The sequence below is a fragment of the Siphateles boraxobius genome, unplaced genomic scaffold (genome assembly GCF_051911475.1).
Source record: "Siphateles boraxobius isolate OS27281-9 unplaced genomic scaffold, OSU_SipBor_1 77, whole genome shotgun sequence".
Taxonomy (NCBI): domain Eukaryota; kingdom Metazoa; phylum Chordata; class Actinopteri; order Cypriniformes; family Leuciscidae; genus Siphateles; species Siphateles boraxobius.
This window is the reverse complement of record NW_027509205.1, coordinates 20,604,715-20,676,803: the sequence shown is the minus strand read 5'-3', so window position 1 is coordinate 20,676,803 and position 72,089 is coordinate 20,604,715. Positions and strand designations below refer to the sequence as shown.

The window sequence follows — 72,089 nt, the reverse complement described above, 5'->3', positions numbered from 1 at the left end:
TGATGAACACAAAGGACAAGAGGGATCCTCTCCTACCCAGAGGTTTAGGTTCTGCGGTGATGGGAGAACATCATATGTTGACCTAATAAGGAAACTGATCCTACTCTCTTCCATTGACCAAAGGTCCTGCCAGCCCATTTTTCGTTGTTCCACACTCTCCCATCTCATCCACTCTCCCTGCTTGGCCTGGGAAATGGCCTTTATACATCTCATCCTCTCCTCCTGCTTTCGCACCTCGTTGACTACCAGCTTCCTCCTTTGAGCTGGGCCTGCCTTGTGCCATTTAGGAGGAGCTAAACTGAGCCCAAAACCCCCTCTTCCATGCTGTACCTGTCCCACGATATCCCCAATTTGAAGGTCAGCCTTTGCCTCTACTACAGATTTCTTTGCTGACCACTTTCTACCAGTTTTTACCACAGGGGCTGCCTCCCTTACACATTTGTCGCGTGACTCTGCTAAAGTCATTTCCAGTCTGACCTTGGCACACTTAAACTCCTCGGTTAAAGCAGAGACTGGCAGCTGCAATACTCCTTTACTATAAAGTCCCACTCTGCTGAGGCAGCGTGGAACTCCCAACCATTTCCTGATGTATGAACTTATTAACGCTTCCAGCTTATCCACTGTTGTCAAAGAAACCTCGTACACAGTCAGTGGCCACAGCAACCTTGGCAGTAGACCAAACTGAAAGCACCAGAGTTTTAGTTTGCCTGGAAGAGCACAGCTGTTTATGCTCTTCAACCCTTCCACTGCTTGTCGTCTAACTTCTCCCACTCGAACTGTGTCCTTTAGATCCCCATTGTACCATCTCCCTAGACTCTTCACTGGCTTCTGAGAAACTGTTGGTATTGCCTCACCATTAATGAAGAATAATTTATCTACTACCTTGCCTTTAACTATTGAGATGCTCCTTGATTTAGAGGGCTTAAATTGCATTCGTGCCCATTCAATATTATCTGTTAACTTCCCCAATAACCGATTAGTGCAGGCTACCGTTGTAGTCATGGTTGTCATGTCATCCATGTATGCTCTGATTGGTGGTAGTCGCATCCCAGAAGCCAAGCGCTCTCCTCCTACTGCCCATTTTGATGCCCTAATGATTACTTCCATTGCCATGGTAAAAGCCAGTGGAGAAATGGTGCATCCTGCCATTATTCCAACCTCTAAGCATTGCCATGTAGTGCTGAATTCTGGAGTTGACAAACTAAATTGCAAATCTCCAAAATAGGCTTTCACTAAATTTGTTATCGACATCGGTACCCTGAAAAAAATCAAATGATGCCCAAAGAAGCTCATGTGGCACTGAACCATATGCATTAGCCAAATCCAGGAATGTCACGTGGAGCTCCTTCCTTTCCTTTTTAGCGGATTGTATTCGTTGCCAGATAACACTGATATGTTCTAAGCATCCTGAGAATCCTGGAATGCCCGCTTTTTGAACTGAAGTGTCAATGAAGCCATTCTTTAATAGGTAGGTTGACAATCTCTGAGCAATAATGCTGAAGAAAATTTTGCCTTCGACATTTAATAGTGAAATAGGGCGAAACTGACTGATGCTTGTAGCATCTTTTTCTTTGGGTATAAAGACTCCCCCTGCTCGGCGCCATGATCTAGGTACAACCTGCTTTTCCCAAGCCACTTTTATCAATTTCCACAGAATCCTTAGAACTCCTGAAGCACTCTTGTACACTCTGTAGGGAACTCCATTAGGCCCTGGAGATGATGAAGCCCTTGCCTTTCTCACAACCTGCTCTATCTCTTTCCACTTAGGTGCACAGACCTCCATTTGGTATTCTGGTGGATTGACAGGTGGGATGTCTGACGGAATTGACATAGGCTCATGCCTTTTTGCATCTGTATGCGTTTCCTCCAAATATCTCTCTAGCTCAACCCTAGATGCTTTTAAAGTGCCATTCTTCTCACTGGTGAATAACTTCTTTATGAATTTGAATGGATCTTTATAGAAATTAGCCCTCGCACGTTCCTTCTTTTTGTAGCGTTTCCGTAGGCGCTCAGCTCTGCGTAATGTTGCAAGCTTATCTTTTATGGCCCTTTGTAAGAGATTGAGTCCCTCCTTCTGACTTTGTTCCGCTCTTTTCCATTGCTTCCTCAGCTGTCTCCTTTCTCTAACTAACCCTTCAATTTTCTGCTGCCTTCTAGACAATCCAGGAGTAGTTTGTACTTTTTCCTTCCTTTTTTCCACACCAAACCTCTCACTTCCATATGCGTAAATGATGTCCCCAAATTTATCCAGCTTCTTTTCAACTGTTCCAGTTAATCTTTCCAATGCAAAGCATAGATCTGTGTTTACCGTGTCCCATGCAGTTTTCTCACTAGCTCTTGGCCATCTAACTCCAGGCCTATGCCCGTTGAGGTTCTTTTCTCTCTTATGCTGGTTAGTCTGACCGGGTTCACAAGAATCAATGTGTTCATCACTAACTGTGCAAACCCTCATCTCCTCTATGACAGGGGTGCTGATATCCTGCGAACTGTGGTTTGCTTCCTGTCGCTGGATTTCATTCGACTGACTTGACTGACTCCGTAAGAAGTACTGATCAATGCGAGGCCCTTGTCCCTTCTCCCTCAAGCATTTCATTTTCCCTTGATGAATCTTCAAACCCCTGACCGTTGTCGCCTTGCTCCAGCCACAGACACAAGCTTGGAGTTCAATGGCTTTGCTAACTGCTGAACCTGAACTAGTCTTTTGTGAAGTACTCTCCATACTCATATCCGTTTCCATTCCAAAGTCGTTAACCATGTTGTCCACCATTGAGTCATCTTCCGCCCCTGCTCTCGCAGACTCTAGGGGTATTTTCCTCTTTAATTTTTCAGAAGCCTTGGGCGGGTGTCTCCAGCATCCTGTAAACACAGAGCTGGATACTGCCGACAACGGTAGCTAACCCTTACCAGCCCCATTGGGGTCTCTTTCCTCCTGTCAGCTGTCTCTCCAGGCTGTCACAAGGTCTTTCCCTTGTAGCCAGCAGCACTATTCACCGCAGTCACTGGACGTATCCAGATCTTAATGATTTCCATTACACGAGAGTAGATGTTAAAACTTCATGCTGATTTGTACTCGGCTTTCGCCAAGATAAGCACCAGCTAAGACGTAGCTTTACAGTAACCTATGCTTCTCCATCCATTTACGCTTCTTTCCATCTGGTGACGTGAATCTCCTTCTGTCTGGTGTTAATAGTGTATTTGCGCGTCAGCACACACAACGGCTGCAACCACAGCGCGGTCCCCCCATAACAACCCTCTGGATTGAGCGGAGTAGGGAACATCTCTAGGGTCTTCAAGTGGGCACCTTCCGTCCTCAGTGTTTCGTCGACTAGCCCACGACACCTCAAGAGGGCTCGACAGTGACTCTGGCGTCCCAGAGTCACCCCCCTCCGTCCCCCACTCAACTCAGCCCAGCTTACTGACTTCTACTTCCCTCTTGCTGCTGAGACCTAACCACAATCTAACAATCTCTCCGCAACCCAACCATACGCGCCAACCCGTTTGACTAAGGCTGTCGAGCCCCACTGGTGCGTTAATATGCAGTTTCAGTGGCAACGGTTCCGTATGGCATACCACCTACCGCAAAACACAATATCTGCCCAACCACCCGTCATTCACGCAATATACACAGGAACGTAATGACTCTAAATACTATACAACCTATACAAATAAACCAACAGTGCTGCTGAGACCTAACCACAATCTCACAATCTCTCCGCAACCCAACCATACGCGCCAACCCGTTTGACTAAGGCTGTCGAGCCCCACTGGTGCGTTAATATGCAGTTTCAGTATATCATATATTCATATATTATTTGCTATTTTATTAAAAAGGTTACAAATACAGCAACAATTAAAATAACAATATTTCAAGTGTAATATTTCTTTGTAAAAACTGAAGTAGGCATATACATTTTATCATACGTATTTCAAAGTTAAGGACTCATTAGTTTGAATACAGCCTATTGGAACAAACACTATAATAACATCCTAGTTGATGACTTTATTTTTGACAAAACAAACATAGCCTAATATATTTAATATTTGAGCAGAAATTGGTGAACAAAAGCTTTTTTGATGTGGCAGTAGTCTATTTTACAGTAACAAGTTAATAATCTATCCAAAACTAGTCAACGAAATGTTGTCTTTCATATTTCGTCTGTAACATAGGCATATCGTTTGTTGTTTTTATGATATATAGGGCATACAAATATTAATTTGCAGGTTAATATGTTGCTTAAATACAAAGACATTTTATTTCAACATATTTCATTCGATTTTCACTCATCTCAGTATAGCAATATAGTTTGGTAAAAGCTGTTCAGTTCATTCATTCACACACAGACGCGGTTCCTATTTAAACAGTCTTTTGCGGTTTACATACACTAGGATATCGCGATTAGAACAATAATAATAATAAAAACGTACTTCTCAGATGGATCCGTTGCTCCTCGAAATGAATTTAAACCAGCACTTCTGAGGTAAATTTCCCAGGATTATTCCTCACAGCCTTGCAAGACAACGTACAGTACTATAATCTGAATAAATTTGGTGTGCTGATCTCATGTGATGGGCGTTTACACGTTTGCATGTGTTGCCTGAGATCATTTGTGTTTGAATAGCGCGCGCTCTCCGTGTGCTTGTCAAATTAAAAGATAATGAGATTAAATGAGAGTGACTGACATCTCTCTCTTTTATCATTTAAAAGTACAAATTTAAGGCGAGACACGGCAGGCAAAAACATCGTTTTTTTTTCACTGGTAAATTTAGAGATTTTGGGATATTTGTCTTCAATACCATGTCTTCTTTCAGACTTGTGGTGAAAAAAAGTCCGAAATACACATTTAGGTCTTTATTTTACTGCACTTTGTCTGTTTGCGTCTGTAGATTTCTCATAAATTCATCAAAAGTTGTCGTTATAAATCATCCCTCTGCTCCGCGATCGCGATCTGCACCCTGTCATCACACACACCGTTACCCCTTATTTACACTGCACACGTCTGCGGTGCATTACGGCTGCGACAAGGTTTTATTCCGTCCTCCACGCGGTGCCAACTCACACCAGGAGCATTTCAGAAGCAAAGCGACTGGATGCGCGACTCAGCGCGAGACCACGTGATTTACCTGTCCGACGTGGTTTTTCTTGATTTTTGGGTTTCTACCTTACAGTCTATGGCTTCTATCAAGGATTGGTGTGCAATACAATTGGGAGTCTGCACAGGGTGTTTATTTGGAAATTGACAGTGTTTTTTTTACTTTTATTTTGTATTTACGGTGCGGCTTGGACGCGCGTCCGTCGAAAATAGACTGCGCCTATCTTTAGCAAAGCAGCGCGGAGAGCCGCTTCTGGGACGCTTCTGAAACGCGCCGCATCGCGGCTGGTGTAAACACAAGCATTGACTAGAGTGGCCACGATCAGCTCCGGTAGCCGTTTCGCAGACGTAATGCGCCGCAGACGTGTGCAGTGTAAATAAGGGGTTAGAAAGCTCGCTCTCTCCTGTACATTACTGCTGGATCCAAATATGGTCATTTCCTTTTTATCAGCAACCAATCGCGAAAGTAAAAGGGGGGATTTTACTCTAAATGCGCAATCTCATTGGCTGATGCTAAATCTTTAAAGCCCATTTTCTCAAAATGACTTTTCTCTCATACTCCAAGTCCGAAATCTCCACTTCAGTAGCACCTATATACACCAAATTTTCCAGTCTTGTACCGAGTTATATTATGAAGACATTTACAGAGGGATTTGTAATTATATTATTCATAGCCTGATTTATATAACATTTTATTCCAAAAAACATGTCAAAAATATTTTTTTTAAGGCTATTGGCAGTATATTCTGATTTACAGGATAACAAAAGTAGATATCCATAAATCCCTCTTTAATTTTTTTCATATCTAATATGTTAACACAATGAAAAAAATATTTTGAAACTGGCTTTATCCAATACTCAGATTTCGTTTTTTAAAATATATGCAGATTAGCGCATATTTAATTAGATAATGTCTCATTTGCATATTTAAACATTAAATTACAGAAAACTTGTAATAAATTTTTTTCTCATCTTAATGTAGGTAATCAACTGGGAAAGTTTCATGGTAATATCTGCTAGTTAAAAAAATTACCCTATTCACCTGTAGTGTCTCGCCTTAAATGATTATAAAGATATATTGCTCATGCCTGGGTGAATAGTCGCTGAGTTTTGTTTAAGTTTAGAGACGTGCTCAAAAAAAAAAGCTCACTGTGACGGAGAGCCAGAAAGCACACTGTTTATTTTCTTTATTTTACAAAAGCACAATGTTTTATTTCGATTGTAATTGGACACATAAAAAAGTAGCCATTTAACAGTTAATTTTTTCATATTTCTTAAGTCTGTATGACCAAAAATGACGGAGTATTTTAGGTCTATTTTGCTGCTATGTGAAAAAAATCGAGCAAAACGTGCCGGCGCGTTTTCAGACCCCAGAGGGTTAACAGACAGGGCATATAAAAAGTTCTCCTGATTGTCTTCTGGGGGCAGGAAAAAGCATGGCCTGCTTTCTCTGGTGTCTTTTAGATAGGCGATGTTTAGTTCTACTGTCTTCGATACTTTGTACTCTATTCTGACAAAGTTGCTGCCAGAGTGTGTGATTCATGGCACTACTTTCCAGGGATGTGGGCTTTATCCCACACTTTTTAAGAAATCCTTTTAGGTGGCCTTTAAGCCTCTTTTTAAGCTCCTGCAGAACGACAGCCAAGATGTAAGAATAAGATTCATTCCTTCCTTGCGCATGTATATTATGGAGATGCAGTGACTAGTACTAGCATCTATGTTGTTGAGAAAGCCACCCCTATACTGGGCATGGACTTAGTGTCTGGCCTCAGTATTCCCATTGCTGGAAATTAAGTGGTCTTGCCCTCCTCCATTGTGAGACAAGTGACGACTACAACAACAGAGACCATCGGATGCACTAAAGGCTTTGTAAATTGGGTGAAAGTAACAAGGTCAGTAAAGCCTGTACAGCAAAAACTGCACAGACCTCCTTTAACAGTTAGAAATGCAGTTATCAAAGAAGCCATCATTGTGCAGGTAGATGCCTTGGGACACATTATTTTTATTTTGAGTAAGGCCTGCTACCCAATGACTGCCACATTCAGGCTATTTTGCTAGCATCAGCGTTCTGAATTCGCGGTTGTGCCAAACTACTTAAGTATAAGTGCATACTTAAAGAATGTGGGTGTTTTCAGTTGGACTGAGGACACACAGAAATGCTTTAAGAAATAGAAGGAGCTCATTCAGAACTTTGGACATCTTTGATCCAGCATTGCAATACACTAGTCTCAGTCTGCAATCTCTTCATGCCAGCTTTCCCAAACCCATGACAAAAGTGCCAAAACGCACACGCTTCCTCTTCAGCCCGTACCACTTCCTTCTGCATCGTGGGAAAAGGTTGGACTGGACATTGTTGGACTATTCGAGTTAGGGACCTGGTATTGCAGGTATGCACTCACTTTAGTTGACTATTATAGTCAGTGGCCAGAAATAGCGTTTGTCAGTAATGTCACTACTGATACTGTCACAGACTTTCTTGCCACAATATTCAGCCGATTTGGCAACCCTGTGGAAATTGTGACTGATAATGGTGTGCATTTTACATCTCTCACCTTTTCTGATTATATCAAACGTGTTCTTACCTCCCTGTACTTTCCTCATGCTAATGGGGCTGTGGAGCGCATGAACCGTGTCCTGAAGCATTGTGTTCAAATGGCAAGCTTGAAAGGAAAGCCCTGGGAAACTTTTGTGTGGGACTTTCGTGCTGCATTACCGTGCCATACCTCGTCCCACCACAGGTGTTGCACTCAGTGAACTCTTGCTTGGATGCAAAACTGAGAATGACTTTACACATTCTACCCAGCAGGCCCTCTGCTTCTACTGATGTTACAGTGCACGCTCGCCAGTCTCAAGTCAAAACCTACATTGACATCAAACCTGCAGTGAAACCATTTGCTTTACGACCAAGTGAGAGAGAGCATGTGAGAATACCCATTCATGTGATAAAGAGCATGTCGAAATTCAGTCCCCCTTGTACAGTGCTGGGACAAAAAGGTCAGGACACGTATATCCTTGATGACAGGAAAGTGTGTAATACAATACACCTGTAACCATGTCCAGGTCAAAGCCACAATGAACCTACAGAGGTTCCAAAACCGGTTGTCACACCGGTAGCTCAAAAACAGCCCAGAATCAGACGCCCGCCAGTCTGGCACAAAGATTTTGTCACATGAACTGTACACACAAGGACACTCATCATGATAGTACACCACTACCGTAAAGTTGTTAATTTTAAGATGTTAGGCTACATGTTGATGTTGAATAGTGTATCTGCACTGTTTTGCTGCTTCTGTGATTGTATTTGTTTGCGTTGAGATATGCTGAAGTCCATAATTGTTGTGCTCGGTTAATATGCTCTGCTCACTGGGGGTTGGTATTAATAACCTGGGGTGTTGAGGAAAAAAGAGGAAGAATATCTGCGTTTTCTTTTATTAGTACTAATGTAAGAAACAACACTGCTGGTCAGGTTGGCACCATGTATGGTGAACACAGTTCTCAAGAAGCTCCGGCAGTGGTTTCTGCAGCGCCAAATCTGCCGCCAGGATCTGGCCCACTTTCGGCATGCCCAGTATCTGCGGAGGACACCTCATTAAAGCTGTGAGTCATGCATACATTCATTTATGACTGGTGATTGTATTTTCTACGCCAGATTCAGTTTGAGGGGTAGGAACTATAGTTTGTACCACTAGCTTTACTAGGTGTATCTCCAAGGCTGAATCCGAAGTCGGTCCCCTATACCCTCAAATAGGGCGTTATTTGAGGGCACAGCCATTTGTAGTGGTGTCCGAAACCCTAGTGGACGTTATTGAGTGCACTTATTCAATCCCACATTGCACTGCAATAATGAGTGTACAGACGATGTACGTACAACGGCTGTCCGAATTCGCTCACTCCTTTTCCTTCAAGTAAACTGTATTCGACTAACATAGGGGATAGTGCTGGCACTGATAGATGTCAGGCACTGTAATTTGCTCTGGCCCCCTTCCTGTTCACCAGAGTGATGAGATGCGTACACTGTCCTCACTCAATGGCTGGCTGTCTAAGTGGTGGCCGCAAAATAATATAGAATTCATAGACAATTGGAAAAGTTTCTGGAGCAGACCTGACCTGTTGAAAAGAGATGGTATTCATCCTTCCTGGGATGGTGCTGCTCTTCTCTCTAGTAATATGGCACATAGTCTTAGACCTAGGGTTGGGTACCGAAACGCGGTACCAATAGGGAACCGGTTCCGATGTAAACCGTAGTGACGAGACCGAATAAGAACGAAAATTTTGGTGCCTGATTTCGGTGCCTGACTCTCTGTCTTACACACCCTTCATGAGGCACACACGCTTCATAAGGCACACACGCACGCACACACACGCAAGGTCTCTCGCTCTCTCCCTCAGTCCCTCTCCGCCGTGCGCACGCTATACGGCTTGGAGCACAGTCTCTTCTGTCTCGCATGCGCTAACTCGCTCTTGATTCCGGGAGATTTTAACTAATTTGCGGGCATCAGTGTAAAATTACGCGTCAGAACGCCCTCTCTGTGGCGATTGTCTGAAGCCCATATAGAATCACGCCAATTCGTTGGCTGACACAAAAAGTATTCTCGTCGCTTGATAAATTTAAGATTTAACCACTGTAGTCACTTGGACTATTTTAACGATATCTTTAATAACTTTTCGGGGCTGGCAAGTTTCAATCCCGTAGAAGCCTATGGAGGAGTGATCCAGCTCTCAGATTTCATTAAAAATATCTTAATTCGTGTTCCGAAGATGAACGAAGGTCTTACGAGGTTGGAACAACATGAGGGTGAGTAAATACTGACAGAATTTTCATTTTTGGGTGAACTATCCCTTTAAGGCTGTTGGCGGTTTTAGTTTTATATTTCAGTATCAATTAATTTCTCACTGTAGCAATACCTATAGTTGGTAGCCTATCGAGTTTCCTCCTCCTGTGTGTGGCTTCAGAACATGGGCCGAGAAAGATCTTGGTATAATAATGTATTTAAGAGGACAGAACCGAACAATCATTTTCACAACTCCAAGAACAATTTAAGATTCCTTGTAAAGATAGATATCTTAACCTCAAATAAGAGATTTTATCATTAACCCATAAAGAAAAATTGCAAGAACCAAGTAAATTGAATACTTTATTAATGTCTCTAATAGACAAGATAAGTTGATGCTTTTTGGGAGAAGTCCACAAAGACATGTATAATGAAGCTTAGATAATGTCATGGATTGCTTAGAAAATGAACTGTGCATTGAATAAGGAAAAATCAACCATAGTGCGCTCTAAATAATTATATTTAAAGGTTCATGTAGTAGCGGTTTTATTTAAAACCTGAAATGGTTCTTTGTGTTTGGGTTTCGGGTTCTTTATTCCCACCTTTTTGTTTTTAAATCTGTAACTGCCAAAGCCTCATTATTCATTTTCTGGAGCTCAACCATTAACTGCAGAGACTGTCAACACATTCTCAACAGGTAAATGATTTCTTTCTTAAATGTCTATAAATTTCATTTTCAAATTGCAACTGGTTTCCTAATGATGTCATTTTCTCTTTTTAGTTTATCAGAACCAGCTCTGTTCAGTTGAGGATACTTCTCTACGCTTCTCCAACTAAGTAACAAAGATACATTTGATACATTGATACATTCAATTTAATCAATATTCTTAGATATTTTTTAACATTAAAAAAAATGTATTATAAGTATTATATTTTAACATAGGCTAATTACTTTTACATGAAGAAATGGAAGAGACACATTGTAGCTCTAAACTCAAATGTCTATTTCAGATGCTGTTATCTGGCAGAATCTCATCATTTGCAGAGAGAAACTGACACTTAATTACACCAAACTATATACATACAATGATGGACTTAAATGCATCATAAAGGATTGTGAAGATATTTTACTGTTTTTTTTTTTACAGTTATCCAAATTGAATTGCAAGATGATAGACATATTTACAAATAATGTCAAGAGGGATTGATAGACACATAATTATAAAGCTATATCAGCTTGAGCCAAAAGGCATCATTTGTCAGCAGATTGTTTTAATAGAATTAAGCCTATTAATACATAGGCTTGATTAACATAAATGAGTTAAAATACCACAAAATAACTATATTGTGATATATATCGTTATCGTGAAATAAGAATTTAGTCACTTCACCCACCCCTACACTATATGAGAATTTCCTCTAGCAAAATGGCAGTTTTCCAACTCTTTTGAGATAGAGGAAAGGCTGCACAAACCCTGACATGATCCCAAGGCACAAGGCCCCAGACCAGGACAAAAGAAACGTCTTTAAATCTATAATGTAATAAAGCACAAGAGAGATAACAACAGGACCGTACATAAGCACTGCAGACGCCAGCACGATCCGAATAATGCAAAAAGCCTTGAGTTTGTCTTGATTCACTCCATCTTTCCTCTTGAAGTCGTCACTAGGTCCAGGATGCTTCAGAGCCTTCAGGACCATCAAGCAGCTGAACGCTTTGATACTGAAAAAAACAAGAAGCTCTGGCAAGACTAAGCGATGAAGTTCAATGATGTTCACTGAAACTATTAAGCTTTTGCTAATGATCAGAATCCATCCAATGACAGATATGGCAGTCCTGTATTTCATGGGTTTGAGCTTCAGGAAGGTCACAGGAAGGAGAACGCCTATGTAACGCTCCACACAGATGCAGCTCTGAAACAGAGGACGACCGACCAACAGCACCAGTGCAGGAAAGTATATGCCAAACTTACAATCAGCACAATTAAAGAAATACTGCTCTATGACAAAAACATAGGAAGAGCAGTAGAAAACCTCAACAAGTGCTGCATTGAAGATGAAGATTTCAGTGGATTTTCCTTGAATCATCTCCTTCACACTCAGCCATAGTATGTAACAGTTTGCTGGAAGACCAAGAGCCAGGTTGATGCTGAGAGAGACGGCAATAAAATAAGAGGGTATAACATAGCAAGAGCTGGAGTTTGCTGAGAACAACGATTGGATGCATGTTGAAGTGTTGGTTGCATCCCAGGTCACCATTTTCTTTTTAATCTAAAGAAAGCAAAGTAAAAAGTGGAGAGATAAATTGAAAACAATATGTAAGCATTTAAAAAAAGTATAAAGAATGTTTCCTCACAAGAAGCTCTTGATACGATAGATGTTAGTTTGACTCCAGACGATTGAAGGTGGGACTGAATGTGGTTTGTTTTAAATGCTGAAGAACTGCATTACAGTGACTTATTAGAGAGTTTGAGACTTTTTTGAGCAGTTTTGCATTGATGCAATATTCAAATGATTTTTTTCTAACATCAGACATGCAAACGAAACGCAATTTATTCCAACCACACTTCTATTTGTAAAATGGAATCATTTTTTCTGTGTTCACAGTAAATATAATAAATCAACAGTATAGTTGCGACAGTTCAAAATATTCAGAAGCAATTTGTGCAATATAAGTGGCATTTGGGAAGTTCAAGTCATGTTTAAAAAAATTAAAAAGTGTCAGCGTCAAAATTATGTCTGGCCCTAAACATGGCCTCTGCACACATGCCCAAGTTAAAAAAGCTAGATACCATTAACAGAATAAGATATCACAAGCGCAAGTAAAAACATCTCCTTTATTCATAGATGACTAGATTCTCGTAGGTCTCAATGTTGTGAAGTTTATCACTGGTAAAATCTATCATTATTTTTCTCTGTCCTGGCAGCTTTGGTGTGAACTCCACTTTGACGGTTGCAAACTCTTTAGCACCAACTGTTCCAACCCTGTGGGAAAAAACAACAACTGTTACAATAATGATTATTTAATTTTATATATTGTATTATTATATTATTAAAAACGTCTGAAGTCAGAAAACAGTGTGCCGTGTTTAACAGTGTTTAACAGTGTTAAAATGTTAAGGGTTTTAATGGGCAACTCAAATTCAGTCATTCATTTATATCTTTAATATCTTAAAAATCAAAAATAAGTAAACTGAAAATTAAAAACCTACAATAGGACTAAATGTAGCAATGATGCAGTTTATTTCTAATGACATTTTAATACATGCACATTTTTACAGTAAGACAATAATCAAAAAAATCAATCTCCTCTTTCAAATGTAGCATACAGTACATGATACAAAATTAGGATGGGTCTATGAGATTGCTATGATGTTCTGAATGGTTGCTAGATGGACGGATAGATAGATAGATATATAGATAGATATAGATGTAGGACAATTTAATTGCAAGATTCCTGGTTGGTCATGCATAGTTTTAGTTTTAACTGTAACTATTTAGTAGCTTGTAGGCTACAATTTCAAAGTAACTTTCCCAACAGTGTGTTCCTTATATTTATATATTGTACTAATGCATTACCACGGAAGAAATGCTTCATTTGTCTCCCAAACTGGTCAAGTGATGATTTAAAATGATACCAGGTATGTCTGCTGGCAGAGCGAGGGAATGTAGTTTCACACCCCAGTCCTAAGTGATCAGATGACTTACTCATGAGTGATGGGTTTGCCGTCGGTCATGTTGGCACCATGTATAGTGAACACACAGTTCTCCAGAGGCTCCGGCAGTGGATTCTGCAGCGCTAAATCTGCAACCAGGATCTGGCCGACTTTCGGGACGCCCAGAATCTGCGGGGGAACGAATCGCCTTTTTAAATCTGTGAGTCATGCATGCGTTATTCAGATTTAATATGTAGTGGCTGTATCAATTCAGCGAGTAACTTGAGACACTCCTGATTCAGTCCAGCCCTAATTAGGCCATTTAATTTAAATGAGCATAATATAACTAGCCCCTGAGAGTTTGTGAAGTCCAAAATGTGAACCAAAAGTTATTTCACACTGTGGTTTTTCATAAAAGATTAAGGGTTTTTGCTTTAACCACTGAGCCATTAACATTGTTTTGTAGTTGTTTAAATAACTTTATAGAAAAGTCGTTTGTTAGACATTTCTATTTAGATTTGGGGATGTTTGATCCACTATGCAAGTACATAAATTTAATAAAAAAAAATTTTTTAGAAAGTGGGATTAAAACAGCCTGAAGATCTGTGCCATGTTTGGTGAATCTTGCTTGTAAACATCATTTTGGTGTTTATTTGGAATTTAATTTGGGACAAAAAATGATTCTGCCCAATAATATGCTAATTTTGTAAAGCCAACATACTGTAAATGTAAATTGTTAAGATCAGTATAATGAAACCAGAAGATTAGATTTACGTTGATGATTATTTCAGGGATGTCCAGCAGGATGGTCTTCTTTGCTCTGTAGAAATCCCGTGTCTCTGCATCGATGAGTAAAGCCATCAGTTTGATCATCCTGTCTTGAGTAATGGCTTTACTGTAATCCGCGTACTCCAGTCGAAGAGTTACCTTTCCCCCTGAAACATAAAACGTTTTTTTTTTAATACATATGATTACACAAAGTACAAGTTACAACTTAATGAACCAGTCTTACCCTCAGTAGAAGCTAAATTCATCTCTGTAAACTCGCCCAGTCCACAGGTTTCTCCAAGTTTGCCGTTGTAGGAAACCGCCTGAGCGTAAAACATAACCCGACAGCACTTTGTGATCATGGTGTTGTTTTTGAGCTCTGCGTAAACGTCAAAGTCAGAGCCGATCTGCATATCCGGGGTCACTCTGATCTTAATATGTAAACCTGGTTCCTCTCCGGCCTGTGCCAGTCTGTTGTGATGATTCGCTTTCTCATAAACCTTTCTCTCCTCTTCAGAACCTGAATAGAACACAGTATTTATCATGACGAGGGCAAGGGAAATTTGTTAACGTCACAATTTATCGGTACCAGACAATGCTCAGTCTTACTGCCCTACTGAGACCAAGAAAAAAAGGGAATTGTTCTTTCCCATGTTTTGTATGCTGGTGTCTCTACCAGGCTTTTAACCTAGCCTCACCAAAGCTGCGTTTCCACTGAAATTACACGGAAATTTTTTTCCCCGGAACCTTTTCCCCCCCAGACCTGTTTCTGTCTGCGTTTCGATCGCGGACTAAAGTACTTGGAAAATGAGGCAAATTAGTCCGGTGACCTAGGACTGTGTGCGACTTCCCAGTTCCAGCTCTGTATAGAAGCTTAATAAAGCCTAAATCTCGTCGTCGGTCCATCTGTCCTATTTTTTTAAACTCAATTGTTGATTTGAATAGCAAACAACTCTTACTGCAAGCACCGCAGACTTTTAAAAATGGTTGTTGAAATAAAATGTTGCGTGAGCTCAACCAATCAGAATGTTAAGTGCCCAGGTCCCACCCTTGAATGTTCCTGAACATTGAAAAAGTACTATATAGTGAGCAGGAACTTCGAACCCGGAACTTCATTTAGACCCTAGTCCCTGCGGTCGAAACTCACAGAGTATCACCCCAAAGTCCCTAGTTCCTGGGGAAAGTTCCTGCGGTGGAATCGCGGCTCAAGTCTACCATTGCTAATACACCAACTAGACCAGTGCCAAACTACAACCAACTACAATACAGTAGCTTGAACCAGCATTGAAACTCAATTGAAGCTGTTATTTACTTTATTAGCATTCAATTCACTAGCTTTTTGATTTGATTCTATTCAGTTCTGTTTCAACTAGACTCTGATTAATAGTTACAATGCCTGTTTTGTTTGCATACTTCTGAGCTACTGCTGTAAAGTTTTAATAACATTTTTTAAATAAGAAAATGATTCGTCAGACTGATTCAAATGCAATCAAAAGATGTTAAGAGTCCATTTTTTTCCCCATTCAGCCCTGTCTCCCCCCCCTATACCCCCAACCCCACCCCCACCCCACCCCAACCCCCCCCACACCCAGCCCCCCCAGCAGAAAAGATGCACCCATTCTAACCAAGTGGCTTTTTCAATGGTACAATGATGATAGTTTATGGATTCCCTTTTGGGGATTGAACCTGTTGTGAATCCTGTTGCATACCAATCTACATCCTTAACAATGAATGAATGAAAAACCCAGAATGTCTCCCTACCCTCTGGATACTTGTAGTTGTGTGTAATGTCCTCTCTCTCATCTCTGCCCACTGCTTTAGTGCTGATGGATTTCCCAACCTCCACAGTAGATCCTCCCATCTTAAAGACTCTTCCATCTCTCAGTTTGATGTACTCCACCACGTCTGCGTTTACCTCAGCATACAAGAATGGGGTGTCGTATTGGAAAGTGAGCTCGCCCTCTTTGATTGCTCTGACGGAGGACGGACCACAACAGAGGACGCCTGACAGAAAGAGGACAACAGAATTGAAGTCCTTCTTCATTGACTCTGCTTTTTCTCTTCTATCAGTCATTGATTATTGGCTCACCATCACTCATATGCTGGGGTGTTGGGTCACTCGCTTGCCAACCTTCATACCCGAGTGCCAGGTCTGAACGTGTCATCCAGTTCTCCACCCAAACGTGGAAGTTCCTGAGCCAAGGACAAGGTACCTTTTTCATATTTGCTTTACACTTTTTAAAATAAAGGTCCCAAAATGGGGTTTTCACAGCGATACCATAAAATAAAATGTTTTGTTTCACCAAAGAGGCAGTTCTTGAACAGTTCTTAAAAGAACATTTTAATATTCTGAAGAACCATTTTCAACTACCTTTTGTGCAATGGAAAGTTTCCATGAATGTTAAAGGTTCTACATGGAACCATACTAATAAAGAACCTTTATTTTTTTTAAAGTGATACTCAAGTTTAATATATAAAGAACCTTTTGGGGAATGGAAAGGTTCTATTGATGTTAAATGGAACAATAGATGGCAAGAACCTTTTTTTTTATCTGGATTAATTTTAACTTTACTGTACATACCATATGGAGTCATCAGCAATGTTCTCATCAAACTCGTTGTAGAAACGCTCCATTATTAGGTCGCCATTGCTGTCATGTGCTGATCCAAAGTTAGTGACGACTCTGCATGGGATTCCCAGAGCTCTGGACACTGGGACACAAATAAAGCATAAAACGGGGATCAGAATCATAACTGAGATTGTTAATAATTGTTGGTACCTAACAGGTAGGAACAGTTTTAATAATTGGGACAGGCATAGGCCTTTAAAAAGTACACATGATTACTGAAAAGTGGAGGTTATGAACCAGGGTTATTAAAAACATTTGAATGGTGCAAAAAAACATGACACTTATTAATCTAAATGCCCCCAACCATAATTATAATTATTCCTTGTGTTACATATTCAGAACCATGCATACAAATATAATGATAAACAAACCTCTACCATCAACTGAGTTTTCCATACAGTTGAAAAATACAGTACAGTGATGCAACAGCTTGCTAAATTGTTAAATGATTGTTAATAGACTTGTGATAATTTTTGCAGAAGTTAATGAATCACCTGTGCAGGCAACAGCTGCAAACACCCAGCACTGTCCGTAACGCACCGCTTTGCAGCCGTTGTTACTCCACTGCCGGAGGATGGAGCAGCTGTCCTTCCAGACGGTGGGCTTTACCCCGTCCTCATAGTCACCTGACCACCTAGCCTCCAGAACTCCTTTATCTCCTCGACTGTTGATCTGAACAATACAAGACAACACATGGCAGGGAGTGTTGTGCTTGAAAGCACATTAAACATTTTCTTCAATGCTTGCAAGAATAAAATTATTATATACTAATTTAGAAATTTAAGCTAAACGTCAAGTTTTAGATTGTAACTGAATAGCAGTTGAGCTGGTGATAATCAAGCAGAACATTTTTAAACTATAGTATAGTTAGTATAGTAACTTCAGTAATGTTTGAGGGCCGTTACTAACCATGGCACTGAGGACTCGAGTAACGTACACAGGGTTCTTCCTCTCAGAACAATCCAGAACTGCATCACTTATGTAATTTGGACTTTCATTCAAAATCTGCAGACAGATATCCAGTATGCCAGACTCGAACTGTGGAAAACAGAAGCCAAACATGTCAGTGAATTGTAAATGCTTTATGCACTAATACCATCTCAATGCTTTATTGCCTGCTTCTGCCACTAAAAATGATTGCATTAAAGGAAGTTGAAATAAGGGTAGCTTCTGATGAACAGGTTGCCACAGTGAAGCAGTCATAGAGATATTGTGAAAAGCAGAACCTGTCCAAAAGACCACGGTAGGGCCATGATACGCTTGGGTATCCCACGGTAGATCAGCCCGTCCTGAGAGAGGACGTATTCCTCCCTCTCTGCTTCACTCCCCAGATATACTGAGTCCTCTGAAACAGCCAACACAGATTGAGAATAATAATTTGAACTTGTTTATTGTCAGATTTTTTCCAAAGTGACTTACAAATAATGTAAAATGTGAACGCAAGATTGACAGTATGATTTGACTCAAATAATAATTTGGATTTGCCTAATGTTACCAAAAAATATCAATTAATACTTTCCATCTCGTAAGTTTTTTTGTTTTTTTACAAAATAAGATTATATATATGTATTTGCTTTAATGCACGTATCAAAATAAAAGCAGTCAGATGTCAAAAGTCATTTACCTTATAATCTGTAAAACAGTAGAAAAAAGTGGAAATCAGGATTAGCCATAAAATAATGTCTTCAGAATCATTCAAAAATGTGAAAATGGGCTGAGAATTGAACAAATAGCTGTAATCTGGCTCACAGGAAGAAAGGAATCATGTCTTTTATAGCAGTTTTCTGCTGATTAATGGAAAATACAAGACCTCTTCACCCCACCAAAAATCCTGTTTTAACCCTTGCTTTGTGCTAATACCATTGAAGATACAGGTGAAACTCGAAAAATTTGAATATTGAGCAAAACTTCATGCATTTCAGTAATTCAGATTAAAAGGTGAAACTAATATATTTAGTATATATATATATAACTATATACATATGCATGATTATACTTTTCAGAGGGCCAACATTTCTGTATTTAAAATCCTTTTTTTATTGGTTTCATGTAATATTATAATTTTTTGAGATTTTGAATTTGGGGTTTTCATAAGCTGTAAGCATAGGCTGTAAGCCATACTCATCAAAATTATAACTTTTGCATGATATTCTAATTTTTATATATGAGCTGTTTAGACAAAAAAAAAACGACTTATGCACAAAGCCAAAGATTAGTCATTTTCATTGTGTGTCCCTGCTTAATTACTGTATGTGCTCATCAGTATTCATTACTCATTATAAAACAGCTTACTTTTGCACCAGGGGTTAAAGAGCAGGACAAAATCTCCCAGGCCAACCCCTTCTCCCTGATCCAGGATCAGCTTATAGACTCCAATAGGGGCGTTTGGGTGTGAGCACACGGTCAGAGATACTGTGCTGTCGGACGCTGTCTCTGCAGTGGCACTCCAGCATGATCTGGAGAAGAATTTACTGAGGCTGAATTTGGCTTTGGTTTGTGATTCCACTGAGGGTATCGGACCTGAAATCAAACAGAAAGACATGAATGAATGGATAAACACAAGTACTCTTTAATTTAGTGGTCGACCGATATGGGTTTTTTGATGGCCGATGCCGATATCTTAGAGAGCAGGGTGGCCGATGGCCGATATAAAGCCGATATTTATATATGTAACCCCCCTTCACCCGGGTCCCACTCAACGCGCTCCGAGCGCTCCGAGGTGCTGGTGTTCTCAGCGCCGCCCGTCAAAATAAAAGTCTGCAGTGCCGTCAAAATAAAAGTCCCGCATCCAACACATCGGCCAATCAGAAAAACTTATCGGCCGATGCCGATATTTTAAAAAAGCCAAATATCGGCCGATATATCGGCCATGGCGATATATCGGTCGACCACTACTTTAATTGTGACATGCATGTTTTGAAGCCTTTACATCATGTTTCTAATTATATACTAGTGTATGATCTGATGACTGTGTACAGCATAACTGTCATGCCTTTCAGCACTATCATGGGTTTCACTGTCATGGGATGCCCTGTAATAAAACCAGCCCTGATTTATTTAGTGTTTTACCAAAGTCATTAGCATTGAAAGTGAACATGCACGTTCCAGTTTTAATTGTAAATGATTTATAAGTGCATGTTAGTGTATAGGGGGATTTGTTTTTTGTGGCATCATAACTATTTCATTAAAATAACTACTTACCTTTAATTCAGCTGATGTCTCCTAGCTAGACCTCACAGGTGGATGCTTATTGTGATGATCTACCTGGGAGTGATTTTTTACGTATTACTGTGCATTCACACTGACTGCATTTTAACTCCATTTGACTACCAAGGGATCAAAGTTTGCTCTGTAATTTTTTTCATTGATAGCCATTCAAAAATATGTGAATTTTGAATTATGTGAACGTCATTTAAAGTAATAAAAAAAATATATATTTTAATTTTGTTAATTATTTTAGTAGATGTAAATGTCACGTGTTTTTTATATATATATATATATATATATATATATATATATTCACTTTCGCTTGAGCTTCACTTTCTACACGGTCATTGGTTGCTGCTGCACTCATTTGCCTAAAATTTAAAGGGGCATCGGCAACTCTAGCTATTTCTTCGCTGATTTTCACTTTTGTTGTCACATGTTTTCTCAACGAGCTCCGCCTACAGCTGTGAAGCGTATATTTCACAACAATGTTGTTAAAAATCTCACTTGCAGCCCCTCCTCCCCCTTTCTACCGCTGCTCATGTGCATTTGTTATTATCGGAGCCGGACAGCTTTATCGTGTGGAGCTATGTCTACCGAGGTTGGTAATACATCATACACATTGAGGGCGGCGTGTGTGTTTATGTCGAATTGCCGTAAAGCAGTTTGTGTTTCTCGCTCGTTCTCGCTTCTCACAAGACTTCCTATTTCCAACTTACCGGGACGTTAGTCCCAATGTTGCAAGGTTGGTTTTCTGCCTAGGAACGTTAGGGGGAGCGGGGAAAGTCACCATTCACCATTAAGTTGAAATAGTTGCCGAATGCCCCTTTAAAGTCTGCTCAACTTTGTTGCATTGGCAGTGGTTGCTTTGGTGCATAATGGTTCAAATATGTAGTTGTGTGTTTGTTGTAAAGTCTGAATTGGATGGAAGTGATCGAGGAACCTGTTTTGGCGATGAAATTGATATCGGCCCCATTTTGAAAGTGAGTTCCCGGTCTCAGGTGTAGAGTGATGGTGAACGGCTGTCCTCTCCTCACGATCAGTCTGTCCACACCGTTCAGAAGTGTGTGGTGATCCGTGTTGTTCTCCTCACAGGCCAGATCAATGCGTTCAATCTCCACGACTGTGAAGGAAAGAAATAGAAAACATGCAGTCATTCAATCTTTAAAAAATGCCATTTATTATATTCATTTGTGTTAGTCATTTTCAGTGACGAAGCACATGCACAACATGCTGCCATTTAAGCATTTCTATTTTTAGCACATGACCCATAGATTCTTGACTAACATTTGAGGAATCAGAATAAATGGGTTTGCATGCTTTGCAATGGACAGGAACGTCATGCACCGCTAGAAACTGATGCAAAAGCATCGTGATGCTTTAGCACTCTGACCCGTGAAGATATGTAGTTATTTTAAACAGATAAACACCTCAGTCACGAGTGAAATCACAAGGTCACCAATACTGATTGTTGTAGAAGAAAAGTATAGAGGATTAAGTGTTTCAAACTGAGACACACATTTTTTAAGGTATTGCAATGCAATTATCTGTTCGATTGAAGTGAAGTGAATAAATCTTCAGGAAACAGCTGTGGATGGTCTTTACATCACTGCACATGTACATTGACCATGCTTTCGCAGTTACCGTAAAGACACCTTGGCAAATTATTTCTCATGCGTTTTCCCAATTATTATCCAAATTTACCACAAAAAAGCGTGCTGTATTTGCTCCAAATGCTACCATGAAGTTGATCCTACCTTTGTCCATGGTCCCAGGCGGTAATGCTTGGCCTGCGCAGTGTGTGACTCCGTGTTGGGTGACTTCAGCTGGTGTTGGGGTCACTGGAGAGATATTTCGGGCGTTGTGTCCTAATGTTACAGTGGTGTCAGAGGACGTAGACATTGAACCCCGGCTATTATTTATGACAGTTCCTGTCTTCTAAGACTAATGGCATTAAATCAAATTACAGCATGTCATGTTACACAAGTCTATTTCTGACGGACAGTCTCTGTGGGGTCATAGAAGCACATGAATTATTATCTATATATGTGCACCCCTGTACATGTCTGCTTACAACTGTAAAGCTGTAAATCAGAGAGTCACTTTCATCCATTTGAGGATGTGGTCTGTTTTAGCTCTGACAGAAGTTTCCCTCAAGGTGTTTCTTGCTGTGTTGTGTCTGTGTTACAGTAGGTGAACTAAAGAGGACGTATTATGCCCTTTTACAAAGTCTTGATGATGTTTTTGGGCTCTACTAGAACAGGGTTTCCTGCTTGAATGTTGATTATTTTCCTCATATTCTCCATTGTTGCAGCTCCTCTCTTCCCAGTCTGTCAGTGATGCTCTGTTTAGTTCCTGTCTTTATGAAGCCCCTCCTTCTGGAAAGCACACTGTGCTCTGATTGGTCAGCTGGATCAGTGTGTTGTGATTGGTCAAGCACTTTGAGTGTTTGTTTTCAACACGCCAGTTTCAACACTAACTAAGTCAACCAGGCCCCGCCCCTTTAATCTGCGTATGAATTATTTAAATGAGGAATATTGTGACGTGTTCGTTCCCGGAAGAAACTCAAGACTACAATCGAGGCGTTTCAGGGAGTTCAGAAACACTGACACTGATATAGAGAATAACTTTATAACTTTGCAGAGCTTTTTCATGCTCAAACTTTTTGAATATTTTTTAATAGACTACTTGCACATGCAATAGTGATTATTATTGTCAATGTAAAATATTTAGAAGTTACTACTACTCTTGCTAGTGCTGTAGAAGGAAGTAAACGTTTGCAACAGATCTGCATTTGGTTGATTATAGTTAAGATTCTTTGTAATTTAGAATGTAGAATGTCTTACAATTATTTTCATTATGTAAGAGGCCCCTTGGATAAGTGGATGTTTACTAGAACTTTATTTATATATATATATTAATTTATTCATTCACTAGATTGTGTTTAAAGCAAACCATTTAGTGTTTAGTGCTGGAAGTCACTGGAAAACACACTGGATTGTATGACTAATGTCTCACTGTCTATCGAAAGCAAGACTCAATATAGCAAATTATAATTACCTTTTATTTATTATAAATCTTTTAAATAATAAAATACAGTTTTCTTTCTGCAATACTGACATACTGCATATTACAGTACACAAAATGAACATAAAACCCTCAGACAGTCCAAATTAATTTTCAAAACAAATTTTCAAATATTTGTTTACATTATGTATTTATTTTCAGAATTCCCTGAACCCCATGGGGTTTTTGAGCTGGTTAAATGTACAAAGCACAGCATTTCAGTGGTTTAGCAGGAAAATAAAATAAAATATTTGGCTATTAATTCATATTCTGGTTAATGTAATGTTAAACATTGCATTTTCTTGTGTACTATGCTTTTTTAAATACATTTTTTACAGTTAATCAAGAAATTCTCTCATGCAAAATAATGGCCACGTTTAAACAGAAAGTTTCTGTTCTTTTTCCAGAACTGTAACAGGAAAATGTCCACGTGGTTCCTAAAATGTGCCTTTTCTGATGATGATGATGATGATGATGATGATGATGATGATGAAGTAAACAACTGGTCCACCAAAAAGGTCTGGTCACTCTCATCTTGCTTTTTCTCCTTTCTTACTGCAATTCTTTCAAAATATGAACTGATATCTTCCCTGGTCTGTTCTGCATCAGGTGTTTCCAAACTGTAACATCTGACTCGTTGACTTCACTGGTTAGAGCGTCACATGACCTGAACTACAAGATACAAGCAGATATTTTACATCGTTAGTATAATTCAGAATAATAGTATCTTAATCTCTCTCTCGCTTTATATTATTTGTATCTGTATTAAAACTTACCTCTATCACAGCTAAACTTCTGTTGATGCTTTGGATCGAATCGGCTCTTGAAACTGACACTGAGGTAAGCACAGAATAACATCATTAACAGAAAATATGAAATTATTTTCCTCTTGAAATATCAGTGTTAAACTCTCCAAATCCTAGTTTTTGCTTTATACAATCTAATCACCACCCTAATTAAAGTAAAAACATGTGACTCTACAAAGACAGCAAATGAGCGCTCACAATTGATTTTAACTTTTACATTTCTGCATTTTGCAGACACTTTTATCCAAAGGTACTTGCATTGCATTAAAGGTACGCATTTTACTGCTTTTTGCATTCTCTGGGAATCGAACCCTAGACTTTGGTGTTGCAAGCACTAGCTGTACTGTTTCAGCCATAAGAAAGTCATAACTACTTCATTCATAGAGATTTTTTTAACCTACTTTTTATTTCTATTTAATGCACAATCTAAGTAGCTGACCAGGTTTACATTTCACTGCAAGCTATATGTAACTGTAAATGTGCCAAAAGAAAATCTTGAATACTTGAAAATTGATTGATTAATTAAATAAATCTATAATTTGGGTGAATGATTTCACAGAAAATCTTTCACATTCATATTTCCTTAATATTAAGGCATGGGTAAAAAAAAATACTAATATATATCACAAATCACATTAGGAACTGCATTACAAGTTTTCTGAAATGTTATGTTTAAATATGCAAATGAGACATTATATAATTAAATATACACTCATTTGCATAAACCTTCCAGAACAGAAATCTGAACACATTTTTTAATTAGTCGTATAAGCGTAATTTATATTAGAGTCAGAGGGGAGTCATTTACTGAGGGATATCCCTTTTTTCACTCCATAAATCAGAAAAAACTGTCAACAGCAATATGTTTTTAGAAATAACGTTGTATAAAATCAGGCAAATGATTTATGAACAAACCCCCTCAGTAATAACCTTCAAAATATAGATGAGAATAAAACTGTAAAGTTTGGTGTATATAAGTGCTGCTGAAGTGGAGTTAAAAAAACGTTTAACTTTAACACTCATACGTACACTGTAATTGAAATCTATATTTAAATATTTATTTCTTGCACTACATCTATTTGCGTCTGTAGATTTCAATTACAGTGCAAGAAATAAACATCTCAATTTTTCTTTTGGATGTTTTCTTTCCATTTGTCTGAAATAAATGGCCCACAATTGACCAGTGCATGAAAAAAAGTGTCTTTTGTTTTTTCAAATGTAGGATCTTCTATAGGACAGGTCAGCATCATTTTGCGTAATAATGTCGTCTAGGTTGGCAGCTCGCTGAGTTTTGGGAAAGAGATGATTTGCATTTATGTCTCAACCTTGAGAGGGGCGTGAGCTTCTGTTTGTGGACTGATCTTCTTCCTGGACAGGGTTGGTGAGCTGTAGTGAAGACCATGAGCAAGAGACGACTGAGGAGCTGAAGGTCTGGAGTGAACCAGTGACGGAACAGACGCTCTTCTTCCTGTGGGGCAATTATGATCCGCACAGCTAAATAAACCTGCGTTCTCCACAGATGAGTCTATGAAGAATGTATGGAGAGAGAGATTTTCATATTATTAAGCCTTTTCCCTTAATATACAGACACTTGTATTTATTTTCCTGTGATAGTAAGTAGATGTTTTTGATCTGATACCGTATTTTCCTTGGAAAACGCTTGGGGACATGGAGCCCCGCCCAGACGAGGATGATGAGTGGCTGCCGGCGGTTGACGTGCTGCTGCCAGAGCCAATCGAATCAGGCCGTGGCAGAGACACGCCCCTTTGAAGGCTGGACACCAAGGGATTGGGAGTTTTCAGAATTCCTACAACTTCTGTCAAAACAAAAGTCACATAAAGTTCAGGTGAATAGGGGTTTTAGTTTATTAAGTCAAATACATACAATATGGTTTTCAGCGGCGTAGCAACTATTATAGAGAGCTGCAGTGATGTATGTTTGTATTCAGCATCACCTCAATATCTTACCTCAAACTCAATATCTTTATTCATTTTGCTTCTCAAGCCAATGGAAAAATCCTCTTAAGTCTTATTTTCTGAAAATAATTATCAAAATTAAGTGAGTTCTTGCTTAAAATAATTTTTACAAATCTGCCAGTGGGATCAGAAAAACAAACTTAATTTAAAGTGGAAACAAGTTTATTTTTCTTTCCACACTGGCAGAGATTTGTTCTTGTATTAAGCGTAAAGTCACTATGATATATTTTTCAGAAAACAAGACTTAATATCTTAAGTCATTTTGCTTCTCAAGTAAATGTATCTTGATTTAAGAAGGTTTAGATGTTTGTACGGCAATTAGTTAGGGTGAACATCACATTGTAATTATCAGGTGCAGCTTGGGTCATGAATATTAGAGTTTGTGCGCTGAGACTCTGACTAAACTAAATAAAACGTAAGAAAGACGTATTTCGATAAAACTGTGCAATTTGTTCACAACTGTTGCAACAGTGTTTTAATGTGGTATTTTAATGATAAATATACTAGAATAACTAATTTCAGGATAGTTTTGTCCACCCTCTTTTTCAAATCGTTACTATGCTCTTGAGTTTATCACTATGAGTGTAATGCATCGTCATCTTCAGCTTGTGATTGGCTGATAAATACCTCTTCCTGTAACATCACCGTTCACGGCGTGATTGTTAACGGCTGCATTTCTGGGCTGAAAGTTTATAAAAGGTTTCCAACTCATTCCCATGAACAACCTCTCTTGTCGTCTCTGCTCTGCAACACAAATATCAACAAGTTCTGTGGATCTACAAGGATCCACAGCACAAACAACTTGTACAGCAACCTCTAATAAACATTTAAAGTTGTTAGACTTAGTCTATAAATGACTAATTTACATTTTTTTTTTACCAAATATAGTGTTGTGCTCTGCTCTGACCTCTGCTCTTCAGCGCTTGTTCCCACAGTATGTGTTCCAGGTCTCTGGTCCAGGCCTCCTTGATGTCCCGTGTCTCTGCCTGTAGGATGTATGTGTCCTGGGATCGTCTCCTCCTGAACCAGATCTCGAAACTCCGGCCACTCAGACCGCAGGAGTGGGTCATTCCAATCTCACAGGTCTACAGAGAAACATTAAACAAGTTAAAATTGTAATCATAGGAGACACGGATCAAATTGTGCAAATGAATCAAACACTGATTTTATTTCCTAATACCTTTATTTGAAAATAGAAAATGAGTGTTAAATCTTGGCAAAGTTTTGTGAGTGGGTTTGATTTCGAGGAAATACACATTCCCTCCTGCATTTATTTAATATAGTAAATACAGTAAAACAATAATACTGTGAAATAATACAATTTAAAATAATTGAATTCTGTTTGAATGATTTCTGCTGCTCAAGAATTTTTCTTTATTAACATCGATGTTGAAAACCGTTTTGATTGCTTAATGTTAAACTGCTTTATATTCACATTTTTACTGAGGATTCTTTTATGACTAGAAAGTTTTTATTTGAAATAAAAATCTTTTGTGACATTATAAATGTCTTTACGTTCACTTTTGATTAATTTAATGTGTCTTTGCTATATAAAAGTATTACCGTAGTGTAGCTTTTAGTTGCTTTGAATAAAATCATCTGTCAAATGCATAAATGTAAAGTTTTGTAAGTTTCCTGCTAGAAAAAAACCCTGAACATGACCACAGCAAATCATTGTGTATTGATGCTAAGAGTTCAGTTTGTTTTAGAACGGTAAAAGCAGACCAGATAAAATATTAATATTACCATACACATACCTTGATAGACAGTTTGTAAAAGTACACATCATCTCCACGGTCATTTTGTTTGGTCTTGGTGAAGAGAATGACGTCTTGGAAGAGAAACACTCGCCGGAGGGAACGTTTCTTGCGGAAAATTACCCAGAACTCATCTTGGCGAATCAGTTGGCCCTGCTCGTTCAGGTTAAGCTGAAGGCATAGAATGACAAAATCATGATTACAACTTACATATTATGGAAAAACTGTTTCAGGTGTGTGAAAAAAAGACCAACATTTTTTGTTCAATATTTATTTAATGTATTTAGTCATAAATACGGAGGCCGAGAGAGCTCAATTAAGAGCTCAATTAAGAAAAAATCTTAATCAGTTTGACAACACATGCTGTAAATATTGTTTCTGTATTTGGTTGCGTTGTGAGTATTTGCAGCACGTTTCTGTATTTGGTTGCATTGTGAGTATTTGCTGCATGTTTCTGTATTTGGTTGCGTTGTGAGTATTTGCAGCATGTTTCTGTATTTGATTGCGTTGTGAGTATTTGCAGCACGTTTCTGTATTTAGTTACATTGTGAATATTTGCTGCATGTTTCTGTATTTGGCTACAATGTAAGTATTCGCAGCACGTTTCTGTATTTAGTTACATTGTGAGTATTTGCTGCATGTTTCTGTATTTGGTTGCATTGTGAGTATTTGCAGCATGTTTCTGTATTTAGTTACATTGTGAATATTTGCTGCATGTTTCTGTATTTGGTTACATTGTAAGTATTTGCTGCATGTTTCTTTATTTGGTTGCGTTGTGAGTATTTGCTGCATGTTTCTGTATTTGGTTGAGTTGTGAGTATTTGCAGCACGTTTCTTTATTTGATTGCGTTGTGAGTATTTGCAGCATGTTTCTGTATTTAGTTACATTGTGAGTATTTGCAGCATGTTTCTGTATTTGGTTACATTGTAAGTATTTGCTGCATGTTTCTGTATTTGGTTACATTGTAAGTATTTGCAGCACGTTTCTGTATTTGGTTACATTGTAAGTATTTGCTGCATGTTTCTGTATTTGGTTGCGTTGTGAGTATTTGCTGCATGTTTCTGTATTTGGTTGAGTTGTGAGTATTTGCAGCACGTTTCTTTATTTGATTGCGTTGTGAGTATTTGCAGCATGTTTCTGTATTTAGTTACAATGTGAATATTTGCTGCATGTTTCTGTATTTGGTTACATTGTAAGTATTTGCTGCATGTTTCTGTATTTGGTTACATTGTGAGTATTTGCAGCATGTTTCTGTATTTAGTTACATTGTGAATATTTGCTGCATGTTTCTGTATTTGGTTACATTGTAAGTATTTGCTGCATGTTTCTGTATTTGGTTGCATTGTGAGTATTTGCTGCATGTTTCTGTATTTGGTTACATTGTAAGTATTTGCTGCATGTTTCTGTATTTGGTTGCGTTGTGAGTATTTGCAGCACGTTTCTGTATTTGGTTACATTGTGAATATTTGCTGCATGTTTCTGTATTTAGTTACATTGTGAATATTTGCTGCATGTTTCTGTATTTGGTTACATTGTAAGTATTTGCTGCATGTTTCTGTATTTAGTTACATTGTGAGTATTTGCTGCATGTTTCTGTATTTGGTTGCATTGTGAGTATTTGCAGCATGTTTCTGTATTTAGTTACATTGTGAATATTTGCTGCATGTTTCTGTATTTGGTTACATTGTAAGTATTTGCTGCATGTTTCTGTATTTAGTTACATTGTGAGTATTTGCTGCATGTTTCTGTATTTAGTTACATTGTGAGTATTTGCTGCATGTTTCTGTATTTGGTTACATTGTAAGTATTTGCAGCACGTTTCTTTATTTGATTGCGTTGTGAGTATTTGCAGCACGTTTCTGTATTTGGTTACATTGTGAATATTTGCTGCATGTTTCTGTATTTAGTTACATTGTGAATATTTGCTGCATGTTTCTGTATTTGGTTACATTGTAAGTATTTGCTGCATGTTTCTGTATTTAGTTACATTGTGAGTATTTGCTGCATGTTTCTGTATTTGGTTGCATTGTGAGTATTTGCAGCATGTTTCTGTATTTAGTTACATTGTGAATATTTGCTGCATGTTTCTGTATTTGGTTACATTGTAAGTATTTGCTGCATGTTTCTGTATTTGGTTGCGTTGTGAGTATTTGCTGCATGTTTCTGTATTTGGTTGAGTTGTGAGTATTTGCAGCACGTTTCTTTATTTGATTGCGTTGTGAGTATTTGCAGCATGTTTCTGTATTTAGTTACATTGTGAATATTTGCTGCATGTTTCTGTATTTGGTTACATTGTAAGTATTTGCTGCATGTTTCTGTATTTGGTTACATTGTAAGTATTTGCTGCATGTTTCTGTATTTGGTTACATTGTTAGTATTTGCAGCACGTTTCTGTATTTGGTTACATTGTAAGTATTTGCTGCATGTTTCTGTATTTGGTTGCGTTGTGAGTATTTGCTGCATGTTTCTGTATTTGGTTGAGTTGTGAGTATTTGCAGCACGTTTCTTTATTTGATTGCGTTGTGAGTATTTGCAGCATGTTTCTGTATTTAGTTACATTGTGAATATTTGCTGCATGTTTCTGTATTTGGTTACATTGTAAGTATTTGCTGCATGTTTCTATATTTGGTTACATTGTAAGTATTTGCTGCATGTTTCTGTATTTGGTTGCGTTGTGAGTATTTGCTGCATGTTTCTGTATTTGGTTGAGTTGTGAGTATTTGCAGCACGTTTCTGTATTTGATTGCGTTGAGTATTTGATTGCGTTGTGAGTATTTGCTGCATGTTTCTGTATTTGGTTGCGTTGTGAGTATTTGCTGCATGTTTCTGTATTTGGTTGAGTTGTGAGTATTTGCAGCACGTTTCTGTATTTAGTTGCGTTGTGAGTATTTACAGCACGTTTCTGAATTTGGTTGCGTTGTGAGTATTTGCTGCATGTTTCTGTATTTGGTTGCGTTGTGACTATTTGCAGCACGTTTCTGTATTTGGTTGCGTTGTCAGTATTTGCTGCATGTTTCTGTATTTGGTTGCGTTGTCAGTATTTGCTGCATGTTTCTGTATTTAGTTGCGTTGTGAGTATTTGCTGCATGTTTCTGTATTTGGTTACATTGTTAGTATTTGCAGCATGTTTCTGTATTTGGTTGCGTTGTGAGTATTTGCTGCATGTTTCTGTATTTGGTTGAGCTGTGAGTATTTGTAGTGCGTTTCTGAATTTGGTTGAGTTGTGAGTATTTGCAGCATGTTTCCGTATTTGGTTACATTGTGAGTATTTGCAGCATGTTTCTGTATTTGGTTACATTGTGAGTATTTACAGCATGTTTCTGTATTTGGTTGCGTTGTGAGTATTTGCTGTATGTTTCTGTATTTGGTTGCGTTGTCAGTATTTGCAGCATGTTTCTGTATTTAGTTACATTGTTAGTATTTGCAGCACGTTTCTGTATTTAGTTGCGTTGTGAGTATTTGCTGCATGTTTCTTTATTTTGTTACATTGTTAGTATTTGCAGCATGTTTCTGTATTTAGTTGCGTTGTGAGTATTTGCAGCATGTTTCTGTATTTGTTTGCGTTGTGAATATTTGCTGCATGTTTCTGTATTTGGTTGAGCTGTGAGTATTTGCTGCATGTTTCTGTATTTGGTTGTGGTGTGAGTATTTGTAGTGCGTTTCTGAATTTGGTTGAGTTGTGAGTATTTGCAGTGTGTTTCTGTATTTGTTTGAGTTGTGCGAATTTGCAGCATATGTTGTCAAACTGTTGAAGATGTTTTCCTTATTTGCTGGTGTTTTTTTTACATTTGCATGTCTTCAATTGCAGCAGGTTGAGCTCTCTCGGCCACCGTACATAAATGTGAGTGTATATATGGTGACCAAAGTACAACTTTTGGTGAACTATACCTTACAAATGTATTTTTTAACAGGTTATTAAAATTCAACTTGAAACTTCACCACTAACATCGCAGTCCCGGATGGCGTCCATGGTGAGCAGGTCGTTCCCGTGCCGCAGCTGGAATCGCACCACTTCTAGAGCCGCCCGGATCTCCTCTTGTTCTCCACCCTGATCCGGTACACATTCATCCAGGATCTCCTGCAGCAGAAGGCTGTATTTACTGATCCTCTGGACGGGCTTCAGCAGGTATGAGGAGAGATCCATGCTGTCACCCAACTCCATCTGCTTACGCTGGACAGGAAGGGAAGAAGATTGATTTCATATATATCAGTAAGATATTTTTTGTGAAGAAATGTATAATTTTTATTCAGCAAGGATGCATTAAATTGATCGAATGCGATAGTAAAAACATTTGTGTTACAAAAAAATTCTGTTTTAAATAAATGCTGTTATTTTGAACTTTCTATTCATCAAAGAATCCTTAAAATAAAATCTATCACTGTTTCCTCAAAAATATGAAGCAGCACAAATTTTTTTTTTAGCACCAAATCATCATATTAGAATGATTTCTGAAGGATCATGTGACTCTGAAGACTGGAGTAATGATGCTGAAAGTTCAGCTTGGATCACAGAATTAAATTACATTTAATAATAAATTCACAGAAAACTGTTATATTAAATTGTAATATTCCAGAATGCTACTGTTTTAACTGTAGTTTTATCTAATAAAAGCAGCCTTGATAAGCCAAAAAAAGAGGGTTCTTTCAAATATATTTTAAAAAATTTTCTTCTGAAAAATAGTGATGCTTGAGTTTTTGTGTTCCCATATGATTTCCACGACTCAACAAACCACATTTTCAACAGTTTATTGATTTGAGGATGGATTGATATTTATTATTATTACCATGTTTTGACCCTAGACATTATTTGTTTAACTTTAAATAAACGCATATTTTCTCTATTGAAACCCATCTTGTGAATTGTCCTCTTTATGTTATGGCTTTGAGCCGGGTCGTAACAACATGCATTTGTTTATTTATGTATAAGCAATTGTAGGTTCCTCACCTTGAAGTATCTATGATGTTGAATGAGCGCATCAGACTGCGGTTTGTTCTTGCTGTAAAGTGCGTAAAGTCCAAAACTCTCTCTCTGTTTTAAAAGATTTTTGTACAAGGTCAAAATGATATTCTGTAGGTTTTAAGCAATGAAAGCAGCATGACTATGATTAAACTGTTGTCTTACGTGATTTAGGAAGCAGCGTCCGACTCTTCGTGGTTCTGCCTGACAGGACTCCAGTTCCTGCTGGAAGTGCTGGCAGTGAAAGTCGTACAGTTTCTCCAGGTTACCGAAGATTCGTCCGCGCTGACCGCGCAGATCCTGCGGGACGTCCGGTCTGGCCAGCAGGGGGAAGTAATGAGTCAAGATGTATCCCAGAGAGCGGACGTACTCCACCTCCGTCAGCAGGAGCTCCTCCATGACACGGTGAAGCTTCCTGACGGGAAATAAAGATAACGATAGATTTCTGAAATAATACAAATCTAAAGTATCTTTATATTACCATGTTTTTTTGCACATGGCACAATGGTAATACTATAGCTATTTTGGATGGTCAAAATAGCTGGTCATGATCACGATGACACTATAGAAATCTACACTATTTACATACGGTATGTACATATGGTATGTAAATAATGGTAAAATCTTGTTTACCATTAGAATAACAATTATGGTTTCCAGTAGTACAATCTGAGACAACACGGTGTTGCCACTTTTATAATCCTATATTTGTTCTTATTACCGTAACTTTACCTTTCTGACATCAATGAAAGCTTTTGGACAGAGAAAGAAATAGCAAATGAAAAATATTGAGAATTTTTTCCCGTTATACACTACTGTTTAAAAGTTTGGAGAAAGAGAAAAGTTGTTTCAAAGCCAGAGAAAATTATTACTTTTTAATTAAAGATTATAAAAAAAACATTTACTTTTTATAACAACTCAAACTGATGATTTTTTTTATTTTTTACAATTAGACCGTAAACATTAATTAAAGTAAACAGTAACACTTTACAATAAGGTTCATTGGTTAACATTAGTTAAAACTAACATGAACTACCCATGAGCAATACATAACTTACAGTGTTTGTTAATCTTTGTTAATGTTAGTTAATAAAAATACAGCTGTTCATTGTTTGTTCATGTTAGTTCACAGTGCATTAACTAATGTTTGCTTAATATTACTCAGTACTTAAATATATAATTACACTGTAACAATGACACCTTAAAATAAAGTGTAACCCAAGATTTTAATAAAATATTAATAAATGTTGAAATTAACATTTAACAAAAAATAATAAATGAAGTGCAGTTAATTCTTAGTTCATGCTAATTAATGTAGTTAACTAATGTTAACTAATGAACCTTATTGTAAAGTGTTACCAAGTAAACAGTATCAATATTAATTCCATGTTGTCTGTGGGCGTCTGAAATGGGCACAAGAACACAATATAACTCACATGGTTGTGTTTGGGCTTTCTGGGCTGGATGCAGTGGTTTCTCCATCAGTTCTCCAGCCGGTCTCTCCACGGGCCGTCTGAGAGCAGAAGCTGCCGCGACGAGGGTTCCCGTACTCCTGGTCCTGTGAGAAGATGGGCTCAGTGATGTGGAGCTCAGATCTCTTGATGTTTCTGTTCGCCGCTTGCTGCCAAGGGAACCACTGACAGCCCACTGTACCCGAGCCTGCGACCGGCTTCTGGTCCTGGGAAGCTTTTCTGCTAGTGCTTCTGCCTCTTTGCCCGCACTCTGCCGGATTTTCCTTGGTGGTCTGTGCGGTTTTGGACTCTCTCCGGGTTTTGTGGTTGGATCTGAAGTTGAAGCAGGTGACGGTGCTGTGCATGCTGTCTCTCGATCGACTCGCTCTGCTCTCTGACGGATCGGGCACAAACTCCTGCTCATCTTGTACTGGGTGGGCAACAGGACCAAAATCTTAGAGGAATTAGTTAGTATCACAATATAGTTATTTTTAGTATTGAAAATAAGAACAAAAAAGCAATTAAAAAATATTAGGACAAGTACAATAGAACAAATATATAAATATGGAAGCTTATTTCTGCCATGGAATAAAAAATAAAAATGGGAATTGAGAGGAAAAAAAGTCAGAATTGTGAGATAAATAGTCTCAATTACTTTTTTAAATTTTTATTACTTTTTTTTCGTGGCAGAAACAACAACTCTAAAACAGAATTGTGATATGTAAACTCTCAATTCTGGGAAAAAGTCAGAATTGTAAAGTATAAATTCAAAATTGTGAGAGGAAAAAAAGTTAAGAGATAAAAAGTTGCGATTTCATTTTTTCAATAATTTTTTATTTTGTGGTAGGAAAAACAACAACAACATAAAACAGTATTGCGTGACGTAAACTCATAGTTCTGAGAAAAAAGCCAGAATTGCAAGAAAACACTGAATTACAAGATGTAAACTTGCAATTGTGAGGAAAAAATGCCTGAACTGTGAAATGATAATTTGCAGTTATCTTTTAATTTTTTTATTCTGTGGCAGGAAAAACAACAACCTAAAAATATAACAAAGTCGCAAGATATAAACTCACAACTGCAAGAGAAAAAAAAAGCCTGAATTGTGAGAGAGTCAATTTTTTGTGCAATAAAAAACAAAACAAAACAAAGAATAGCAAGATTACCTTGAGAGAAAAAGAGAGATTACCTTTTAGATCACCAATTACCTTATTTCTTATTTTGTGGCAGAAACAACAACAAAAAACTGAATTGTGAGGCGAAAAAAAATTAAAATTGCAAGATGTGAACAATTATTAGGGGGAAAAAGCCTGAATTCTGAGATAAATTGTGAGATTGGCGGATAAAGAAGAAGAATTATTCTTTAGAATTTAGAATTATAGTTATTAAAACCCAACAGAATTATGTAATGTAATTTAAACACACAATTTTGAGTTTATAACTTGGAATTGTGAGTGGGGAAAAGCCTGAGTTGTGAGATAAAAGTTGCAATTATTTTTTTATTTTTTTATTCCTGGGCATAATCAAGCATCCATATCATCCCGCCCCACTCTATCTCACACCCTATCTTACAGACGCTCCTGAATCCTCACCTGGAAGCTTCTCCGCCCAGTTAGAGCCTCGTCCAGCGGGTGTTTGAGCTCCTGCCAGTCTCTCCTCCAGCCGGCGCCGGACGTCCTGGCAGTGGATCCAGGCGGCGTCCCACACCTGCAGAGCCCTGGAGCTGGAGCACGCCTGCGCTCGCACGTCCTGGAAGTGTTCGGGAGAAAACTCCTCTAACCTCTGCAGGTGAGCCTGAAGACGGGTCCAGCTCTCCTCATCTGGGGAACCGCAATATTGATCCTGATCCAAAAATCGCCTGCAGTCGCTGGCCACGGCTGAAGCCTGAGAGAGAAGATCGATTAGTTCAGGTGTTTTGGGGGGATTTTGGCATTATATGGGTTAAAAAAAGTCCAAACTCCAAAATAAATACGGTGTTGATATCAATAGGAAATTTCGGTTACATTTTACTTTAAGGTGTCATTGTTACAGTGCAATTATATATTTAAGTACTGAGTAATATTAAGCAACTACATGTACTTACTATTGGGTTTGGGTAGGATAGGATTTGGTTGAGGGTTAGTTGCATGTAATTATGCATGATTTACTATTATTACTATGGTAAGTAGATGTAACAAGGACACTGTAAAATAGAGTTACCGAATTGTCTTTTTTGAACGAACCAGATGTATTTTTTGAAAGAAGGCAAGTTTCTATTTGATGATTAGTTATAACATAAAACACAAGATGGCAGCATCATCTCATGATTTGAATGTTCACTAAATTGGCAGGACCGATTCAACCTGGAAGAGAATATGCATTTTGGAGTCATACATTATACAAAAGTTTGGGGTCAGTACGATTTTTTGTAAGACATTAATACTTTTTATTCAGAAAGGACACATTCATTTGATCAAAAGTGTCACTAAAAAGACATTTATAACAATCAAGTAGGTTACGTTAGTCAAGCTCGCATCAGTGACTCTCAGCTGATCCACGTCTACCTATAGGAGTACGATACCTATCACTGTATACATATATGAAATATGACCATATGACACTGGCAACTGGAGTAATAATGCTGAAAATTCAATGGTAGCTTGTTACCATGACTTAAATAAGCTTTAATGTTTATGCAACACAAATGACAGTCAAACCTCAAACATGAATTATAAAGCCACTGTGTTTCTAGCAAGCACCTTAGTGTGGTCTACAACTACTACAAGGATGTGAGTTTACATGCTTGAATGAGACAACTATTGTTTTTAAATAGTTAACTTATGAGTGACTTAAATTTATGTTTGAGGTCTGTGGTCTTAAAAGTTAGTCATCTATTTTTATGTTTATTCAACTGGTCCTAACATTAACAAGTCAGTTACATCAAAAGGTAAACTCGTCTAATTTGAATAGGAAAAGTAAGACTGATTACCTCTTATAACTGATAGTTGGTCAAACTACTTCTTAAAGGGATTGTTCACCCAAAAATGAAAATTGTCATAATTTCCTCACCCTCAAGTTGTTCCAAACCTTTCTCTCTTCTGCTTAACTCAAAATAAGATGTTTTTAAGAATATGGGTAACCAAACAGTTGATGGGCTTCATTAACTTTATGGGAAAAAAATACTATATAAGTTAATGGGGTCCATTAACTGTTTGGTTAACAACTTTCTTCAGAATATCTACTTTTGTGTTCAGATTTGGAACAACTTGAGGGTGAGTAAATGATAGAATTTTTATTTTTGGGTGAACTATCCCTTTTATATACATTCTTAACATGTTTAAAGAGATATTTTGTTCTATGATTTTTTTTGCTGTCCTGACTTTCAAAAACCAATCTGAATAAAATCTTGATATGCAAAAATATGGCCTTAAAGAATCATGGTGCAAGCTAACTGTAATTGATTGTTATAAGCCATGTGAATGTTTTGGTTTTGGTTTATATATAAAGTATGTGAAGAAATGAATGAAACTGTCAGGCGTACCCTCTCACAGAAGTGGCAGATGTACACTATCATCCCCATCTCTTCACAGCAGCGCTCGGCCCGCGACACAAACTCAACCAGGCTGGATTTAAACGTGGACACCATCCTGTGAAACACCTCGGTCTCGGGATAGTTCGGCCCCTGCACTCTCTCCGCATCGGACACCAGCATCATCGCCTGATGCTTTCGCTCCTGAGATTTCAACAAATACACACGATTAAACCGCTTCCCACACTCTGAGAAGAAAAGGTTCTATATGGAATCTTAAAGGGTTCTTTCTGTCAGTAATAGAACCTTTTCATCATGGGATTATTTTACATTTACATTTATTCATTTAGCTGACGTTTTTAATCCAAAGCGATTTACAATTGCTATATATGTCAGAGGTCGCACGCCTCTGGAACAACTAGGGGTTAAGTGTCTTGCTCAGGGACACATTGGTGTCTCACAGTGGATTCGAACCCGGGTCTCTCACACCAAAGGCATTTGTCTTATCCATTGTGCTATCACCACCCCTTTTTATGTAAAGTATTTAGTTTTAATATTTTTTTATGAATAATGCAGCTTGTAAACATACTTTATCACTAGAAGAAATTTGTTAAACGTGAATGACCCATATCTTATCATTTAAGACATTTCTTAAACCTTTTTGGCATAAAGCCTTCTTTAGAATTGAGTTAAGAACCATAGGTGTAGTAATTGCAGGACGCAAGAGAATCCAAACAAACACTTCTTTATTAATCCACAAAGGAACATACCGGAGATCACAGGGACGAACTAACACTCAACCCCATGAAACAAAGACAATACCAGACAATGAAACAAAGGAAACAGAGAGCTTAAATGCACATAATCAAAGTAAAACATACCAAGTGCAGGAACTAATTAACGGGGCTGTTTACACGTTAAACTTTGGATGCGTTTTGGCCGTTCATTTACACGACAATAGCATTTTGGGTGCCTGAAAACACAAACTTGTGAAAACGGGTTTCAAAGTGCAAGTTTTAGAAAACGGTATTTGTGTAAACAACAAAAACGCAAATCTCTGAAGACGATGACGTCATGCACATGCGTATTACGTGTTCAGTCTTTTTCATCAACATCTAATGGCCTGACAGCAGAATACAGGGTTTTTAGTCATTTGCGCGGATCCGTGTGAATGTGGATCGTTTTGACAATGGTGTCGTCTGTACGCAGACGTAAAACTTTCTCGTTGTCATGTAAACGTATCCTAATAAAGATTAGGAACAGGAGAAACAACTTCAGCTAACGTTCTTTCAAAGTTATGAACAAACGTTCTTCCAGTAACGTTAATAGAACATTCGTACAGAGTTATCTGGTCTTTGATAATGTTCTCAAAACGTTAGCACAAAAATGTTATTTATACATCAGTCTTGAATTTTCTTAAATTTTTTTTGAAAACAGCTGAATCTTTTTTTTTTATGTTTCAGAATCTTCAGAGAACATTCCCATAAATGTTTGTCAAATGATAAAAGTGGAATGTTCCCTTAAAGTCAATAATTTTATCCCTTAAAACTCATCTTTGATCACCAAAACTTTGGGCTTTTCATTGGAAAAAAAATCTTCACGCCTTAAAATATCCTGAATGTAACTCTACACCCTTTAGTACATTCACCACGTTTAGTATACGCAGTTCTATGAATATGGTAATTATTCATAATTATCCCCACCTCCACTCACTCACTCAGCTCAGAGATCCACTCGTTGACGATCACACGTTGATCTGATTGGTTACAAGGTAGTTTGTGACTTCAGAAACACCAGCGATTTTAAACCAGTGTTTTTGAGTCTTTTGTTCACCACAATGTTCGCATGATCCCACCCCCTATTTTGTTTTTAAAGAACGTAACGTTTTGAATGTTCTGAGAACGTTCAGAAATAACGTTTTCAGAACCTAATGGGAACGTTCTTAGAACATATATTTGTTAGCTGGGTTAATGATTTTAAAACATGCATAACACAAGAAAAGATTTAGTTTAATCCCTAAATGAAGTCACTTCTGCAGGAGCATAGCATTAAGTTTCTTGACCTTTACTCACGTTTGCTTCGGAGAGAAAAGCTTGGAAACTCTGCAGTGTGTGTTGGATTCGTTCACTGGAGTCGTCCACAGATTCGGCTTGCAGGAGCTGCGTTTCTCCTTCGGTGTCCAACCATTCCTTCATCTATACACAGACACGCTTAATGAACTCTGAGTCTGAATGCTACAGATATAACTACTCCAAATGCAAAAGATGAATGTACACTATTGTTCAAAAGTTTTTTGGGTTTTTTTACTTTAACACCTTTATTCAGCAAGAATGCAGTAAAGACATTTATAATGTTACAAAAGATTTTTGTTTTTAAATTGATTGTTACATACACCTTGTGATGCACTCTTGGACACATCATCAGTGATAGTACCTGGGGTCATAGGGGGTTTCGGGTCTTTCAACTTCAGACCTCCTCACCCAGGCGCCCCAACCGGGAGTGATCAGTTCCCGGCCTGTGTCCAAGAAGCGTTCGCCCACAGTTTGTCCCTCCTGATCCACAGCCATCGTGAGGCTTTTTCCGCAGCCTCTGAAGCTGCACTGATGGCTCTTCTCTTGCGTGCTCCTGTGATTCCCAGGAGGCTGTAGGCCCTGCAGAGTGACTTTCCTGCAAAGCCCCTTCCCCCAACCTCGATGGGCAAGCACTGGGCACGCCACCCCCATCTCCGACACTCCTCCACCAGCTCCGCATATTTCTCCCTTTTCCTTTCACTCGCTTCCTCCATCCTCTCCTCCCAGGGCACTGTTAGCTCCATCAAGATAACCTGTTTCGATGTTACTGAGAACAGAACCATGTCGGGTCTAAGGCTGGTCTCCACGATGTCTCGGGGGAACTTGAGTTGTTTTCCCAGGTCGACCCTTAGCTGCCAGTCATTCGTTGTTCCCAGCAGGCCTGTCTGAACTGTTGGTCGGGAAGGCGGAGGTTCTCCTGCTCTTAAAAATGAAATTTTGCGCCTTGGTGGTTTTAAACGCTTGCTCTGATTGATGGCAGTAGTGATGGACTCAGCAACCACCTTCAGCACCTGGTCATGGCGCCAGCGGTAGCGACCTTCCCCAAGTGCTTTAGGACAGCTACTGAGGATGTGTTCCAGCGATCCTCTTCCCTGGCACAAGGTACATGCCGGAGTTTCAACCTTGCCCCAACAAAAGAGATTAGATGGACTGGGCAGGGTGTCATAGACAGACTGAATGAGAAATTTGATGCGATAGGGATCAGCCCTCCACAGCTCTGCCCATGAAATCTTTCTCTCCATGGCATCTTCCCATCTGGTCCATGCACCCTGTTGCCTCATTCCCACCATCTGACTTGCACGCTGCTCCTCGATCCCAGCCCTCACTTCTTTTTGGACCAGGTCCCGCCTTTCCTTACCCTTCAGTTTGTTGTAATGGGTTGTTGGAGTACTTCCCAGTCCTGCACGACCAATAGCTACAGGACCCACCAGTTCCTTATGACGCAGTCGTGATTCTGCCTGGTCCACCGCCTCATGTGCCCTCCACTTTCTGCCAGTCCTGACCTCAATACCAGCTTGAGATACTCTTAGGTCCTTGGAATCCCTGTACTGAAGCACCTCCCTTGCTCTGGTAACCATGAACTCCTCGCTAAGGCTGTTGATTGGTAGCGTTAGTTTGTTCTTTTTCCCGTAAAGGGCAATGCTGCTCAGACTTCTTGGCAAGCCCAACCACCGTCGCAGGTAGTTGCTCACCCTCCTCTCAAATCCTTCCACGGTGGAAATTGGAAATTCATACACCAACAGTGGCCACAGTATCCTGGGTAAGATTCCATGTTGGTATAACCAAGCTTTGAATTTCCCCGGTAAGCCTGACTTGTCAACTGTAGTTAGCCAGCTCTCCAGTTGTTCATTTGTTGCCCTGATGGAAGCGGCATCCTTTAGAGAGCAGTCAAAGGTTTTCCCAAGGCTCTTCACAGGCTTCTCTGTGACTGATGGGATTTGGGTACTTCCTAAGGAGAAGTGGAACTGGTCTGTTACCTTCCCTCTCTTCAGTACCATGGATCTGGATTTTTCCGGCTTGAAACGCATCCTCGCCCAGGTGGTTAACCTCTCTAAGCCCTGAAGAATCCATCTGCATCCTGGGACTGTTACAGTTGTTACTGTCAGATCGTCCATGAATGCCCTAATGGGGGGCTGACGGATTCCGGACTTGGTTTTGGGGCCTCTGCATTCCGGCTCAGCGGATTTGACCAGCATGTTCATGGCCAAGGAAAAGAGAATCACTGAAACAGTGCATCCAGTGATAATCCCCTTTTCCAGACGGTGCCGCTCAGATGTAACTTTGCCGGAAGTGAATCTCAGATTAAAGTTGTAATAATAAAACTGTAAAAATAAACTCTGATCTTTTGAACTTTGAACTATGAAGCAGCACAAAAGCGCTTTGGTGGCCATTGGGTCTTTGAAAGCGCTATATAAATGCAGTCCATTTACCATTTACCATTTAGCACAACTCTTTACAACATTGATAATAATCATAAATAAATGAGCATCAAATCATCATATTAGAATGATTTCTGAAGGATCATGTGACACTGAAGACTGGAGTAATGATACTAAAATGATCACAGGAATAAATTAAATTTTACAGTATATTCACATAGAAAAAGTTAATTTAAATATTTACAATAATACTGTTAGTACTGTATTTTTTAATCAAATAATTAATGCTTTAGTGAGCATATGAGACTTATTTCAAAAACATAAAAAAATCGTACCGCCTCCAAACTTTTGAACGGTAGTGTACTGTATATTGTGGCCTTACCGTAGTACTAAAACCTTTGATTTTTCAAAACCTTTCCGTTTGTGTTTTATGATTGTACCTTTGCAAACCTCGACTCCATCTCTCTGAGCTGTAACAGGAAGTCCAGGTGCTGCAGGGACACATTGGACTTCCTGGCCAGAACGTGCACCTGCTCCTCCATGGCGTTGTACAGATGTGTGACTGTGTCAATCACTTCACTGCGGCAAAACAGATGATTTACTCCAGGGATCTTCAATATTATGTGCATGATCAGTAGAATGTGATTTTCCACTGAATAGAAGTTTCATTACTGGTTATTCCATCACATCACATGTACTTTGAAGTGATATTGGAATACACTATATTGTAGTTTAATTGCTTAGCCATTCATCTAGCTCAAGTTTGTATGGAAGCATTTTTCCGCCACAGAATACAACATTTTAAAAGATAATTGGGACTTTTAATCTCAGAATTGCGAGTGTAGCCCTTAGAATATAAAACGGGACCGATATCAGTGCACCCCCCTTTAAATTTCGAACTGGTAATGTTATTGTTAGTTACTTGTATTTATTGCATTGTGTTCAATTGGGTGAGACTCGGAGTCGTCAGCAGGGGGCACCCGTGAGTTGCACAACGCATGGGTGACTGACTAGCTAGCAGTGTAGAAGTAGTATCCAGCACGAGATGAAGCGCGAAAGTGCAGAGAAATGTGCTCCTTGCTTGAACAATGCTTTTTCTTGTGTTTTATGCAGGTAAGCTGACAATAACCTATATACTGGTAAATGCATAACAGTGTTGTGTTCGTATAGAGCCGTAGTTCGTGCCTGAGACGTTAAGAAAAGTGAAGTTTTGACCGTGATTAAGAGTGTCATGCGTGAAATGGCGGACGAGAGTGTTAACTACTCAACAGGAAAATTAGTAACTTTTAACGTGAGCAAAACGGAGGAATCAAAGCTTAAAAAGAGATATACTCGACATGTGAGTGCGGGACGAGACATAATTAACCGAATAAATGTGTACGGACGTTGATTAAGATGTGTGTAGTGACGAGTCTAGGCAGTTTGAGTTAACAAGGCACATGTGACTGTTGTTAGTCCTCGCATATACATGTTACCCTCGTTTAGCGTTGCTTTGTCAGCTATTATATGAAAAAAACTAAGTCAATACTGTTAAATAAGAACCCCAGTCAGGTTTAGAGGTAAAATAGTTTATTAATCATTTTGAGAGTTTATAGTGATAACACGGTAACTGTTAAACGGTTGAAACCTAGTTCATAATGTAGTCAGTTCATTATTAGCATATTTCATGGAAGAGTAAAAAAACGGATTAAAGACAAGTGAAAGTGATATGAAAGAGTATTAGAAATATATGTGCAGTTATCAATGCTAGAGTAATGTGAATATAGACTAAACTATTACTGATATCTGAATATCTATTCTAATTCCAAATGCTATTTACCTGTTTGTTTATAGAGTTTGTGGTACTTTAATGATGTTATTTGTCAGACCTTTCCTTTTATGTCATCTGATAGCGGGCACAATACATGTTTAGATCTATGTTAATGTGTTTGTGTATAGAACATGTATTTCTTTAGAATTGAGTATTGTATAAAGAGTAATGTGTCTAGTGTGACATATCAGCCTAGACATCAGATATGTGATTGTTGAGGATAATTTGTGAAGGTATCACAGGATAAGAGTGTAGAAGTAGTATCCAGCACGAGATGAAGCGCGAAAGTGCAGAGAAATGTGCTCCTTGCTTGAACAATGCTTTTTCTTGTGTTTTATGCAGATAAATAAATGTGTTGCACCAGGAAGTGACATCGCCTCATTCCTAAAAGTGTAACATATTTTGGCGAGCCAGCCAGGAGGAGGCGATAGTGACCAACACCATTAACCCCCTCCTTCCCAACGAGTCGAACCTGAAACAAGATGGACGCCAGTCAGAACGTGCGTGATCAAGTGAGTGCAGCTCTGTGGCAGTTAGGGGAAGAGTCTCTTGTGGATGTCTGCAGGTACCTGAAATGTGATAGCCTGGACAGTGGAGAGTCCCGCAGCAGGACACGGAGGGCACTCATCAGGATGGCCGAGTGTCAATTGGATGGGCTGGAGGAGAAACTAGACGGCGATGAAGGCGAACAGTACTGTGTTGAGTTATTATCATTCATTGAAAAACACAGTAAGGGGCGTGGTCAATCGGAGAAAGGGTACCCATCAGAGAAGCCAGCTCCAAAAGGAGAACTAAAAAAAGATTTCTCACCACACACCTCTCTTTTAAAGACCGATTCACCATTCAAGAGCCGGCTAGAGCCCATTAGCCCATTGCCTGAGGTAACGATGCGAAGAGAGTTTAAAATTTGTGGGCAAATTGGAGAGAGTGGTCAGAGGGACAAATTGTCATATCTCAGTTTAGTCCGCCAGATCGAGCTGGGAGTACAGAAGGGGCACACACAGACTGAAGTAGTCGAGGCTGTAATCAGGGCTGTCAGTCCAGGATTGCCGTTGAGAGACATGTTAGAGATCAAGCGTGGGCTGACCCTCAGTGCACTCCTCACCATCCTAAAGGGCCACTATCGAGTAGACAGTTCGACAGAGCTTTACCACCAGCTTCTTAACATCTCTCAAGAGCCCAAAGAGACTGCCCTGAACTTTGTATTCCGGGCGATCGAGCTGAAAGAGAAACTGTTATGGAAAGCCACGAACGAAGACACCGATGAGCAGTACAGCAGAGCTGTCATTCAGCGCAAGTTCCTCCGCTCGATTGAAACTGGACTGTTGAGCGATTCTGTGAAGTTCCAAATTCTTCCCCACCTCAGCGATGTGAGCATAACCGATGAGGAACTGATACAGCAAGTGGATGAGGCGGCCAAAGTCGAAAGTGAGAGACAGGAGAAACGAAAAAGATCCACTGCTAGTAAAACTCTCAAAGTACAAGAGCTTCAAGCAGACTCTCAGGTGAAATCCACAGCTGTTCAGAGCCCCTCTAAACACATGGAGTCCGACTCAACAGCCTCAATTAAAACGGTAAAGCGGAATGAGACTAAGCCTGACAGCATAAACGCACAGCAGATGATGGAAGAGCTTCGTAAGGAAATGCAGCAGATGTTTCGGGCTGTAATGGAAGCAAGTCCCCGACCTCATGGACTGAAGCAGGGAGGGAGAGGCTGCAAAAAGTGCAAGGAGGAAGGAATAGGCGAGAACTGTTCGCACTGTTTCAAATGTGGGCAGGAGGGCCACTTCTCTCGCGGGTGCAGAACCACGTCGGGAAACGGGCAGGGACTATTGAGGTGGGGCCAGCAGTAGTCCAAAGCCAATTGCCCCGAAACGAGCAGCCACCGCCCATCCCAGTCATGCAACCAACAACAGCCTGTGAAAAAAGAGTAGCCGGAGCATCATCAGCTGTAAGTGTGATTAACTACATACCGCCTCGACACCAGCCACAGTTGATAAGCCTTGTGGGTAGCCGATGCATTGTGGATTGCGTTATGGACAATTGCCCAGTTAGAGCCCTGTGGGACACGGGAGCACAATCCAGCATTGTGAATGACCTCTGGCGACTGAACCACCTACCCCACACGGTTGTCAAACCCATCTCAGAGTTATTGGGGGGTGAGACACTGACAGTCTATGCTGCTAATGACACACCCATTCCATATATCGGGTGGATTGAAGTCAGTTTCAGACTAGGCAGTGACCACACCAAGACAAATGATTTACAAGTGCCAGTACTGGTGTCAAGCGACCCAGCCGTTGCCAGTGACCCCATTATCGGTTACAACGTCATTGAGGCCATCCTCAACAGAAAAGAGGAAAACACTGAAGGTGAAAGGAAGCAGTTGGCACACAAAGTGAGTAAAGCTTTTGCGATAACAGTGAAAACTGCTCATCGTGTGGTGAAGTTGATGCAGAATGCTGATTCAGAGACTGGAGTAGTTTGTACTGGCGGAAAAAGAGTACCCATACCATCAAAACAAGTTACCACCGTCTATATAAGAGCGCATGTGAGTTCACGAGCTCAAGGCCAACAGATGTTCTTTTCACCTGACATGCTTAATCCTCCACCAGAAGGCGTGATATACAATGATGTACTGGTGCAGATCCCAGAAAAGAGAGTGCCATACATACCCATCTCCGTGACCAACACTACGGATCGCACCATCTATCTTGACCGTCACAGAGTGATTGGTTACCTGGAGCCCATCAAGACCGTATACACATCAGCGGTGCAAACGAAGGAGAAGGAGACGATAGCCGTAATGGACAACAAAGAGACAAAGTCTAGCGAAGTAAGTAAAACACAGCCAGATAACAAGCAAGCAGGAAGACCAATGTCATGGGACCCCCCTGTAGATCTCTGTCATCTCCCAGAAGGGCAGCAGGAGGCGGTAAGGAGAGTGTTGAGGGAGGAATGTGAAGCCTTTTCCTTTGACAGTGATGATGTGGGTTGTATACCATCCCTCAAGATGCATATAACCCTCCAAGATACCAGCCCTGTCCAGAAGACCTACATGTCCGTCCCAAAGCCTCTTCACAATGAAGTTAAGGAGTACTTGCAGGATCTATTGAGAAGAGGGTGGATCACACATTCTCGATCCCCTTATTCATCGCCGGTGGTGTGTGTCCGCAAGAAGGACGGCAGTCTTCGTCTCTGTGTTGACTTCAGAGAACTCAACCATAAGTCAGTCCCCGACCGCCATCCGATACCGAGGATTCAGGATATGTTGGATGCTTTGGGTGGGAGCTCGTGGTTCTCGGTCTTAGACCAGGGTAAAGCGTACCACCAGGGCTATCTGGATGAGGAGAGCCGCCCTCTCACAGCTTTCATCACACCCTGGGGGCTGTATGAATGGGTGCGCATACCCTTTGGCCTGAGTTCGGCACCCGCAGAGTTTCAGAGGAGTATGGAGCACTGTTTGGCGGATCTGAGAGACACAATTTGCCTCCCCTACCTTGATGACAACCTGGTACACAGTAGGAGCTTTAAAGAGCACTTGGAGCACATCCGTCTTGTTCTCCAGCGTTACAAGGAACATGGTGTGAAGTTGACCCCAAAGAAATGTGAGCTGTTTAAATCAAGTGTGAGGTTTCTTGGCAAGTTGGTGACAGGAGAGGGATACACAATGGACCCTAAAGAGATGGCTCCAGTGCAGGCGCTAAAGGAAAAGACCCCTGCCACTGTGGGTGATGTGCGCCAGATTCTTGGGTTCCTCTCCTACTACCGACCCTTTATCCCCAATTTCTCCCGCGTGGCCCACCCACTTTATAACCTACTCACCATTCCAAACCCCGAAAGTTGTACTCTAGAGCCGATCAGGAAGAAGTCCAACAAAACTGGAAAGAAAAAGCAGGGTCATTTACCATCACAGATGCCTATACAGTGGACCAGCTCCCATCAGGAAGCATTGACTCAGCTGATAGACGCACTCACAAAGCCCCCTGTCCTCGGATATCCGGATTTCACCCAACAATTTGTATTGCATTGTGACGCATCCCAAGTTGGTCTGGGTGCGGTGTTATACCAGAGACAGCAGGGGAGGATGAGAGTGATCGCCTATGGCTCCCGCACCTTGAGTCCAGCAGAGAAGAGATACCATCTGCACTCTGGAAAACTGGAGTTTTTAGCGTTGAAGTGGGCCATCTGCGAACGTTTTCGGGATTATCTTTATCACGCCCCATCATTTGTGGTATATACAGATAATAACCCACTAACGTATGTACTCACCACCGCAAAGCTGAACGCAACAGGACACAGATGGGTGGCGGAGCTGTCCGATTACAACTTCACAATCAGGTACCGCCCAGGCAAAAACAACTCCGATGCAGATGGTTTATCAAGGATGCCGTTGGACATTGAGGACTACATGTGTAGCTGTACGGCTGAGGCCAGTCAAGATGTCATCAGTGCATCTATGGAGAGAGTCACAGCAGAAAAGACGAACCCTTGCCGGGGTGTTGGGTTGATCCAGGTCAGTGCTTTGAGCTTAGTGAAAGACCGTGAGACCAGCAAACCTCTTACCACAGATCAAATCCGTAAAGCGCAGGAAGAGGATGAAATCCTGGCCAGAGTCCTCTGGTACAAGTTACAAAACAAGAGGCCAAGTAGATCTGAAGTGAAAGCAGAGAACCCCGCAGTGGCCATACTGCTAAAACAATGGCTCAAGGTTCAAGTTGGTCCAGATGGTGTCTTGCGCCGCAGAACTTCCCGTCGAGAACAACTGCTGCTCCCCAAAGCTTATCATCCGCTGGTCTTTAAAGAACTGCACCAGGACATGGGTCACTTGGGGGTCGAAAGGACACTTGACCTGATACGAGAACGATTTTACTGGCCACAGATGAGCAAGGATGTTGAACATTTTGTCAGTAATGTGTGCGAATGTCTCAAGAAGAAGAAGCCGAGTAAGCAGAGCCGTGCACCTCTAGTGCCCATCCAGACCACTTATCCCTTCCAGCTCGTCTCGATAGACTTCTTGCATTTGGAGAAATGCAAGCATGGCTATGAGTATATACTAGTGGTCATGGACCATTTTACGAGGTTTGCGCAGGCCTACGCAACAAAGAATAAATCGTCCAAAACAGTAGCTGACAAGATTTTCAACGATTTTGCACTCAAGTTTGGGTTTCCAAGCAGACTACATCACGACATGGGCAAAGAGTTTGAGAACAGACTGATGGCTAGCTTAAAAAAACTCTCTGGCATCCAGGGCTCGCACACAACACCATATCACCCCCAGGGTAACGGGCAGGTGGAAAGGTTTAACCGCACCCTGTTGTCCATGCTGCGTACCTTGGAGGAAGAGGAGAAGGAGGATTGGAAGGAGTCCCTCGCGAAAGTTGTCCACGCGTACAACTGCACAAAGAACGAGGCAACGGGTTACGCGCCTTATTTCCTTACCTTTGGACGTTCTCCTCGCCTGCCCATTGATCTGTTCTTTAGTCTTGAAAAAGATGAGGCCCACGACACCTATGATGACTACGTGAGTCACTGGAAGACAAGAATGCAAGAGGCATACGAGATTGCGGCTAAAACAGCGGTCAAAGGAGCAGTTCGTGGAAAAGTCCTCTACGACCGGAAAGTGCAGGGAAGAGACCTCCAGCCAGGTGATAGAGTCCTTCTCAGAAATCTCACTCCCAGAGGGGGGCCTGGAAAAATTCAGTCTTACTGGGAAGGTCAGGTGTACAGGGTGAAGGAGAGGAAAGCTGATGGGAGTCCCGTTTATGAGATCAGTCCAGAAAATGGTAAAGGAAGGGACAGAGTGGTTCACAGAAATCTGCTGTTGCCCTGTGATTTCCTACCCCTTGATCAGACACCGGCAGGGCTTCGTCAGCCATGGAAAGGCTCCCTGAGCTCCTCAAAGAAAAGAACCAAGCCACAACGACAGCAGCAACCAGAGCCAAGTGAAACCTCTGACGACGAAGACAGTGGTACCTACCAGTGGAATCTGAGATCTGGCAGGGGGAGACAGCAGAGTCACACTTCACTGAATCCTCTGGCAGAACCCTTTCACCCACTACGTAGCGAAGAGGATGTGCCACTACGTAGCGAAGAGGATGTGCCACTACGTAGCGAAGAGGATGTGCCACTACCTAGCGAAGAGGATGTGCCACTACATAGCGAAGAGGATGTGCCACTACATAGCGAAGAGGATGTGCCACTACATAGCGAAGAGGATGTGCCACTACAATCTCAGAGACCTGATGTGAGTTCTGACAGGTCTGAGAATGTTGAATCAGAGGCCGACCCGCTGGTTCGGACGCTAGGAGAGCGACATGCGGTAGGACCGCGACCCCAGAGACTGAGACGTCAGCCTGTGGTACTGAGTTATGACACATTGGGTCAACCGTCCTTGGTAAAACGAGACTGTAAGATAACAGAGAGTCAGGTAGCACAGACTAAGGGTTACTGGAGGCCTTGGATGGCTGAGGTTTTCTAAAGAAATGTTCAGTTGTTCCGGGAAATGTCAGGAGACATTTAGTTTTGTGGGGGAGAGTGTAGCCCTTAGAATATAAAACGGGACCGATATCAGTGCACCCCCCTTTAAATTTCGAACTGGTAATGTTATTGTTAGTTACTTGTATTTATTGCATTGTGTTCAATTGGGTGAGACTCGGAGTCGTCAGCAGGGGGCACCCGTGAGTTGCACAACGCATGGGTGACTGACTAGCTAGCAGTGTAGAAGTAGTATCCAGCACGAGATGAAGCGCGAAAGTGCAGAGAAATGTGCTCCTTGCTTGAACAATGCTTTTTCTTGTGTTTTATGCAGGTAAGCTGACAATAACCTATATACTGGTAAATGCATAACAGTGTTGTGTTCGTATAGAGCCGTAGTTCGTGCCTGAGACGTTAAGAAAAGTGAAGTTTTGACCGTGATTAAGAGTGTCATGCGTGAAATGGCGGACGAGAGTGTTAACTACTCAACAGGAAAATTAGTAACTTTTAACGTGAGCAAAACGGAGGAATCAAAGCTTAAAAAGAGATATACTCGACATGTGAGTGCGGGACGAGACATAATTAACCGAATAAATGTGTACGGACGTTGATTAAGATGTGTGTAGTGACGAGTCTAGGCAGTTTGAGTTAACAAGGCACATGTGACTGTTGTTAGTCCTCGCATATACATGTTACCCTCGTTTAGCGTTGCTTTGTCAGCTATTATATGAAAAAAACTAAGTCAATACTGTTAAATAAGAACCCCAGTCAGGTTTAGAGGTAAAATAGTTTATTAATCATTTTGAGAGTTTATAGTGATAACACGGTAACTGTTAAACGGTTGAAACCTAGTTCATAATGTAGTCAGTTCATTATTAGCATATTTCATGGAAGAGTAAAAAAACGGATTAAAGACAAGTGAAAGTGATATGAAAGAGTATTAGAAATATATGTGCAGTTATCAATGCTAGAGTAATGTGAATATAGACTAAACTATTACTGATATCTGAATATCTATTCTAATTCCAAATGCTATTTACCTGTTTGTTTATAGAGTTTGTGGTACTTTAATGATGTTATTTGTCAGACCTTTCCTTTTATGTCATCTGATAGCGGGCACAATACATGTTTAGATCTATGTTAATGTGTTTGTGTATAGAACATGTATTTCTTTAGAATTGAGTATTGTATAAAGAGTAATGTGTCTAGTGTGACATATCAGCCTAGACATCAGATATGTGATTGTTGAGGATAATTTGTGAAGGTATCACAGGATAAGAGTGTAGAAGTAGTATCCAGCACGAGATGAAGCGCGAAAGTGCAGAGAAATGTGCTCCTTGCTTGAACAATGCTTTTTCTTGTGTTTTATGCAGATAAATAAATGTGTTGCACCAGGAAGTGACATCGCCTCATTCCTAAAAGTGTAACACGAGGTTATATCTTGCAATTCTGACATCTTTTCTCAGAATTGTGAGATATAAACTTGCAATTGCGTGTTATAAAGTCCAATTATATCGCAATTCTAACTTTATAACACGCAATTGCAACTTTATATCATACAATTCTGAATTTATAACTTGCAATGGCATGTTATAAAGTCAGAATTGCGAGATATAAACATGCAATTCCGAGAAAAAAAATCTGAATTTCAAGTTTATTATTCGAGTTAATTGCGACTTTATATCACGCAACACTGACTTTATATCACACAATTGTGACTTTATATCATGCAATTCTGGGATAAAAGTCAGTTTATTCTGTGGTGGGAACAAGCTTCCATAAGTTTGAGAGTGAAGTGTGTTGAAATGCGTGTTTTTACCAGCTCTGTTCACAGTGTGGCGACCTCACATCAGTTTCCAGCCTCAGCCTGGCCAGCATGGCTCCGCCTCCCCTCTGCAAGCCGACCAATCGCGTGTCTTCCAGCACTTCCTTCATTAGAGCTCCCTGCTCCTCAATGCATTGCTGTACATCCTGATTTCCATACAACAATTTCTGCCATTTTACATATTCACAGAGGTGTGTACATCATATTTAAGTAAGAACAGCATGCTTTCATTTGTGGATAAATTTTGTTTGGAGGCAGTTAGTTTATGACAGGACGAGAGCAGATAAAAATGTTTTACTAATACCTGCACTGTGTCGATTTTATGAACACCTTCCAGTTTCTTTATAGCTCCTGATAGCAGAGCGGATGCCTCTTGCATGTCTGATACAAATGGAAACAGTTTCTGTAACATAAAAAGTGGCACATGTTTGCACAGATATGCATGGTTAGAGAAACGTTAAAGTAAAATAGCTAATTTATTCAATAATAATAATAATAATAATAATAATAATATTAATAATGTGTTAATATTACAAAATCATAAATATATAATCATAAATATAATAATTTCATAATTAATTTAATATTATACTATTTCAAATATAATATTACACAGTAATTCATACATACTAATAACAATAAATAATACATATTACAATATTATATATTTTTAAATATAATGTAATTTTACATAATAATGTTAATATATTATAATTACAATTGACTGTATAATAATTATAATTGTTTTAATATATTATATTATATAATGTTATATATAATAATAATAATAATAATGAATATAAATATATAATATAATAGTAGTAGTAATAATAATACATATTACAATATTATTTTTGAAATAATGTATTTGTCACAGTGTCTGGTTTGTGTTCCCTGGGTTTTCTAGAGGTTAATTCCCTGATCGTCACATTTCCTCATGTACTACATTTCCCATCATCCTGTTCTGTCACTCATCACTGATCATTACACACAGCTGTTCCCACTCACATTGTTTGCATTGGTCTATTTATACCCTGTCTGTTTCTGTGTTAGTTGTCGAGTCCTTGCTTAATGTCTGTTTGCACTTCGGAGTTTCTTGTCTGGTTTGTTTCTTGTTCTGGACTGCTTTATATGATTTTGAACCTTTGCCTGGCTGACTATGGATTTGGATTACCCCAATAAACTACTGCACTTGGACCAAACCTTTTGTGTGTGAGTCGTGACAGAAGGACTCGACCATGAATGGATCCAGCAGAACTGGGCCCAAATCTTTATTTTATTATTTTGCCATGGCGGGCCGGAGGACTGAGGAGATCATAGCCGGCGGGTTCGTGCAAGAGGCGGTACATTCTCCTGAGGCCCCTTCCATTGGACCGTCTTTTGAAGGAACCCGTCTGGCTAGGTTTTCTGGAACCCGTGGAGGTCGCAGGAGAGGAGGTGCTAGAGGTGAGCGCCGGTACCACTCTCCGCTTCGGTCCCTCCTCGACCCTGGGCTGGTGATGTCCAGCCCAGAGATCCATCCGCCGCTGAGTCCGTCAAGCCCAGAGCCTGCACATCGCCATCAGAAATGGCGGAGAACGGGGAAGACCTCCAGCCCCCCCAAGAACCCGGAGGTCGTGCCCGAGCAGCCCGCTGTTTTCCTGGAGTTCGTGCCTGAGCAGCCCGCTGTATTCCCAGAGGACCCGACTTCCAGCCCAGAGCCTTCCCCGTTGGTCCCGTCCAGCCCAGAGCCTTCCCCGCTGGTCCCGTCCAGCCCAGAACCTTCCCCGCTGGTCCCGTCCTTCCTGAGCCTCCAGTCAGCCCAGAGGCCGTCTCCATACTCCTTGCCCTGCCGGCGCCGCCCAAGCTCCTGGCCCTGCCGGCGCCGCCCAAGCTCCTGGCCCTGCCGGCGCCGCCCAAGCTCCTTGCCCTGCCGGCACCACCCATTCCAACCATCAAGGCCAATACTGCCCAGCCTGAGCCGGTGTCTGTTCCTGTGCCTGAGCCGGTGTCTGTTCCTGAGCCAGGGTCTGTTCCTGTTCCACCGCCCTGGCCGCCCGAAGGGACTTCACCGCCCTGGCCGCCCGAAGGGACTTCACCACCCTGGCCGCTCGAAGGGTCTTCACCGCCCTGGCCGCCTGAAGGGTCTTCACCGCCCTGGCCACCCGAAGGACTGTCTGCTTCGCCCTGGCCGCCCGATGGACTGTCTGCTTCGCCCTGGCTGCCCGATGGACTTTCTGCTTCGCCCTGGCCGCCCGATGGACTGTCTGCTTCGTCCTGGCCGCCCGACGGACTGTCTACTTCGCCCTGGCCGCCCGATGGACTGTCTGCTTCGTCCTGGCCGCCCGACGGACTGTCTGCTTCGCCCTGGCCGCCCGATGGACTGTCTGCTTCGCCCTGGCCGCCCGATGGACTGTCTGCTTCGCCCTGGCCGCCCGATGGACTGTCTGCTTCGCCCTGGCCGCCCGATGGACTTTCTGCTTCGCCCTGGCCGCCCGATGGACTTTCTGCTTCGCCCTGGCCGCCCGATGGACTGTCTGCTTCGCCCTGGCCGCCCGATGGACTGTCTGCTTCGCCCTGGCCGCCGGCTAAGCCGTCACCCCTTGTTCCTGTTCCCCTTCATGGACCTGGCCCCCCTTCCCTCCCCCTGGTCCTCCACCATTCCACCTCCCTCCTGGACTTTTGTTTTGTTTTTTAGTGATGTCTTGTAGCGTCTGGTAGCCGCTCCGTAGAGGGGGGGGTTATGTCACAGTGTCTGGTTTGTGTTCCCTGGGTTTTCTAGAGGTTAATTCCCTGATCGTCACATTTCCTAATGTACTACATTTCCCATCATCCTGTTCTGTCACTCATCACTGATCATTACACACAGCTGTTCCCACTCACATTGTTTGCATTGGTCTATTTATACCCTGTCTGTTTCTGTGTTAGTTGTCGAGTACTTGCTTAATGTCTGTTTACACTTCGGAGTTTCTTGTCTGGTTTGTTTCTTGTTCTGGACTGCTTTATATGATTTTGAACCTTTGCCTGGCTGACTATGGATTTGGATTACCCCAATAAACTACTGCACTTGGACCAAACCTTTTGTGTGTGAGTCGTGACAGTATTAATATAATGTGTGTGTATATATATGGATATAAAGAATATAATATAATAATATATAATGCATATTACAATATAATTTTTACATATAATTTATTATAATAATATGAATTGTAATATTATTTTTAAAATATAATGCATATAATAAAACATTTATAAAATACTAATTAAAATATAAAATAAATATATAATTTAATAATCAAAATATTATATAATAAATATTAAAATACTATTTAATTTAAAATAATATAACACAATATAATTTAAATTATAATATTATATTATATAAAATATATGATTATACTTTTATAACTGATCATGTAAATATAATGTAATATAATTATATTTAAATATAATTTTTATATTAATATTATATTAAATATGTTATATTCTATTATATCTATTATAATATTTTATGTATAAAATACTAATAAAATATAATAATAATAATAATAAATAGAATTCTCAAATTAATATTTTATTAATAATGCTGGTAGGAATCCGACTGGCTACACAATAATGTACCTGATGTATTTGTATCCAGTCACAGTGTTTGTACGGTAAGGACCCGTGTAGAACCGCAGTTATCTGACTGATGTCCACTATTTTATGTAGAGTTTTAAATGACGTCACTGTTTCAATCTGCAGAGTGTTGAGAAGATCAAAGTCTGTTAGAAATAATCTTACTTGCACAACTATATTATAAAGAGAGTCACTGAAGCCAGGTGTGTGTAATTATAGAGGAAAAAGAACAACTCTTCAGACCGTAACGCCTGGCCTTTTCTCATGACTGTGGAGATTGTCCTTATTCACCAGCAGAAGAATCCAGTGCACAGCATGAGGATCCTGTTCCTGTGGACAACGCTCAAGATTTAGTGCTCGAATATTTATTTAGAAATGTTCTCAAGCTACAGTTTAACCCAAAAAAACACACAGCCACCTGGACCATCAGGAGAGCTTTAGCAAACTCTGGATGCGGCGGCTTCTTCCGTGCATCAAACACCAGCGTCATCCCTACATCTTTCATCTCTTTCCTACAAAACACACGGTTAACATTAAAATTGCTGGCTGGCTGATATAATGTATACATGCAATTTAATGGTAGCAAATTATATTTCCACATTTGCTGAAAACATTTATTTTACACAATATTTCAAATTACTATGAAAGTTTTGAAAGCTTAAAATGACAATGCTATTGGATCTAGTTGCATGCATCTGTATTCGTGTGAGTGCTGTTGGACCTGGTGATGGTGTGGAAGTACAGCAGTAGTTTGCAGATCTCCTGGCTTGAGATGTGTGCAGAAGTCCAGACCTGATGATCTCCATAAATCTCCAGAACTGCTCGACCTGAACGGTCCTGTCCACCTGAAGGAGGCAGACGAGGTGAGATGGACATTCGACCGCGACACAGCGCTGGTCTGACAGTGGGTAATAATGCTTTCATGACTGCGGTCTACTCTCTGATCATCTGTTTTCATTTGCCTTGCGGAGTATATAAAACATTCAATTCCAATAGAAATATTGAAATAAACATCTACATTATATGAACATCTATAAAACAGTATACAATTTTATTTATTTATATATATATATATATATATATATATATTCATTTATTTATTTTTATTTAAATTAAAATATAAGTATATATTTATTTTCATTTTAAATGCATTTTTCTAGGTTTCATTCAAATAATTACTGAACACTATTATTTATTACACGCAATTGTTTATTGACTTATTTATAAACTTATAATTTATATAATATACATAATATACAGTTTATTGGTTTTAAATTATTAATTTTTAATATTTGTACACTTAAATGTATAATTTAAAAATAAAAATACATTTAAATTTATTTATTTTAATTTTAACTGTAATTAACTTTTAGATTTATTATTAAAAAATAAAATTGACAAAATATAATTTATTATAAAATGTTTATACATTAAAAAAATCATCAAATGTTTTCTTTACAAAGATGATTTATAATAATAGTTGGAAAATAAAAGGCATTTAATGAAAAGCATTACTAATGGGTTGATTATTTTAACTCTTTTTTTAATGATGCTACCACCAAGACTGACACAAATCATTTGACTTATCTACAGTATATCAGTCAGCCAGATCTTTCAACCATTCAAAAAGCTTTCACATCCATTTTAATTTGCAAGGCTTAAAATGCATTTTCGTGATCAAAATAAATTGCAAGACTCAACTAACCAAATTACATTAATTTGGCTTGATAAATGTTTTGTGTTTTTACCTGTTAGACACACGATTCCTGAGTGAAGAAGGCCATCAGCTTTAAGTGAAGTAGGAGTTGATGATCTGGATAGTGGTCTCTCTGTTTCAGCTTGCGCGGAGGCGTCTGAATGATTTATCCGTGGTCCAGTAACAGGAGAGGACAGGGTTTTTGGGTCCTGAGAGAGATCTTCAAAGGAATGAGTCAACATGCATTAAAAACATGTTCAAAGAGATTGTTTTACTTCTAATATAATGATCATAAGGACTGTAATATCATGTCTTTAAATAAAACATATTTAGCATTTTGCCTAGAAGAAACCGATATAATCCAAACCTTGAGTCACAACGAATCGTCTTCTGTTTATCTTCGGAGACACAAGCCCAAAAGTGGTGGTTTTCTTCCCTGGAATCACATGCAGCCTTGGGATCATTTCTAAGTAGCTGCTTCTGTTCACCTCACTTGTCTGTCCTTGGACAACAATGTGGCATTTTTCAGACGTCCCAACCACAGGTGGAGTGAAACAGTCCTGAGAATTGTTCTGGGTTTGTTCCTCTCGGCCTTCGCTGGAGTAATTTCCTAACCAATCTGTTTTTGAAGAGCTGCACTGATCTGGAGTTTCCTGTGCAGGCTCATTTGGATGCTCAGATCTTTCTTTGGGTTTGATGGGTTCTTCCGTGAACCGGCATTTTTGCGCTTTGGTCCCTTGTCCGTGTTTCCTCTGCATGCACGGTGTACAGGGTTCCTCTGCAAACCTCACGGTGCGCACACAAGCAGTTCGGTCCCGAGTCGCACCGCTGGACCTCAGCCGGGGAGTCTGTGAATATCCTTGGGTTTCTTTGGTAAGGTCCATTAGAGCATTGCAATTGCTTACCAAACTGCTCTTACTTCTGCTGTCCCATGTGTTTGGAGACACCCATCCCACCGGCCGCATCCCAGACGGATCCATTTCAGTGTGTCTGGAACTACTACTGCTGTCTACCAAACGCAAGGACACTGCTATACCATCCCGTGCAGGACAAATCCTCGTCTCTACGGAGAAATTAGAAGGGGTAGGTGTGTGTGGACGGCACGAACTCAAAGACTCCTGTTGGTTTGATGGAGACGAGGAGGCCATACTCCGATCGTCCTCGAATTCAGGGTTGGCCACCTCTTCCCAGGGAACTTTGACTATGCCCTGCTCGGTTTTGAGGATGCAGCGAGCCAGAGGCGTTCCATGTCTCCTGTCGTTGAGCTCCCGAAGCCAAGCTTCAGTGAAGATGCTGGAGTAAGAGGTCTCAGGTATTGGGGTTTCCACCTCTAAAAGGCTCTGGACCACGATGCCGGGTCCTGGTTCGCAAACGGCACAACCTGCAGGAAAAAGTCTCCCGGTCTGAGCAGCAAAGGGTTAACGGGAGCAAGCTGGATCACGATGCGATCCTTTAAACACAAAGGCCACCCGGCACAGCTGAACACCCTCTGAGAGTACGGAGCCTGTTCAGGACACACAGAGAATTCCAATTGGAAATTTAACATTTAAATTTGAAATTAGGCGGCAAACATATTCAAATTCAAATTCAAATTAGACTTTTTTTTAATAAAAACCTTGTCACTGTTAAAAAAAGTTGCTGCCTTAAATCAAGTACCATCAACTTAAGTTACATTCAACTGACTTAAAAAAAATTTGTTGAATTTTGTATTGTATCTGAATTTATTTTGTTGAGTTAAAGCAATGTAAAAACATGTTATAACTTATTGATCCTATAATTTTTTACAGTGTTAAAAAGTTTTGAGATGGATGGATGGATGGATGGATGGATGGATGGATGGATGGATGGATAGACAGAACAATAGAACGAATGATAAAATGAATGATAGAACACAAGATAGATAGATAGATAGATAGATAGATAGATAGATAGATAGATAGATAGATAGATAGATAGATAGATAGAAATACTTCACTCCCAAAGTATACACTACCTTTAGCACCAATGCAACGTGTGCATTTTCATGCATTTTGAAAAAAAACTTTTTAATTTCTAAGTAATGAATCAACAAGACTTGTCAGTGCAGCTGATATTCCTCAACATGTCACATGTAAGTGCTTTAATAATTTTAAGTCCTTTTTAAGTGATCACATTCCAATCTTAAATGCTGACGGCAAAGAATTAAATAATCACAGCCAATTATATTTAGATCATTCTTCTTTTACTAATATAGATAGTGATTATGAATTGAAAATTATGCAGCGCAGCCCATGGCACTGGCTTCAGATGAATATCTGTGGAAACAGACTGAGGAAGGGCTGAACAGCATGGAGCGATGCTCTTGATATCAAAGACATGTCCTATAATCACTGCTGGAGAACATCTGAGCAGACGGACATCACACTCACTCATTGATTGACCTCAGATACTGCGCTTTAGAGAATGAGACAACGGTCTGAAACACTTATCTCAATAAGATATCGGAGTGATGACCTGTCTGAGAGCCCCTAAAAATTAGCTGAGCTCAGACTGATGCGGCTGAATAACATCAGATAATGTGCTTCTAAACATTCTCAGACATTAATGTCAGTTTGAAAATGTTGTGTTTTTATTAATCAGAAAGCATTTACAGTATAAGAGAATATGAGTATAGTCAATGTATACTGTTTCCATGGACAGCAACATTACACGCTAAGGAAAATGTAAAAAACCAAAAAAAGCACAATAGGACCCCTTCATGAGAGTTTATTTTATACGTTTCTACAGTGCCCATACTTGAAGAAACATTTGTAGGTCCTGTAACTAGCCGGCATTTTTTGTATGTTACTAGTTTGACTGTAATTTCTAAGGTCACTTATACATATACAAATTTTCCCTCCACACTCACACACGCCAACTGCTGCACTCTCTCCAGAAGATGCCTGGCAGGGATGAGGAAGTCGGTCAGACACTGGAGGGCGTCTCCGTGGTAACGAGCATCGATGACCTGGAAGAGCTGGCTGAGGACAGTGGAGGCCGTGACCTCAAACGGTGGGTAGAGGACAGACAGACAGCTCTGGATATATGAGTCCAGGGACTCTGGGTTCTGTGGGACACACAGACATGCAGTCCATGAAGAATATAAATAGCACATTTACATTTTCTGTGATGTGCATGTTGGTTACACACACACACACACACACACACACAAAAATACACAAAATATTGTGTATATGTAAATATAACAATAAACCAAATCAGTTCAAACACGGGCATCTTTTACTAGAATCTGGTACTGAAGTCAAGTCAAGTCACCTTTATTTATATAGCGCTTTTTGCAATACAGATTGTTTCAAAGAAGCTTACAGAGATAACAGGAAAATAATGCAACAAAGTTTGTTTTTAGAAGAGAATAGCGTCACAGCTATGGAGAAAACGTCTTGGTTATGTATGTAACCCTAATTCCCTGAAGAGGAACCAGTCCAATGGCGTGATGGAACATCATGTGACGTCATCGAGCAGGAAACTATAAAGCACAACTGAATAAAACAGCGTCTGCTTCTGATAGACTGAAGTAAGTTGATCACGGGCATGCCGGGAGTATGGCAGGGTGACACAGCGTCTTGTTCCCTCTTCAGGAAACTAGGGTTACATACGTAACCGAGACGTTCCCTTTCAAGGGAACTCGAGCTGCGTTGAAACGCTGTGGGAACCCTAATACCCACGCCCCAATAAGAGCAAGTGTCCCTCTGTGTGAAATCAATGCGCACATCTAGGCGAAAGCACCTGCGGCCCTTGATTGCTGCAGCCATACTCCTAGAGGAGTGGTCCCATACAGCCAAAGGTGAAGGCTGACTGGCCGACTCATAAGCAAGTGAGATGGCCTCGACCACCCACTTGCTCATCCTCTGCTTAGATGCTGGACACCCCTTTGTGGGTACCCAAAGCAAACAAACAGTGTCCAGACTTTCTCCACAGTTCTGTGGACGTAAGCATCTAAGGCCCTAACTGGGCAGAGCAGATAAAGTTTCTCTAGGTCTGACGTCCGGAGGAGGACAGAAGGCCTGCAGTACTCTAGGTCTTACATTAGTAGGAACCTTTGGATCAAGGACTTAGGGTGAAGAAAAACCCTTTACCATACCAGGAGCAAATTCCATGCACCTAATGTACAACAGGCCGCAAGGTATAATGTTGGACACTGCTGCCATCAGACCTAACAGTTTTTGAAACTGTTTCACAGTGGCTTGCCTACAAAAGGAAGAACACAATATTGGTACGCTTCGCCCCCAAAAGCGAACCTCAGGAACTTCCTGTGTTGTGGAAGGATGGACATGTGGAAGTATGCGTCCTTTAGATCTAACGTGACGAATCAGTTCTCGGACCTGATTTGTGACACGACTTGCTTAAGTTTTTGTTGAGCTTCCCTACATCGCAGATCTAATATTGGACAAAACCCCCACATCCTTTCTTGGGGCCATGAAGTATCGCCTGTAAAACCCGGACTCCTTGCTGGGCGGAGGAACCCATTCTATAGACTCTATTTGCATAAGAGCTTTCACTTCTAGTTCCATAACCAGAGCCTGCTCGGGGCCAACCACTGAGGGAAGGACCCCACCTGCAGGACCCAGCGAGATATATTTGGTAGAAGTTTCCAGTCTGCCAGAAGATCTACTGAGGATACCAGCCTCTTGAGACTGACCTCTGGTGTATTTCGAACAGCAGGCACAGTGCCCTGAAGCGGCGCACCGGTAGGGAACAACTGGCCTGACCGCTCTAGAGCCCTCCTCGGAGGGAGCAAGCAACCGTCGGGTAAAAACCCTCTGGGATCCTCTGCGCCCCGGCATGACGGCGGGGTTGGCAGACCGGCCCCCTGAGGGCATCGAGGGGAGACGGGCACCGTCTAATGAGGTGAAAACCATCTTCCCCACGGAGGGGTGAACCCTCAGAAGCCCCACACCACTAGCGTCAGGGCTTCTTGGCCTTCTTAGAGATAATAACGGTCCTCAGATCCGTTTTACCATAAGCATGGATTTTAGAAAGGGCACGAAGCATTCGGCGCGTGGTCTTACCATAAGCATGTATTTTAGAAAGTGCATAGTATTTTATGCAGCTAAAAGGCCAGAAAGATCTTTCATTTAATTTCTCAAATTTAAATGCAGCCAATAACAATCACAAGTATTTCATAGTCTGAATTACAGGCTGGATATCCATATTTGAATACAAAAAGAATCATAGCTCACAAACACACATTTTAGTTGTGATAATAGGAGAAAGAGAGAAAGGGGAAATCCTTATTGAGCTCAGTTTCCTCCACTTTATAAATATATTGTGGACCCATAATCTACGCACATGCCTCAGCAAGCGCAAGACACGAGCTAGTTAAGACTCAACAGGGGCGGAGCTAAAACTTTCGATAGTGCCTGTGTGTTTCTACAGGGATTTTTTTATGAATGAAACTCTCAGCCCACACTGACGCGCATGAACCACCCCCCAAACCCCGATATGAGACACTGGACCTGGCAGGTGAAGGCAGAGAAAGGCCGAAGCCCGTCTCTAACCCCTCTGCCAGATCCATTTGCGAACCCCACGACTCGAGCCGCCGCTCTGCCTCGGCAGAAAGGGAACAGTGATGTCATCGTTCAGCTCAGTTCAGTTCTCATATAATGGTGTCAATGCAGGCAGATCAACAAAATTGTTCAATGTTAAATTAAATGTCCCCAAACTAAGCAAGCCAAAAGCCAAAGGCGAAAAAGGCCACACTGGCAAGGAACCAAAACTACATCAGGTGAAAGAATGAAGGGGAAAAAAAAGATTCATCCTGAGAAATTGTCTCTCCTGAATATTCAGCTCAACTAACAACCAAAAAACACAAGACTTCAATCAAGTGAGTATCACCCGCAGACAGACAGGTGTGTGAGACAGTCTGTAGGGAGTTTTCAGTTTCAGTTTCAGATTGAGTTCTCTGACCCTCAGGCCCAAATCCTCTCCTTTAGTCTCTGGATCTGGATTTAGCCGCTCTGCTGGTTCAACAGGGTTAATGGACATTCCTAGTCCAGTGGGCTGAAGCATGCGCATGCATATACGCACACCACAGAGGTGTACATTTAAGGGCAAGGGCCCAAAGTTTTAGAGAAAACAGAGACGGGGACCGCTCAACTGTTATAGATCACACAGGATTTACTGTCCAGATCAATTATTAGATGATTACTTTATATACAATCCAAAATGAGAAATAAAAAGAAATACAATTTTAAATGTAATATTTTATCCCTATTATGCTATTTTAAAAGTTCATCATTTTGTTTTGAAGTCTCCTATAATAGGTTTACATGCATCCATTGTAACACGTTAATGTTCTCATAATATCCAATGCAGCATCATCTGTCTGAAACGGTTCAATAAAGATTCGGTCTCTCTAAACCCCACCTTTCTGTGAGCTTCCTCAGCTCTGATTGGTCAGATGGCCCAGTCTGTTGTGATTGGTCGACCAGTAACGATGGCGTCGGTTGTACTGTATCTATCTCATCCTTTGTAAGTGCGTCAAACTGGATTTTCTCTCACAGCAGAAAAACTGTGTCTTCTTGACATGAACAACACAAACCAAACTCTTCAAGTCTCAGCAACAACTACAGTGTTTGAGGGTCAAAGTAGACGTAGTTCAGACCATAAGACCATAGGCTGGCATTATGCAAATATTGAAACTGGAATTACTGACGACTCATTTCAGGCAGTTCAGAGTCAATTCTTTCTTTTAGAAGACAATAACTCTATTTATCTGCATTTTTATCTTTGCAGCTTTGCAGACCTTTTACATTCACAAACAGTTATATTACACTGCATGGAAGGTATTTGAAAAAGGTATAATAGGTGCTCTTTAATGGCCATTCACACACCATTCATAACTATAATTATAAAGTTTTAATAATCATTCTAATTTTATGAGAATAGCAAAGTTCAAACCACAACTGTAAAGATAACACAAAGCACAAGCAACAATATTATTGGAATCACTTTCAGAATGATATGTCCAGCTGATGAACGATAAAAACATTGACAGCCAATCAGAATACTTCATAAAAAATAAATCAACTTTCCATTTCTGCTGAGATCGCAAATTACAGTTGCTTTTGAGTGACTTTACAGTATTTACTTGTATGATAATTTCTAACAAAAATGAGAAATCTTTGAGAATAGATTGCCTTCATTATTATTATTATATTATTATTATTAATATACTATTGCTCCTTGCTCCTATACGATTGAATCCAGCTCGGATAATTTCTTGAGTTTTATCTTGTGTGGGTTAGTAAGGGTCTGATGTGAGAATGGACACGTATGTGACACTGGATCTGTCCTGCCCGATATATTTCTGACTGATCCGCATTTATGTCGAGCGAGAAACCGACGCCACGTTTGAGCACTTGCTGAAATATTCTCGCAGCGACCTCGAATCTCCTCTGACCTCAGCGGCCATCCATCAAATCACATGACTGATGATCTGTGTGTGAGTTAGGATATATGAGTGATTTAAACATGAACACTAGTGTCCAGTTTCTCTCTCATACGCAGAGACACTCAATTATAAACAATATCCTGTAGCACTGTAAAAAAAAAAAAAAGTTATTAAGAGTAAGTTTTACAAGATTTTAAACTACACATTTAGTTTGTGTTACTTGCGGTTTTAGCAATTTCTGAGTGAAAATGGTTTCTACACCAATTTTTTTTTGTGTCATTGAGTGCATATAATAAATCCAGTCACATTTTGAACCACAGGAGAATAAAATAAAACACATTTGAAACTCTTTAGTGACAGACTAAAACAAGAACAGATTTCCATTTTAACTTCGCACCGACTTTCAGGGGTTTATACGTTTCAAAGTAAAACCTACACCAAATGTTTTTTTTTCATAGAGTTTGTCGATAAAATGATTAAGTGAGAATTAGAAAACAAAAAGTAATACTGTTATGTTCATTTATCACATGTTGGAGCAAATGTTTGAATGTTTATCCAGGCCAGTCAGGCAACAAAGAGCATTCAAGCATCTGATGCATGAGGAACGTGACACTTGACTTTCCTCAGAGGAATGTCATGCGTTATGATTCACTGTCGACTTACAGACACACTGCTCTTTTCTCACGTCTTCTTAAACTTCCATTCATGCCATGAAGGTATTCTAAAAAATGCCACAAAGTGTCATATTGGTTTGCAGAATGAAACAGCAGTTTATAATTATCTCTTTGCATTATCATAGTTCATGACATGAAGTCAAAGGTGCAGAAGGTTTGAATACAGAACAAAAAAAGTTACCGTACCATTCTGACCAGACGACAGCACCTCTCCAGTTAAACCTCCATGTCAACTATCTCTGAAGTCCCTCTGAAGCAAGTAAGTGATTTATGTTGTTAAGCGGATCCATCCATTCTGTATGTGTCTGTCTAAACTACTGAACACTGCAGGACTCTGATTCCTCTGTCTGTCTGCTATGTCTTTGAAAAGGGGCTGTCCACAGTTCAGAGAGAGAGACGGAGAGAGAGAGAGAGAGAGAGAGAGAGAGAGAGAGAGAGAGAGAGAGAGAGAGAGAGAGAGAGAGAGAGACTAAAAGCACATTTTGACCTCCAAAAAAAACTCCAATGCTACTCGACCCTCAATAGAACTACTAAATTGGCCAGTTATCTATGTATTAAACATTTTAAAGAAAGACAAATCCTCTCCAAATACAGATTAAGTGACCACGATCTAGAGATAGAGAGAGGAAGACATAGACAAACATGGAGAGAGAGAGAGCAGAGGATCTGTAGACACTGTGATCTACAGCACATAGAGGATGAGGAACACTTTCTGCTCATATGTACTAAATACACCGATATAAGATAAACTTTTCTGCTCAAATTTGAAACCTTTATTCCGTCATTCTTTGAACTGAGTTACACTGAAAAAATGTCCTTCTTACTCGGAGAAGATGTTAATACAGCTGCACTAGCGGCTAAATATGTGCTAGCTATTCACAACGCCAGAGACAGCTAATTCTCTAGAGTGACCCACTGTTTTTCTGTATTTATTCATCTATTAAGACAGATTATTTTTATTTATCTATCTATTTACAATGTTACATGTTTTATTTGTTTGTTTGTTTATATAATATGTTGATGCTTTGGCAACATTGTGTTACACAGTCATGCTAATAAAGCTAATTTGAAATTGAATTGAGAGAGAAAGAGAGAGAGAGAGAGAGAGAGAGAGAGAGAGAGAGAGAGAGAGAGAGAGAGAGAGAGAGAGAGAGAGAGAGAGAGTTTCTGTTATCAGGGATTTCCTTGTACTTTTAAAAGAAGCGTGCCACAATAATGAAATGGTGGATATACCCGATTCTACATGATACTTCAAAAGAATACAGTTATGGTAAATGCCTAAAAAATATGTTATAGAATCATCCAGCACAATTCTTCTGTCAAATTCTGAGCTTTATTAAATTTGTAAGTAACAAGGAATCAATTATAATCAATAATGTACAGCTGAAATTAAATTTGTTTAATAATTTACGGATTTACAACATTAACAGTTAATTTCTGTTTTGTTACTGTGAAGTTTTTTTTAAACAGTCTGTATTGTTTAAAGCGATGTATAAAAACAAAGTTCTGTCATGAAACTCTAGATGGTGGCGGGTGATAGGTCTTTAACTCAATTTGCTTGCAATCACATCATTCTCTATAGCCCACAGTAGCCAATGAGTTCACTGCTTATCCTCCAAATACTGGTCAGCATTTGCTGTAGCAGTTGCAGTGCGCTTTCAGAAACCCTCCACCTTCCTCAGCTCCACCTGTATAGATCTGCAGCAGCAATAACAGCAGCAGCAATAACAGCAGCAGCAATAACAACAGTAGCAATAACAGCAGCAACAATAACAGCAGCAGCAATAACAGCAGCAACAATAACAGCAGCAGCAATAACAACAGTAGCAATAACAGCAGCAGCAATAACGGCAGCAGCAATAACAACAGTAGCAATAACAGCAGCAACAATAACAGCAGCAGCAATAACAACAGTAGCAATAACAGCAGCAACAATAACAGCAGCAGCAACAACAGTAGCAATAACAGCAGCAACAATAACAGCAGCAGCAATAACAACAGTAGCAATAACAGCAGCAACAATAACAGCAGCAGCAATAATCATCAACAGCAGTAGCAGCAATGACATCAGTAGCAATAACAGCAATAACAAACAGCAGCAGTAATAACAGCAGAAGTGTAGCAGATCTATTTCACCAAGACCAAACTTATCAACATTGTCATATCGATTACCATGCCAAACACTCCAGAGTTGTCATGACAGAAATAAAGGACTCAACTTTAATGCAAAGTCGTCATGAAATGGCATTTGCGATGCATTTATTTTCATAATGTGACAAATTTCACAGTGAAATATCATTATGTAATGAATATTTAGTGCATAGAAAAATGTAGATTTAGTCCAATAATGTAACATGATTTTCCCCATCAGGATTTTATAGAACTGTGAAAAGTGATCACATTAATAAAAATGTATTTCGTCAACCACACAACCGTTATGGGAGTAAAAAAAAAAAAAAAAAAAAACTCTTGCATTACAGTTTGATAAAAAATTACAAAAACTTTGCAGCAATGATTTGCAATAAGATCAAGAAATCAAGAAAAATAAGGTTTATTTTGACTTCATGTTGACTGGAATATTTCTTTATTAATTCAAAAATAAGTCAATAGTAATCATATTTATCATGTCGGTTTTATCGGCTGCTAGTTTCAGTACTTTCAGCTGCTTTTATTTGATTGTTTTGAAACAAACGAAAGTTCAAATGAAAAAACATAAAAGGTTTTCAAGAGAACGTTTGATTCCATGAACTTTTGATTTGAACTCCACAGAGAACTTTTGATTCTTTATAAAACCATCATATTACGTGTGTTTTAAAGAACCTAGAAACCAGTGTGCAGATCTGATATGAAATATCAATATCTATAATTAAACATTTAAATCTTTTTTTTTAATTTCCAATGAACCATATAAAGCCAAAATATTCTTGATGAAAATGGAGTTATTTACTGCCATTATATAACCAATTAACAGACCTTTATTTTCGTAAAAGTTGATAGTTAACAGATTACCGTTAATATAAATTCTGTAAAATTTTTAATACAGTAAAACTTAATGTTGTTACCATGTAAATCCGTGACTCAAGGCGAGACATAGTACCTCGTAAAAGCAGCCGAACGGTTAACAAGTGCAAATCAACAATGATCTCTCAGAAAACAGCTAATCAGAGTCACAGACCTCATGAGATGAACAAAGAGACACATTCCCCAGAACCACAGCGTTACGCAACTCAGTTACTCATGCAGCCAAGAAAACTACTTTGCTTACTTGCTAAATGCAATCAGTAAATGACATGCAAACACAATTTGTCATTTAAGAAACAAAAAAACTTCCATATAAACCACATACAAACAGAAATGCAAATGTTAGTCGGGTAGAGAGAGAGAGAGAGAGAGAGAGAGAGAGAGAGAGAGAGAGAGATAGAGAGAGAGAGATAGAGAGAGAGAGAGAGAGAGAGAGAGAGAGAGAGAGAGAGAGAGAGAGAGAGAGAGAGAGAGAGACGTGCTGTAGACGCTCAGCTCGTAATTTCTCTACATGCTGAGTGAGAAATTGCTGTTCTCCAGAGATCCATTAGATAAATAGCAGTTAAAGATAGCAGCCATTAAACCGGCCCGACCCACTCAATGAGGGAGACAGATGCGTGAGTGTGTGTGTGTGTGTGTGTGTGTGTGTGTGTGTGTGTGTGTGTGTGTGTGTGTGTGTGTGTGTGTGTGTGTGTGTGTGTGTGTGTGTGTGTGTTAACTGATAAGGAGAGTTTAGACACAAGCAGGAAACAATTATTGAAGGGACTTGACATCAGATACTGTTTAATGTCTATATTATGTGTACTATATGAATGAAAGTGCCCCTATTATGCTATTTTAAAGGCTTCGACTTTTGTTTTGGAGATCTTTCAACAGGTTTCCCTGCATCCAAGGTCAAAAAACACTCTTAATTTACATTGGAGCATCAGCCCTTTTCTCACAGTGTCTGAAACGGTTCGATAAAGGATTCAGACTCTAAACCCCTTCTTTCCAGCTATATTACAGACTACATGAAAGGCAATATCCGAAAAAGCATAATAGGGAGACATTAATTATTTTGAATAATACATTGGAATAATTATTGATACATAATTCATAATAATTAGGCTGTAATGTATGGTCATTGAAAATGTCAAATATGGCAGTGTGGTAAAGTATCTCCAGCAGTATTTTGACCACAAAGTAAACACTGAAATCTGATATTTATTTATTCCTGTGATCAAAGCTGAATTTTCCGCATCATTACTCCAGTCTTCAGTGACACATGATCCTTCAGATTTGCTTTGCTACTTCATATTTTAGTGGAAACTGTGATACAGTTTCTTAGATGGATTCTTAGATGAATAGAAAGTTCAAAAGAACAGTATTTAAACACACATCTTTTGTAACATTAAATGTCTTTTGTGCATCAATTTAATGCACCTTTCCCTGATCATTTTTATTCTTTATATATATATATATATATATATATATATATATATATATACTGACCCCAATTGTTTAACGGTATAGTGTACTTCAATAGCAAGTAGCAAGTTTGTCTATTTTTTTTAAAAGGAATAAGCTCTTTCAGCCATTTCAAGGGGTGTTTTTACTAAGTTTGCAAATCTAGTAAATTTATATTTTTATTGCAATTTGAAGTGAATATTATGAAATGTTTATGGAATTTAATTGAAAAAGAAAAGTGTGTTTTCCTCTTTTCTTCAGTTTTTTGTTCTGTCACCTCAGGCAAAAAAAAAAAAAAAATGATGGCTTTTACACACACATGCACACACAGACAAAAAAAAAGATAGTGATGCTTTGGTGTTGTTGACAGCAGAGGAATCGACTCTGTTCACCCTACAGCAGCACATTAAAGCTGATCACACATCTGAGAACATCTAAACAGTCATGACCTTAACAGAGAAAACACTGACGGATGCTCTTTCCTCTCTTTCCAGCATGGACTCCTCCGGGGAACCGGGAATGCCTCAGCGCATCTCTGAAACCAGATCCGGCGGGCGAGAGCGAGAGTAATGCGGCCCGAGGCGGCTGGTCGTGCTGGTTTTACTGTCCTTGGCCTCGTGACAAATTCACATTACATAAGAATGTAAACTGAAGTGAATTGACAACAGCACTAAAGTTAGTTCGGCTGTAACCGGGGAGTCCAGACGTATCATCCGTTAAAGAAACAGTGAGAAACTCACTAAAACTAAAGTTTAGTTCTTTCACATTTGACAATGATTACGTAAATGGCGTGTATCATAGAAAAGACTTTAGATAGCCTAACTATTAATTTTTTTTGTTATATTTAGCATTTTCAATGTAAAGTAAACAGGGCCGTTCAGAACTCATCATTGTTGAGTTAAGTGTTAGTATGTTTTGCAAAAGAAGTCAGCCAATCTTATCAGAGGTCATTTACATAGACTGTATAGTTGTCTTTATAGGTTAGTTCACCCAAAAATGAAAATTCTGTCAGTAATTACTCTCCCTCAAGTTGTTCCAACCCCGTAAGACCTTCGTTCATCTTCGGAAAACAAATTAAGATATTTTTAATGAAATCTGAGAGCTGTCTCATAGGCTGCTAAGCAATTTCTATCTGCAGTCCAGAAAAGTTGGTAAAGACATCGTTAAAATAAACCAAGTGACTACATTGGCTCAGTCTTAAGTTTATCAAGAATATTATATTCTTATTTGACAAGAATACTTTTTGTGCGCAAATCAGAGATAATAACGAATTTATTGAACTATTTATTTTCTTCTGTGTTGGCCTGTGAGTGACTTCACGAGACTTCATGTGAGAACTGAGAAGAAGAAAAGTCATATTTTTACACACACATGCACACACACACACAGACAAAAAAAAAGATAGTGATGCTTTGGTGTTGTTGACAGCAGAGGAATCGGCTCTGTTCACCCTACAGCAGCACATTAAAGCTGATCACTGGTCCCACACGTCTGAGAACATCTAAACAGTCATGACCTTAACAGAGAAAACACTGACGGATGCTCTTTCCTCTCTCTCCAGCACGGACTTCTCCGGGGAACCGGGAATGCCTCAGCGCATCTCTGAAACCCCATCCGGCGGGCGAGAGCGAGAGTTATGCGGGATCATGAGCGTTCATGATCATTTGATGGGAAAGTGTGAAAGGCAAGCCATTCATTTTGCGACATTGGTAAGGCACTTTTATATTTTCTCATTGCTTTCCATATGGGATTGCAACAACACAAGGGTGAATTACTACAGAATTTTAATTTTTGGGTGAACTATCCCTTTAAGGTACAGTAGGCCTACAGCCTGTGAAATTTTAAGGATGAGATCGAGAGGTGAAAATAGTTTTTAAAACTAAATGACAACTGTTTTTGGTGCAAGACGCCGTTTAATTTTAGCAGTGTTATTTAGTAAATACTGTTATAGTTTTTTTTTTTTTAATATTTTGAATACATTTTTATTTTTGTATTTTTCATTTTCATATTAATT

General features: G+C 39.8%; 2 protein-coding genes across 2 annotated transcripts; both read right to left on the bottom strand.

The window, feature by feature from the left end:
* Window positions 1-12,685: 12,685 nt before the first annotated feature.
* tgm2a (transglutaminase 2, C polypeptide A) lies at window positions 12,686-21,987 on the bottom strand. The gene is made up of 13 exons (XM_077218119.1): window positions 21,880-21,987; window positions 21,066-21,245; window positions 19,208-19,435; window positions 18,142-18,260; window positions 17,825-17,953; window positions 17,410-17,587; window positions 16,868-16,997; window positions 16,376-16,479; window positions 16,048-16,290; window positions 14,531-14,806; window positions 14,293-14,453; window positions 13,571-13,707; window positions 12,686-12,847 (listed from the first exon to the last, which is right to left on the bottom strand). Exons 1-13 carry the CDS (start codon window positions 21,887-21,889, stop codon window positions 12,700-12,702), a joined length of 2,043 nt encoding a protein of 680 aa, XP_077074234.1. The 5' UTR covers window positions 21,890-21,987; the 3' UTR covers window positions 12,686-12,699.
* Window positions 21,988-23,752: 1,765 nt separating this feature from the next.
* Window positions 23,753-65,879, bottom strand: quoa (quattro a). The gene is given in 26 exon segments (XM_077219190.1): window positions 23,753-23,860; window positions 23,965-24,023; window positions 25,320-25,519; window positions 25,634-25,810; window positions 26,598-26,714; window positions 26,878-27,055; window positions 27,728-27,898; window positions 31,675-31,899; window positions 32,674-32,757; window positions 32,851-33,100; window positions 34,122-34,590; window positions 35,729-36,020; window positions 37,657-37,848; window positions 39,717-39,839; window positions 42,535-42,673; window positions 52,201-52,352; window positions 52,511-52,609; window positions 55,810-55,926; window positions 56,050-56,136; window positions 56,225-56,318; window positions 56,528-56,651; window positions 57,555-57,722; window positions 57,870-58,859; window positions 58,862-59,006; window positions 60,390-60,587; window positions 65,795-65,879. Coding segments are annotated over 25 exon segments (4,842 nt in total). The 5' UTR covers window positions 65,798-65,879; the 3' UTR covers window positions 23,753-23,860; window positions 23,965-23,975.
* Between the last annotated feature and the right edge of the window lie 6,210 nt (window positions 65,880-72,089).

Excerpts from the sequence above, each read along its gene's own strand:
- tgm2a (XM_077218119.1), bottom strand. Across the intron at positions 17,954-18,141 it reads TACCGTGGTCTTTTGGACAG|TTCGAGTCTGGCATACTGGA; the intron begins GTTCTGCTTTTC and ends TGTTTTCCACAG. Across the intron at positions 16,291-16,375 it reads ACCCCAGCATATGAGTGATG|GCGTCCTCTGTTGTGGTCCG; the intron begins GTGAGCCAATAA and ends TCTTTCTGTCAG.